Raw genomic sequence first — 71789 nt, 5'->3', positions numbered from 1 at the left:
GTTTATTATGGCGCGATTTTTAGAGTTAGGGTCGCACGCTGCCTGCTTGCCGTACTGTTAGCGCCCGCCATCACGAACGCACCGTTGCACACCGTGGAAGAAAATATCACAGTCACCAACCACTATATCGGCTCAACACCGTCACAGAGACACACTGCCGAATGGTACGTTTGATTCTCACGCTCAAGAACTTAATACTAAATTAAAAAAGGGAAATTTGAACGTTGTTCTAAGTAACTTAAGGAAAGCCGAACGGAAACAGTCCCGAAGAGAGAATTCGAACTTTTTACGAAAACGATCGATCGCGATCTTATGGATGGATTGATAGCCGATTCGAATCGCGGACGGCGTTCTATGTTTTACTTCTATTTCATTTTGTTTTCGTGTCGTGACCGGTTTTAATGGAAAATCGCCTAGTTCGGACTGTTCGCGCCATGCTGCACTTTGTTATGGGACCCTCCCACCCGGCGGCGCCGTTGGGTGGACATGATGCCGTGCAATTAAACGTAACCATAAAATGAGCTTCAACGTTCTTGAAGTTTAATTTTAATTACACCAATGATTTCTCATAAAATCGACTCCGGCCCCATCAACCCCTGCAAGTTTGATCATGCCAGTCGTTATGAGGCGTCTGGCGAGTCCCCAATTAATCTGCACGAGAAGCAAGGTTGTCACGCCTGGTTTTGTGCCTCTTGGACAACTGGTATCGCATTAAACTTGTTCAGCTAAAGATTCCCCTTGAGGAACCTGCCCTCTTACAACAATAAAACGAAAAATACACCGGCAGAAGAACCCCTACAGATGCCTACGGGTGGAACAGGATGGGTACGTTTGAGAGCACTTACGCAGGCATAGCTATGTTAGAGACATTAGCAACAGTTAGAGCCATACTCTGGTTAGTAGAAAACAAGCGTAAATAGCGTTAGTTGAACAAGGCAAAGATGAGAGGAATGAAAAGTCACATGAAAATCTGCTGGAAAAGCCGCGGTGCTACCGGGATCGCTAACAAGCGAACCAAGAGCTTTACGGTGCTCGGTGCGTTAAAGAGCACCCTGAAGCGACGAGACGAACGAGCGTAAGACCGACTCGGTCCGGGTAGTTGGAAGATGCTTCGAAAGGTACAGTTATCTAACTGGTCTAACGAGCCAGTCATGCAGAAGTGTTCCAACACGCACTAGGGAACGATCGCTAGGGAAGATCGATGGTGCAGAATTGATGAAACGAGAGCATGGCGTACTGGCGTCGTTACAGGCCACCTCCACGATGGACAATTGCGTTAGAATGCATCATTTGCAAGAACACGAGAAATTATTTTTTTAAAAGTGAAGAAACTAAACGTAGAATAAAAGGTATTTTTAAGCACTCTGAACCAAGGATGTTATTAATTTTCGTGAGTTACACCTCAAGCTGATTGATATTCATCAAGCCTATTGAAATCGCTTCCTCATTGGTAATGGCTCAATCAAAAGCGTGCCAGAAGGCAACCCGAAAACAGAGTACCCATTTTAATTACAGCCCCTGTCGCTATCTTCCCAGATGATCAACCATTGAAAAACGGGAGGAGCAAACTTAGCAACCATTCACGAATGTGAGCAGATCCTTATCGCTTCCTTCGGTGGGTTCCGTTCCGCAAACAAAAGCAAATCTCGATCTCGAAAGCAAAAGTTCCAACCGAGCGGTCTTTGTTCGCAGCTTGCTTTTAGCATCAGCCAGCTCGTTAATCGCAATGGAGGCAGCGGCGTCCATTGTGGCGATGGCGTTGGCCGATAAACGGTTCTTCACCCATTCATCAAACGTTCTAATCACGCAAACCCCGTCGACATGCAGAACCGACGAGCCTTCCCGTCCTCCAACGCTATCGCTTTAATGAAACTGAAGCTGCCCCTTTTTGCGTGGTTCCGGGACGCTTCGATGAGACCTCCCGGTATGGGCGCCTCCATTCACCAAATACTTCCACCTGGACGGATTGCCTATTGCTGATTAACGGTTATTAAAGGAACGCGACTCTGCGGCGGACGTAAAGGGTGGTTACGCTGAATTTGCAAAGTCACGAAGCGCTGCCACGCGGGAAAATCTTAAAGCCCGCTGCTAAGGTGATAGACGACGAACCCCCCAAATGATAGACATGTTATTATGATCACGACAATCGAATCGAACAAAAACCTTCCACGAGCCACGAAAATTCCATCTAGGGGGAAAACACTTTTGTGCCAACAGACAGCATCCCATTCCCTGTGTATTAGCGGTACAAAGAATAGAACAAGAGAAGTATTATAAGCTCAGGCAGAAAAGAATTACACCAGCAAAGAATAGATACGTTACATTAAAGTAGTGTAGAAGCTTACATTCTAAACACATCCAATTACGAAACGAACGAACGATCAGAACACGCAAACACGATCTGGCTATGATCGCCTTTCGCCATGCCTGTTTGTATCGGTGCAGTTCTTTTCTTAGCTTTTAATTGACAGTGAAAATTAAAAGAAATCTACGAGAGATAGAGAGAAAAACAAAACCCCCCTCCAAGAAAAAAACGTAGAATATCAAGGCCCGAAAAAAGCGATCTATTACATGGTAAGGGATTGGGGAAGACTGCTTGATTTTGCTCATCACACACCGCTTTCTTTCGTAACTTAATCGCACCCGGTGGGGTACGCGAAAAGGGAAGGATGAAAACCAATTGGAGAACGAGGAAAAGCATGAAAACGCGCTTCGGGAAGGAACGGAGGGGCCTTCAGCAACAACCCAGCAAAAACAGATCAGGTCGTTTTGGTATTAAGCTTTGTAATGTAAATTTTTCGGGGCGTCCTCGTGTTCTTATGTTCCGTTCGTTTTTTCCGCTTTCCTTCCCATCTTTCCCGCTTCGCTTGTTTTTGGCCCACCGTTAAAATCATCTTTTTAACCACACATAGCATGCTAATATGGTGTTTCTTTTTTTTTGGTTTTTGTTTTGTGTTTAGTTTATCTTGAGAAATTAAACTGGTAAAGAAACAGACACAAAGCAGCACGGGGCATCGCGAAACTTACTGTATCGACTGGGGACGGCATTGTATGCTAAGCAGGGACGTCGCGAAAGTTAACACCTGTGAAGGGGGGAAGAAAGAACGAAAACATGATTAAAAAAGTTGCACTGCTTAAGTGTTTCTTTCTATAATAAAGCAATGTGTAAAAAAGGCTCAACATTCCATCGGTAATGTGCGTAACGCTATGGGACCAGTGTTTGAAGGAATTTCTTTCATGGTTCTGGTACGAGCCGGGCTCGTAAATTGTTGCGAAAGTAAAACATATTCAGCCGAAAGTACCCTACGGGAGATGAATAATTCATCCAAATTCGAGTACAATTGAATAGTCGATAGATAATAAAACGATCCAAGCAAGGTAAACCAGCCGCGAGACTGCGTTGAGTTGTCACCTAAAGAAACGAAAGACTTGTTGCGTACTTTTTTAAGCGACGAACCCGATAGAAGACATAGCTTTAAAAATCATACCATTACCAAATTCACCACGTACCGATAACGGAATCACGCAGACGATGTGTCAATTACGTCTCATATCCAATTCTACGTACGATCCACTGCGATCATTTAGTAGCGATGTTTGCTTCTGTAAGTCTAAGTCAAATTCACCGCCACGTTTCATACTGCAGCAGGCCAGACAACTAATTTCATTCCAAGTTAACCACATTTCGCAATATTTTACGACCCCAAGCAAACACCTTCCACCTGGTCGATCTTCTTCATAATTCCAACCCGGCCCATTAGGTGGCATTAACGGGAATGCGTAGAGAAGTAGAAATGCGGGAAAATCACTGCATCACGGCCATGGTCATGCCCCCCCATGAAGCGAAGGAACATGGGCTTTCGTTAAGCTACCGTCCGCTGGCGAACGGTGGTGATAAAATAAAAGAACAAATGCCAAACCATGCCAAATGGGGAAGAAGGGAAATAACCTTTTAAACACCATCGCAACTGGAACTCTGGAAGGCTTCGACGAACTTGATCTCAGCTGACTTTCGTTGGGGTCGAGTAGAACGGGTTTTTTTTTAAGAGCGAGCGTTACGAACACCACAAGTATGGAGCGTATCACTCTGTAAGCAGAGAGAATGAGTTTTTACGAGAAGTTAGAGTTTCGCGTGCTTTAAACAATATTCTTTTGTGCAGTAATTTTTACAACGTGCACAATAAAGTCATCAACCCCGCGAGATGCGCTCATTGAACACATATGCGAGATTGATTGGCCAGTTGAAATATTTTCCTCTTTTTTTTATTCTGCATGATTTATAGGCCTGCATTGCCAAAAACAGAACCACCACTCCTTTGTTTTCGTTAGGTGAAGAATTGAACCATAAAAGTGGACGCTTAACGAGGCAATAAATTTTGTACGAAAACAAATTTATTCGCACCACAACACGCTGTTGACAAGTGTTGAAATGAAGGGCAAGAACAAAAGACTGCAACGATGGTCCGAGTAAAAACAAGCGACGAACCTCTGCTCCCCATTTAAATTCCCCGTTTCGAAACGGTGACATGTTACCAGTACACTCTCGTATCTAGATTATGGTAACAGTATGAGCTACACCATTTTTCTTGTAGATCACATCATACGTTCATGTACAGTGCCCCCGGTTCCCGGGTTCACCACCGTAATACGATCCTCGGCATCTGGAGGTAGAAGCAAATAAAAGTCCAAAACCTGCCAGGAATGTGTCTCTCTCTTCATTCTGGGCTAGTGCGGAACGCTCTGCAACATACTCGGGAACATAACTCTTCGCACCGTAATTACTACACAAATTGCCTTCTCACTTATCGATCCATTAGGCCCGCTAATGTCCATTAAACCGTAAGGCAAACCTATTGCTGCCCTGTGCTGATGCTGCTGCTGCCCGATCTGATTACAATCAGCAGCAGCAGGCGCGCAGGGGAAAGACAAATATCAACGTGCCTAAAAGACTCCTCCCTTTTCCGGGAGCTCCCAGCTGCTATTTATGTGGAATCGACAGGCGAGCGTGTTCTTGACGCCAGGAAAGAGGCGGCAAAAAAAAGTAAAACACGGTGTCCACCTGTGTGTGTGTGCGCACAAAGGGAAGAGGAAACAAAACGAGCTGAAACCGGTGAAACTGTTCCTCGGTGTGGTTAATTTATCGCTAGCATCAAGAGGCCAAGGAACTGCGTTCGCTGTTGTAATTAAGCGTCACCCTGCTGATGCGTCTGGCTGTGGTTGCAACACGTCACACGGAGCGTTAAGTGACGATGCGAAAGGGTTGTGTATTCTTTGCGCTACAAAATACCACCCGTTGGGAGGGAGGGCAGGGAATAAAAGATTCACTTCCACCCCAACCCAAGCGAACCATTACAGGCGCTGATTTGCTGTTCATTTCTTTGTGCTGATTAAAACATTTCGCTGTCACGCAAACGCTTTCCCAAGCGGAATGATGGACCCCTGTCAAACCTGTCATCAGTTGCGGCTGGCCATCGTTTGTAACCGGTCAACATTGATTAGCTAAATTGCAAGCTGATTTCTGGCCTCTGCCGAGCGATTGGTTGAAGCCGTTCGTTCTGATCGTTCGCTTCGTTCGCTGGCTGCGTTTGACAGTGACAGCTTCGGGAAAACCTTTTGTGCTGGACCTCTGGCGCACACGCAACACACTGCTGTAGGCGAGTGCAAATCTGGTGTGTAGGCTGCATCTATTTATCCTGTCTAGTCGGTCGTAATTTGCCACACAAGCCGAGCACCGAAATGTCTTCATCCGTGTATTCCAGAGTGATGATGCACACGTTTCAGCTTCGTAGATATAGAAGCTTATTGGCAAATCTGTTCTCAGTGAACTTGGATGGGTTGTTTTCCTTGCCCATGTAATTTCCCCATCTAGTAAAGCGATAATCACAGTCTGCAGTTGGATGCGTAATTGTGGCGGGTGCCCATTCTTGTTCACATGAGTTTTTGAGCAACATTGTAACAAAATAGCGTGAATTTTGTAACAACTTTCTGTGCGGATTGGTTTTAAGAAAATTTAAATAAGCTGTTTTGTTATGTACGTTTATTTAAGCCTAACTTACACAGAATACTCAATTTTATGCATTAGTTGGAGTCCCTAATCGAAACTTAATGAAATTCAGGAAGTAGTTTTGGAAAATAAGTAAGTTATAATTCTTTCGTTACAAATTTAACTAGAACTGAGCTTAATGAATGTTTTGAGAAAAGTCTTTGATGTGAATCTTTAGTGAGGAATCATTCCAATCAGGAATTGACTCGCAAAAGATTTATGAATCCTCAGAGCAGTTGAGGATCCCTGAAGATTCTTGAGGTCTTAAGCGAAATGGCAGTTGAGGCCCACTGACCACTGATGATCGGAAGGGCATGGATAAGCTGCATTAATCTTGGAAGATTCATGAATCTTGTAGGATCTTTGAAATAGATATTCAGATTCATTCATTCTGTTCAAAAAATCAATGAAATTCATGAGTCTGAATTAGATTTTTCCGTAATTAAACGTACTGCGTATACACTGTCCTTATGGCTACATTCCATACAAGTTAAAGAGTCTTTCAAAAATAAAATATATTCTACATCCTCAAGGAAGCATACAAATAATTGTTAGAATTCAAACTATACAAAAACGAGTTTCAAGCATATAATCTGAGTTGATGCTCATTAATATAGTAGTTATTTCTTATCATCATATAAAGCACTGGTTTTCGTACCAGTCCTGCCGTGATCCAGGCATCTTGAAGTCGTACTTTACGGAATCGTATTGCATTGAGCACGTACATCAATGACAAAACTACAACAACAACCCATTCGCAACGTGCCGGGATTCCACTGCCCTTGATACCATTGCCAATTACGGAAGATATGCTGTCCACGACTGCAATGACTTCCGCAATCATCCCAGTTTTCCTGCCTCGGATGGGCGATACAAAATGAAAGGAGGAAGCAAATTACAATAAAATACTGAAAGAGACGAAAACAATAAAGAATAATAACGCCACGTATCATTGTACGAAATCGCTCCCGATCGATAAGTAGTGCGCAAAGAAACCAAAACCAGTTCCTTATCAGGTATTGCACACGATGGCTTGCACATCTCCGGTAGCCCCGAGTCGGCGAAAGATGCTAATGATAATTATCCATCGATAATGCATTTCAACACCACTGTTGAACAGCACGATATTGAACATGATTAATGAGATGTGATGTGGCGTCCGGTTGATGTTTAAAAATAAAACTAGACCTGATTAAGGCGAAACAAGGTTTTTTTTCTGGCGGATACTAATTTATTATGCTACCGAGCAGAATGGGCAGCTTTACATTTAATTAGGCATGATAATGGATTATTCATAATGCAAATTAAAAGCTCCTTTTATTGATATTTTGCAAGGGAAATGGGGAATATTGATAAATAACTCATTGTTCTTATTCCACAAAGACCACAAAAGAGAATCGCTTCTTAAGTACCAAAAGGTCGCTAAAATTTAATCAAAAGAACTATTTTTCTAGTTCAACAGTCAAGAAACTTCCATAATGTTGTTACTAGTATAAACATTTCCCTTCCACACAATATTGATATTTTTATAATGAAACAAAAGAAGGAAAAGAGAAAAACTCACACACAATTAAGTTTGCTAAACATTTCCCACACTAAATAACGTCAAAACGGAAAAATGGGAGGATCATTATCTGACTCTAATGGGAGTTTTATACGAAAATCCCCGAAAACTACAAATCAACAATTACCTTACTCGCTTAAAACCCTCCACATAAGTAAACCATTGGCGCTAGCTTTAGATGGGTGATCGGGGGTAACTTTCCCCCAAATCCAAGCCCACCCATCCTAATGAATTGGAACCTCTCACTCTTTTTCTCTCTCTTCTCTCTCTTCTCCAATCAATCTGCTCCCTGTCCACGGAACCGCAACGGATAACGATCGTTTAATTAATCGTATCTGGATCGCCGCCTGCCAATCTTCGCGCTGCAAAAGTAATGAGCAACGCAAGCAAAACCCCCCCTCGGCGAAGATACCGTTGTGCTGGAAAAGCCAAGAGGCTGACTTCGACACAAAAGCAGACCTAGACTAGGGAGAGACCAAGAGACGGACCGGTTTTTCTTTGCCCAAAAAAAAACCATGAAGAACAAAACTCCCCTCGATGACCGTGGCGTATGCTGCGATCGCTTGGAAAAATGTTGAATACCCTCGCCGAATTCTAGGTTGATAGGATTATCATAATCATAAAGGAAGCGTCTGCTTGCCAATAGTGTCCGCTTCTTTTGCCACCAACCCCTAGCCCAGTCCATTGACCTATTGCTTTCCAGGAACAGCTAGCCTGGAGGTCGTTCTGTTGTGCATAAAAGTTTTTACGCCAATGTCTTATTCCGCAAGGGGATCAACAAACCTTTGGCAGAACGTACCGCGCTGATGCGGATGGGAACTGTTTCTCCTCACGTTTATCGGTGCTTTGCTATTCGGGCTAGACTAGCAACTGGTCTGCGGTGCTGTTTGTATGCTTTTTTGTCTATTTCTTCGATCAAACGGCGCAGTTGGAATCTTCCGCAGTGTCTGTGCCGATCGATCATTTGCCATTTTGCTGATCTCTTTTTCCCTTTCGTAACATAGTTTTCGGTACGGTGAAATAATGTTTCGCTATCGATGTGGTGAGTAGGTATGGTAGTGGAGTTTTTTAAAAAAAATCCACCCAGACGATGGAACGGCGGCCAACGGGCTTCCCATAATTCCCGTAATTGGGATGTTGTGCGATGTTGGGGCGAATGTTGAGGGAATTTATGATTTGCGTACATGAAGAACGACGGCGAGTGGAGATAATTGTCCGCCGTTGACCTTACCCCTCCGGGTGGTCGTCACCACGCCCCACTGGGGTGATTCCGATTTTGCACTAGCAGCCAACACCAATTGGTCTGGCTAAAAGCTGCATATCATAGCCGTTCGGACAACAGCAGGAAAAGCCGGGCATCGGGTAGTGGAAAATTACTTTCCTGCTTCACATTATCATACCTTTTCCAGCCACACTACAGCAAAACATTATCATCATCATTCAGCTCATCATTACAGCAGCAAAACCTCAACCGTTAACAGTGTGATTGAAAACGCAGCAATCACAATCGCTGCACACATTCATTTGCAATTTTCGCTCTCTTTCGCTCTATTTATCGTTTTGCTAAATAAAAAAAAACTGGACAACGGCAGGAAGGAAACAGGAAAAATGCCACAGCAAAAACTGCCTCGTAACACCTTCACGGTCATCTCGAAGACGTTTTTTTTTTCTAGCGATTGGCGCTGGAGTGGTTGCGCGAAGGAGGATTTCATTCCGATCGGTACCTTTGGTGTGTAAAGATTGCTGTAACCATTTCGCTGTGTACACATTCCAGGGCACAAATCGGTTCGGTCGGTGGGTTAGGAGATCAACCAATTTGATGAAAAGATGGCATGACCGAAGACTGCGTACCAGTGTGACCTATTTACTGTGGACAGATGTGCTGCCTTTTGTAGGTTAATAAAGAGCTGTCTCTAAGGACAACAAAGTAGACTAAACGGAGGAACTAGAATATTTTAATACAGGCAGTCCCCGAGATACGCGGTTTTTGGAAATTTGACAGATGAGCTAGTTTATAGCACAAAATCTAAGCAAAAAGATGAAAATTGGTCGAAAATACCTTTTTTGTCACATAAAACATTTCTTTCTAACTTATTTTAATGTATTTTTTTCTTAAAATTGCCTGAATCGGTGAAAAAATTAAGTCCAGAGAAGGAGTCGACTCTGTGACTTTGAAATATAAACGAAATTGCACCAGAATTTGACTTATGCGAATTTTTCCCGGATTATAGCAGTCCGCTATAATAGCGTATCTCGGGGACTGTCTGTACATGAAACGGAGGAATTAGAATATCTTAATACAGGAAGTCTCCGAAATATGCGGTTTTTGGAAATTTGACAGATGAGCTAATTTAAAGCACAAAATCTAAGCAAAAAGATGAAAATTGGTCGAAAATACCTTTTTTGTCACATAAAACATTTCTTTCTAACTTATTTTAATGTATTTTTTTCTTAAAATTGCCTGAATCGGTGAAAAAATTAAGTCCAGAGGAGGACTCTGGTGAAAAAATTAAGTCCAGAGAAGGAGTCGACTCTGTGACTTTGAAATATAAGCGAAATTGCACCAGAATTTGACTTATGCGAATTTTTCCCGGATTATAGCAGTCCGCTATAATAGCGTATCTCGGGGACTGTCTGTACATGAAACGGAGGAATTAGAATATCTTAACACAGGAAGTCTCCGAGATATGCGGTTTTTGGAAATTTGACAGATGAGCTAATTTAAAGCACAAAATCTAAGCAAAAAATGAAAATTGGTCGAAAATACCTTTTTTGTCACATAAAATATTTCTTTCTACCATATTTTAACGTATTCTTTTTGAAAATCGTCTGATTCGGTAAAAAAAATAAGTCCAGCGAAGGAATTCGACTCTGTGACATTGAAGTATAAACGAAATTGCACCAGGATTCCACTTACGCGGATTTTTTCCGGATTATAGCGGACCGCTATAATGGCGTATCTCGGGGACTGCCTGTAGTTCTCTACCAAGAATAATAACTAATCTTTGTTTACTTTAACACTAAGCAAATAATCTTTATCCTTCAACAGAAATACATCCATTACCTACTGAATGTCACACGATCTTTAACTTATGACTTTGGATGAAACGTTAAAAAATTTGCCCTTCAATCACATTGAAAAGAATACAACAAGGCGAATACAAGGCGCTACCTTTATCTCTTTAATACCCTCCATTAGACAGAAATCTTACCGCATCAGACCGCATCAGAGAAAAGATCATCAAACTTCACACCGAAAAAAGATGAAACTCCGTACAGAACAGCCGTGCGTCTTCCCATCCTTTCACTTCCACGGTCAAAGTGTGATTGACCTCACGATTACGATAAGCGTTCAACGGTCGTAATAATGCATCCTAATGATCCAAAGCCGAGATTTCACATTTACCCTTTGGTAGTTCTGCACAACAGCCACCACCAACGGGAGAACCAGATCACCCACCATGTACGGGGCGACTAAGCCGTGCCCGGGCAATGCAAACAATTCCCTTTCCGTAGGTTTTTGTTTTGCTGCACCATACCGGGCGCACCGCAATTGTGCACCGATGCACAACGAAAGCAGTACCGCGGTGGGCGGAAAGAAAAAAAGATCGCTAATGACCAAACACGGGCGGTCCTGCCGCACATTGTCCTGCAGGCACTGTCAAGGTCAACGGAAGGTTCGTCGCTTAAGCGAATCTTTCATTGTCGCTGCCCGAACAACGAGGCGAACTCGCCGTTCCCTTTTGTGGTGGATTGGTTTCGAAGTATTCACTCAAAGAATGAAGAGTAGTGGCTTTTAATTATAACAAAAAAAAGGAAGCACATGAAGAGATGACATTAGCATATGTTCTTTAGCCGTGTCATCGTTTGACGGTGATCCAATTTATAGCGATCTTCAATTATCAGCCGCTCCGCATAGACGATAATTATAATGTGTCACCAATGTAGCGACGGTTTGCGCTTTAACGAGGAAGAAATGAAGCAGGTTCCTTTCGATCCTTTAATTTCCCTTCCAGCCCAATCAGTGGTCTGTCGGTTAACGAATGATTATGCAATTTATAGCGCACCTTTTGCGTATGCTTCGCTTAATAAGTACTTCTCGATCGTTCACGAAGGTGACCTGTAACTCGTAGCGCCTAGCGCTGGTACTGCTGCTGGTCTAGGTTCTTGATGGATGGGAGTTGGAAAAAGTATTGCATTTTAATGAGATTCCTCAAACATGGTGGTCTCTTTTCGTTTCAAACGATCGCCTCGCCCGTGTATCTCGCTTCCAGCGGACCTGCGGACTGGAAGAGTTTGGCGAAGAGTTGCTTCTTTCCGTTGACCACTGGTTTAGGGGTGAGTGAACAGCTGATTGATTTCAATTATCACCACACACACACACACATACATCCCTTCTCATATTTCATAGTTCAGAGTGCCGTGGCCCAGATGGCGCCCTAGCCTTCCCATTCGTTGGGGAAGCTTATTTTGTTTATTAGGACGGAAACAATCTTTCCCGACTAGCTTGAAGGAGAGCAAAATGCCTGTCAATGCAGCACTCCCCGGTCTGTTCGACATGAGAAGGGTTCCACGCAGTCGCTTTAGTTCGGATCCCTTTTCCTCCTTTATGCTGCGAGCGAACCCGGCCACCCATAATTAGCATTAATGTAATTACATTTTCTTGCTTCACACTTGCGCTGGACGACGAAGCTCTCTACACAAGAGATCCGGGATTGTCGTTGGGATGCAGGAAATGGCCCTACAGCGGAGCCAGATATGATTGCCATCGGATACATTTGTTGTATCCTCTCGGTCTCTGCCCATCCCTGCCCGGGCATAAGAATATGTTTTGCTAACCTTTACCAATTCGCCGGTGACTCAAGCCCGGGACCGATCGGGACCGGGATCGTTTGGCAACTAATTTACGTGCACAAAGCCGCCACCACATGGAACACACACCCCACCTTTAGGGCAGCGTTCGGCAAACAGGAATCGACACTGGAGGTTTTGTATGCAAATTGATTCTAATTTGGTTACCCTCAATTATTTTCCGCGGACGGAACGGACGGGGGACGACGAACAGCGGGCGAAAGAGAATGTGTTTCAGTTGGCATATCATGTATCGAATGCTGAGGTGTCTCCAGCATGAACCATCGATGAGCGTAGATAGCGTTCCAGCTAGAAGCATCGGAAAGACGAAGAAAAAAAAGCTGTTTGCGTTCCTCCCCCCTGGCAGAAGAAAGTGTGTCGAAGCACTTGTTGCTGAAAATATTTGCATTTGCGTTCGATTGGTGTGTTCTGGCGTGGCGTGTAACACTTTGCCCGGTCGCTACCAAAATACACACAGGCGCACTTAAAAGTGTTTGCACTTGCTACATTTGTTTTGTGTTCACTTTTACGTTTAAACGAATGAAAACGGAAAGGTGAAACAGTGTAAAACATTAACACCGCATTCGAAAAAAAAATCCTCAAACATTCAAACGCCACTAGAGCTAAGCTAGAAAGCGGAATCGTGGTGAAGAATATTTTCCCACAAAACTAATCCCTACCCTAGCTACCTCCAATGAGGGCGCCTAATAACCTTCTCGAGTTGATTAATCTATCCGCAAATTGCATACTCTAAAGTAAGTCAGTAGAATCATACCGGTGCCGGTGTGAGAACGATCCGGGTGTGAATATTCCGCGGTGTTCTTCGTTCATCCAGGTACTTTGTTACCAATTTAATTTCATTAACTCATAAAACACACACCGAAAGTGCGCAACGCAAAACAACAGGTGGTCAGCTTTTCGATTGATTTTTGTGCGCTATTCATTCTAAGCGTGTTGTGTGGGAACGATCATTTGTCGGGGGTCAATTTTCTATAAAATCGTTAGCTCGATGAATAAAACCAAAATCTTCCTAAATTGTGGTAATGATATTTTAATCTAAACCTCCATTTTAATTCAGTAACTTGGGCGATGGTGTATGGCGATCCAAAGTAGTTAATAAGGTTAGTCAAAATACCTCGAGAGAATGATGATCATTAAAATCAATCTGATTCGTGTAAAATATTACGCACGATAAATAAAACCAATGAGAAGTAAAATCTTCCTAAACTGTAGTAATGATATTTTAATCTAAACTTCAATTTTTATTCAGTAATTTAGGCGATCGTTCGGTGATCGTTTAACTTAGGCGAATGAGCTTGGTCAAAATACCTCAAGAGAATAATGATCATTAAAATGCATCTGATTCCATATAAACTTTCATGATGCGACATTTACAACATTTTGTAGTGCCTGCAAGATTCGATTGGTTTCGTTTTGTTTAAAATTAAAACAGTTTCTGATATTTGCTATAAGTATAATAATTCATAATATATACTTAAGACCAATTCATTGGAAATTGGCAAGGAGTTTCTAAAATACCCCAGATATTCGAGAAGAATTTCAAAACTAGAATTGGATCATTAAAATTATTAAGACAAACGACTTAAATATTGATAAATGCTTGATTAAGATAAATCTTTTCAATATTCGTCAACTGCACATTTCACTGCATCTCTCAATGTCACCAAACAAAGATAAAACATTTTTTGTCACAATCGTCGATCATGAACTTGAACTTGAACCTCATTTTCCTTATCTCATCGCACCACACATTACGCGGCAGTGAGCCTCGGAGCCAGCACGATAGCATTGAGCCATAATTACGAAACCACAACCACGATCACGATATGTAACTGTAAACGTGGAGACTTTCTTCTCCCATACCGTAGGCGCCCGTCTTCCGCCACAACGAATCGATCGATCGCAACGTAATCGATCGTTGGCACAAGCAGAAAAAGGAGGACACCTTACGGCATCCCGTGCGCAGAATATCAAAACACCTTGTGGGGAGGAAATTTGACCTGCTCTCGGCCGGATTGACGCACGAGCACAACGGGCCAAATTCTTCTGCTAGCTTTCCTTAAGAATTACGAATTTCGCTAAAGCTCCGGAAGTTCATCTCTTGACCGGAGGAAACCATTTCGGTCTGTACGAGTCTGTAAAGTGTAGTAAAGTGATTCTTACCGCTAAAAGTAGCTTCATGATGAATGCGTTTGGTTGTGCGTCCGCCGGCTTAGAAAACTGATTCGTATCGTTTGTTTGCTTCCCGTACGTTGGTTTTGTTTTCCGATCTGACCCCAAAGTTGAGGGGGGAGGAAGTTTTATTTATTTGCCCCTAATTTATACTGCCCACAAAACACACTCTGCACCCGCTGCCGGCTAATTGTACCCGCGAAACACTTTACGTTCTGCTTCTCCGCTTGCGAGCGGCAGGAATATTCTTCGGCTTAAACAATTGCCACAAAATTGCAGCATGCAGGAAGTTCGGGGTGAAATGTTTTCGAAATCTTCGATTTCCTTTCTAAGTTGGTTCGTTTTTTTCTGTTTTGCACACACGCACACAGCCCACACCACACCAGCACACACACTCACGGTGGAAGAGCACACGGTACGCACGGGTTGGGAAACACTGACGCACTGTTCGCACGGTTTACGCGGCACTTGTTTCCACTGGGGGTTTCCAAAATGTGGGGGGAAAGGGACCCAAGCTTTGGAAGACGTCGCAGACGAGAATAACCCGGGGTGCTTCTTCGGCGACTGCTGCAATCGAACTGTGCGCTCGGCCGGGAACGCGAGCTGGTTTTATGTTTTCTTGCGCGGCGACCGACAAACTGTAGCAAAAGCTCGATCCCCGGGGAGAACGTGCGCGCGCGCGCGCGATGCAACAACAGAAGCGGGAACTAACACGATCGAAAATGTGGGGAGACGATGGAATGAAAGCACACTCAAGTCTGTCTGGCTTGCCGTATCAAGAGCAGCACGAAGATGAGCGTTCGTGTGCTTACCGGGGCGTGTTGGCAAGACGAAACAGGGTAAAACGATGCTCCAAGCGAGCTGTTTTTCCCCGATGTAGAACGTTTCGTTTCCGTGTAGTGGTGTGTGCGTTCGATCGATCGTTCGTTGTTCACCTTTGCAGCTTTGTGAAGGAGTCTCCCGTGGGATGTGTAGCCCGATCGGCCCGGAGACCGGTCGCAATCGCACTGCGCAAGATATGGGGAGAAATTTTTTGAGAACCAGTCGAACCGTATGGGATCCAGACGAAGAAAACCACCGCCTGGCCGACAGTGTGCTGCAGAAAGCGCCTTGTTAGATAACAATGTCTTCCACCCGGTGCGAATCCAGTTTTAGAAATGATGCATTTTTATTACAAACACAAAACAACTTCAAGGATGATAGTAATTAATTGCATCTTTCTCGCTTCTCGTTAATGTGACCGCACCTAGCCCCCTTGTCCCATTGCTTTAATTAGACAAACGGGAAAAAAGCAAGAGACAAAAGTGCAATAAAAACATTACTTTAACTGCCACTGTTTCGCATCCCAGTTTTATTCTCGTTCGCTGCCTAAAGCCTGGAAAAATCTCATCCAATTTTTTCCGGCTTTTATATGAAGCAATAAAACAATAAACCGCTTGCCAATTCATTGCCCAACGCACCCGCAACACCTTTCCGGTGTGCCTCTGATCTGTCCGTTGCCCGTTTGCCTCACGCTTTGTGTGAAGAAATATTCTTCATCCATTATTCATTCCTTTCCTCCCTTCCTTCGCCAGAACGTCACATTTATTGTTCTATTTGGCTTCAATATTTATCTCTCACGCGTTTTCGCCCCGTTTGACTCCATGCTTTTTTTGTTCCTCTTTCAATCTATTTGGCAAGCTATTTTCCTGCAATAAGATTTGCTTCCTTTAGTCACACCATAACCGGCATTGACAAGGCTAGATTTATAAGATTCGCAATCAAAAGACTTCACCGCCTGCAGAAAGAAAGCGACGAACCCGACCGAACCGCTTTTGCGCTAACTGCAGCGCAACAGCCGCCCAACGAGCAAAGTTTGCGACAAAACGCGAAAGTTGCACGATTTTCCCCCGTTTCAAGCCTTCCTCCAACCCTGAGGAAGACACTGTCTCCACGAACTCGGTTGTCACGGGCGATGTCTTTGGTTGCAAGCTATCGACATCGCATTCTGGCATATGCCTGCTTTTCTTTGGTCTCGCTCACCTCGAACTTCGTCACTTTTGAACGTGCGACGGTGTGCAAACCCTCGACCGATCACACAACACATTCACACACCTCCGGCCTACCCCACACCTGAACGGTCCCATGAAAAAAATTGTTGCTCCAGAAATTGAATCCAGACGCGGAGAGTTGCACTATGGGTGGAAGCTTTGTCATAATTTGCTGTGATAATGCTAGTCAATCGTGGACAATGTCTCTAATTGAGTACTTAAATTTTATTTCATAAATTAGTTTTTTTGATAAAAAAGATTTGTTTAGCTATATTAATCATCTTGATCATTAATATCCTGCAGTTATTTTTTCCCGCACATATTATCGGAAGGTGTCGAAATTAATGACACCTTTCTTCGAAGTACCCCATAGTGCCACTCTCTTCACATTCGTGTATGCTATCGGTTTCCTCAATTTAGTTCTTCGCAAAATAGTGAAAAGTGAACAAGCAGAAAGGTAAGATGTAATAATCGTTACAGAGAATTGGTTTGTTAATTTATTTTGATTTGTTTTAGCTAAACATGGATTCCTCATTGCAATCATCCAAGAGATCCGCTCAATATTACCGGCGAATTCAGAAACGCACTCTGAATGAAGCGGTGGAAGAGGAAGGAGAAAGCAGCCGGATGCCGATGGATATAGGTAAGTTAACACTTCTTAAATTTAATATTCGTCTAAAAAAGTGTTTTATGTTATCAGTGGACTAGTGGATGTGTGAAGTAAAAGCATTCTTTTCTTTTTTCTTCCTCTCTATAGATAACGCACAGCGCCAACACCGACGCCGAAATTGCAAGGAATCCCATGGTAGGAGAGAAGAAGGACGTAAGCGCCGCGTGAGGAAGAGAGCGGCAAAGCGCGCGCGGCTAATCGTGTGTGGATCGCGCAGAGGAAGCGGCAACGGCTGGTAGAAAGGAGGCGTGGAAGCGGGGACCAGCTGACTGCGGCAGCAGGATACCACGAATTAGTGTGAGGCAACGGGTGAGTACGAATAAAGGAAGAGGGTGTGCAATCTAACGTGTGTACGTGTGTGCGGTTTCATTTCGATGCATCCGAAAGGCCTTGGGTATGAAGTATGGGAGAGGGAGGAGAGGATATAAGACGATACAACCCCACGCGACGTGTCACGGCGACATGCTCAATTCTGCTGCTATCGAGACTGTTTTTGAGCATGTTTTTGAGCATGTTGCGTTCATACAAAACTTCGCGTTTTGTCGCAAACTTTGCTGGTTGGGCGTAATGGGGTCAGGTGTGACATCGTTGTGTATGTTGCAGCCACAGGGTGTATGTTGCGTGACATAATCGAGATTGTGGTGTATCGAGGGTGGGGCATTTTTGATGGAGAAGAAAGTTTTGCAATACTAAGAATCGGAACGTTTTTTTTGTTTTGTCTGTTTGTCTTCCTGAAGAATCGCAAGATGGGGATTCGATTTTACGGCTTGATTATCGTCCACACAGGGTGCACCTGTTGCCGAGGCGAATAAATACATTACACCTAGCCTTTCTTCTCATCCGTGTCTATAACACGATTCCACTATCGATATGCCGTAAAATAGTCCATTTCGTTCTGGTTTCCCGCTGACCAAATGAGGCGGAATGGAAAGAATTCCGACCCGGCTTGCGAACTTGATCAGACGGATATGGATCGCTACTATCGCATTGAATTTGTTTATTTGCTTTTTTTTTATTTGCTCGTTTCGGGCGGATTTGTGGAATGACCATCACCTTTTATCGACACTAATCCCCGAGCTTAGTCACGTACCGGAGCTTAAAAGCGAAATGGATCCCGTATGTAAATTAAGTCTCCAAATAGTCCACCCCAATGCGCTGGTTGGGGATGCGCACTACTTTTATGGCTTTAACACACACAGCTGTGGTCCTTAGCAAAGGCCGAGAATTGTTTGAAGGCCTGTTTGTAATGGAAAGGTTATTAGTAGAACACTAATTAAAGAGGGGTGGTTCCGTTATACTGAGCTGGTCTGGAAAGTAGTGCCCATCTAGTGGGTGGTTTTAATTGATGATCTTCAATCGATCATTTGAGAGGAAAGAGTACGAAGCCTGCATAAAACTTTTCCACACTTTATCATTGTCTTTTTTCCCATGGCACCCCAAAGGGAAAAGCTTGATGCGTGTAATTTAAGTTATCAAGATTTTTCGGAACCTCTCGAAGCTACATAAACTTCAACGACTGTTTCTTTATCTAGCACGAACATCATTTTTCCATGCCAAAAGAAAATCTTTCCTCATGCAACTGTTCACTCACCGGCGGTGGAACATGCAAATCAGCGCACAGGACGCGCATGGCACGCAGCGCATTTTCACTACGCGCTACACGCATTTTACCAACTAACGCCCGCATAACTAACCATTACATGCAATGCCTAAGAAAAAACGCGCGCGCGCGCTCACACACAACATGCGCGAGCCCCGGGAATCGGGAGTCGCCATCGCAACAATGAAGTGCGCGCACGTTCATAATCCAACGGGTCTTAATGAACGTTTGTCTGGACGCGGTAAGATGCATTTCCGCCGCAGGTCCGCCGTGTGGCGTGCGGGGTGTGTGGAAATTCTAGCCGGCTTTTTCCTGCCCATTCCCCCCAGACGTGTTCACACATTAAACAAAACGGTTCTATCCGCAGACGCAGATTCCCAAAACTGTTTCCCAAAACCGCCCAGCGAAAGGCATTTAGTTCGTGCGCATTAGCGCAACGAAAGGTACTGTGCGAGGGTTCGTCGCTTGGTCCGCATAATGCGTCTATGCTGCTGGTCGGTACAATTTTTAAACCGCTAACCGCCCGAAAAGGGCCCCGTTTTTCCCGTAATTAAATAAATGGTACGCATTTGGACGAGAATGATCGCGGTGGATGTCGATGAGTAGACACAAATTATCCCATTCTTCTACGGAGAAGAATGTCAGAGACCACATCACCGAAGTGCCATTGCTGAGCGGCCGAAAAATGTCCCAAAAAGCGTGGTATGTGTCGCAACTCGTGCCATAAAGCGTATCGGCCCCGTGCTACTGTTATCGATTCTAATCGGTATCGAATTTCTCTTTCGCTGCCAGTGGACGCTCAACCCGGCCACGGGAATGCTTTAATCTGCACATCCATTTTTCCCCCGGACATTCTTCCACCTAATGACCCTTTTCTGCGAGAGTCCGCAATAAAACGTCTTTTTAAGGTTTCTTATCACCTTTTTGGGGCTAGTTGCCGCTCTAGAAAGAAATGTATGCTAAATTATTCCAACCTGTTGGCCGAACGGCAAAGAAAAAAAAACAACAAATGGCCCAACCACACGTAAATCATTCAATCCCATTTCACTCAACATTAATTCTTCGGCTTCAAACAAATCTATTCCAACCAATAAAAAAAACAGCTCACAAGAGCCGGATGCCCCCAACAAAGAACGTCTTCACCACATCCACATCCGAGATGGATCGATCGTGAATTTCTTTGATGGTGATTTAATTTAGCGCATCGTTTCGATGCGTAAAAAATGACACACAAAACTTTTACTACGCTTCGGGCAAGATCGCTTTATAACCGCTATATCTCCCACATCGTGGTCTACGCATAAAGCAGGTAGACAGGCGGACAGTGAAAAGAAAACCGAGCAACAGAATAGATCACACACAAACAGCACAGGAACGCCTTTCGGATGGGTTGATTGTGATCGCCAACAAAATTGAAATGCTAATCGCTTCAGGACGCACTGGCCGGAGAAAGTCGAAGGCAAAAGTGTGCAATCAATTATCGCACGGTTCTTTCCACAGGCCAACAAATGACTGGTGTGTCATCGGGAAACTGCTGACAAATTAAATTGTTATCCACTCGTCAAACGTGTGCTGCGAATGGTTGGTTTTGTGGTTTATGGGAAAATGATGTTGTCGCTACATCGCATTCGTTCTTCTAACAGCATTGAGCGCAGTGTTCATCCCTGTATCAAATCAACTATAAAGGAAATAGTGAAATAAGAGAAAATTCGTGTAATAAAATGCAGATAGATCAAATGGTCAATAAGGCACCATCATAGAATTGGATTGGGTTGGATTTTACCACATGTTTATACTATACTGTATTAGTATTAAAAATCAAAAGTTTCTAGAACATAGAAAAATTATTAAAGAAAAGTTAAAAAATAATATAAGAATTTCCGACAAATTCTTTATTTTAAATGAAATAGAAACCCCAAATTTTAAGTACATAAGTAGCGGAAGGATATGACGGCTGGACCTCTAATAATGTTTACTATGTTTCTTAATTAAATTTAACCTAAAAGGAGATGGTATTCGGATGGATTCAAACACAGGCTAAGAGTGTTGCAATGATATTTGTACTTAATCATCATTTCTTGGATTTGACCAGATATTTTGACTCTATTTTCAATTTACAATCATGTTTTTTTAACAAATTATTCCAAAATTTGTTTTTCAAAATTTTTCATTAAGGTGGAAAACAGTTTTTCACAAGAATAATTAAAATTGAGCTCCTCAGAGCTTATCTTCAATACTTGTAATAATCGTAATTTCGTTCACAAACTCAAGTACTTATTAGGCAAATAGATTTGTAATGGTTTTCAGATATTTGGTGTTTCTTCCCATGAAATTATTGGTGTTTCATGCCAAAACTGCATGTAAATTGTATTTCTGTTTCTATTTTTAATAACACAATTTGGGGTATTTGTATATATGCTTTACAAAAGGCCTTTCAATATTTGTAAATACAACAGTGGTCAAACATCCAAATGGAACATCTATAAGGTGTTTAGAAATATAATAAGCATAGAAAAAGATTACCTATTTTACGCCACTTGGAAATAGACATATTTTTTTTAGGACTTTAAGAACCTCAACTTTTCCTCTATTAAACTTTCTCAACAACTCACCCAAGTGACTATCATAAAGCTATATTGCAGGAACTATTCAACCACAGTTCTTCTTGATGTTGCCATTCGATTTGTTATACTAACTAGATTAATTTAATTCAAATATCGGATTCCCTTACCGAATGTCACATGAAATTAACAAATCACACAAAGCACTACCGAAGCATTACTGCCTTTTATCTCAGCTTATCACACACATAACAATATCTAACAGTATCTAGGCAGACGGCCACAAAAAAAACGCTCTTCTCTTTATCTTGCCGACCGCCCACCAGGGTCACAGGGTGCTGCGATGAAAGCCTCTCCTCGCAGCACGATGGGAAATTGGAGCGATTACAACTTCTTACATGCCGCTAATTTTCCCATTCACCGCGCTAAACTAAAAACCTCGATACCGCTCACTTTTCGCTCAAACGTTTGCGGGCAAACAACAATACAACAAGGAAAAAGAAATAAATAACGATTCAGTGCGAAGAAACACTGAACACCACCCTTTGAAGAAGAGGAAAAAAAACAGCGCAAGAAAAAACCGGCACCCATCACCACCCATCGTAACCTATTGTTCTAGTTGGGGCGGTTCGGTAAAAATTTACCGATTAATTATAGCAATAAATCGCTTTGCTTTATCGTGTAGTATCGTGCGGTGATCCGCGGGCGTGAGGTGAACGAAACGAGACAAAAACAAACACGGATCTGTTCCTTTGAAAAAAAAACATTTCCACGCGCGTTTTCTCGTTTATTGAAGCAATCGGAAAACGCCTCACGCATGCGGGGTGCGCACGCAACTGTGTCAAACAAAAAAGGCACACACAATTGCAAAACGGGAAAACCGATACCTATCGCAAACCGATCGACCTCATGCCCAGGGCTGGAACGATCGTGGTTCGCCAGGGAATGGTGTATCAGGGTGGCTTCCGGCGCTATATCATAAACAAACATAACAGAACTTTAACTACACGTCAACACGGCGACGACGGCGACGACGATGCCGATGACAGGGTGTGACCGCAGTGTGCAGGGGTCGATGATGACGCCTTTTTTCTTGCTCTTCCAAACGGATACCGTTGCGATGGGAATGGGTGGCGACTTTTCCACCAGCAGCACGACTCATCAGCCCATCGTTATCGGGTGGCACTGCCCGCTTCGGTTCTTGGCCGTGGAACGGTGGAAACACAAGCACAGCAGCATCATTGAACGGTTGTCGTGCTTGATTGGATTGGCAGCCGGGTGGACGATGTCCGTTGAACGCGAATGAAATGAAGCCTTTTAATGTGTTTGATTCACTTTAAAGGTATGGTTCGCAAAGCGGAAATGAGCGTTTTATCTTTTATGTATTTTTTATTTGTTAAAGTACTATCTTATTAAAGAGTAATTCACATCCCGTGGTTGGTTCATGTTTCATGTTCCTTTTTACTATTTACAATCTGCTTTGTTTTTCGATAACTACATCCAATTATTTCGGTACGTTTGAATAGCGCCCAGTGCAGATTAATTTATTAGGAAAATGAAGCAGATTGGTTTATTGTGAAATTGTTACCTAAATCATATTTGCTTAGAAGGTTATCTACAAGAATTTATTAGAAAAGTCTAATTTGTTCATAACACCAGCAGAGTACGATTTCATGTTCCACAAACCAAGGAAATCCTAATACAAGCATTAGTTAAAAGTTTTGTACATTTTCAATATGAAAATTTAAAAAATCTAAACAAATAAGCATAGTATGCCAAGAGTAAAACAAATATTACAGAAATTATAAAATGCGCAACAACAGTGGCGTGGAATTATTCAAAACATTGTACTCGTTCAACTGGTCATGCGATCCTCGTGGCATATGACTACTTCAATTTATTAATGGTCTATTTTAAATGTTTTTGCTATTTGCTAGCTATTTGAGTAGTGTTTTCTAAGCATTTAATTAATTTAAAATAAGGCTGCTAGGGTCAATCTAGTGGCATGCCATTATTCTTTTCGTTGTAGGGTTTAGTTTAGGGCCACTTTAGATTTAAGTTTTTTTTATACCATTGTACAGCCGGCGAGGCAAACAATTTGATTAAATAAATAATAATAATAATAATAATAATAATAATAATAATAATTACCATGGCGTCGGTCTTACCCCGAACGGACCGGACCAAAATCCCATCCGGATCAATCCCCCGTAGAACTGACTATCGGGCTAAAATAAATCTAGTAGCCACAAATGGCAGGTATGAAGTAGTAGGCCGTTATGCTTGGGAAAAAAAAGATAAAGCTGCACATCTAATCTGATTCGTATTGAAAAGTTTCATCCAACCTATAGGGCTTAAGCGCATTATTCCAATATTTGATCATTACACTGTATTTTAATATTCAAGTTTCCTGTGACATTAACATCACACTTTCAAGTTATGATAAACACGCTAAGGAATTAGACACTTTATATTATGCATTGAATCACTAGCACCACTAATACAAATCGATAGAGCAATAGCCACTTCTACATATTATAACAAAAAAAAAATAAAAATCTATTTAACACATCTTTAAGCGCCAGCTTGTTACTAAAAAAAGAGCGCTGGAGTGAAAATCGAATTAAAAGCACAGTTTAGAAGATAGATCATATTTATAATTTCCCAGAATAATGGACATAAAAAATGGAAATTCGTCATGCAATGTAAGGACAGACAGTTATTTAACATTGAATTTAGCCACACTGCCATTTATTGTGCACTGAATAGTGCAGAAACATTCACCAGGAGTCATGAATAACTGCCACAAAACTTTTTGATAGAAAACTGGACACCATTTTTCCAGATTCTCCTGATAGCGGTGCTGCTAGTACGCAAAGCTTTTTGCAATTGTGATCTGAGATTGTGCAATCTTAAGTTTCTTTTAAAATTGAAAATCAAATAGAATTTGTTGCCTTATATTCCACTGCTTATTTTGCGGATTGTTTTGCTTCATTTTTTAAAATGAAAAAAAATTTATTCTTGTATTGTTGCGTCATTATACTTTCTTCATCGGTTTGCTTCTTTCAACAAAAATTGGTCCTGTTAATTTTTTTTTTCAAAATAACTTTCTAAATTCCTCCTTGACCAGTTGGTTAGCTATCACAGTCTATTGCAGTTAATCCTACAGCTGAAAGCACTATAATTTAGCAAGACAGTGGTTCCAACCTACAGCACAATTAACACGTAAGCCATTCTGGAACCTCAAACGCCCACCACCAACCCAATTTCTTGACCATTGCCCATTCCTTTGAACGGCGGCGTTGCTGTTGTTTTAGTTTCTAAAGCGTTCATTCACTAAAATTGCACCCCGATCTGGAATGTGCTAAATCTGCGCGCATCACCAACCACCCCAATGCGTGCCATTCAGAACATTCGCTGAAACGTGGCTTTAATTGCGATTTTCGATCGAAAAATCTTCCTCCATCTCGCAAACGTAACAAACACGCCATACCATCACTATACCATCACTATTTTTTCCATTTTGGGAGGTAATTGTTATATTTTTACGAGGGGGCATGGTACGATAATGGATCGCCAAATGGGTTTTAACTTCTGGCGCAAAAAGACCGCAATAGGCCGTTTGCCGTATGCAAAAGCAAACTCGACTCGACTTAAAACTAGGCTAAGGCTACGCTGCGTGCGTGCGGGAGTGTAATAGAAATGAATGAAGGAAAAAACAACCTCCAAAAACAGTTAGCACCCGGATTGGAGTACGGGGTGGACGAGAAGTCGTCGAGAATTGAACCTCTGCCGCAGAGTGGCAGAAAAAGGTCAGCCCCAATAGAACGGCTTTCTCCGTCCCCTCTTCTAGTCCGTAGATGGAAGCGGTCCGAATTTACGCTGAAGCTTTCCCAATTCCTTGATACCACTAACGCGCAGCCCGGGCCTAACTAACCAACAGATCCGCACCGGATCCCAGCATACCGGCCCCGAGCGATGGTATCGTAAAAGAATAAAAAAAATGTAAATAAAAAATAAAACGATCAGCTGTTTAGCTTTCATTGTGATGAAAATCGTGCAAATAAGCGGAAGGAAAGAAAAAAAAAACAAACTACTCCTCTGCAAATTTTCTTCCCTCTTAGTCATCGTTTCTCGGCACTCGTGCAGCCACGAAACTGGTTGGCTCATCAGCATCCACATCATGCCCTGCGGGGGGAAACCTGCTGACGCATCTTCAAACGGCTGGTTCGGTAAAAACCAGGTGCCATCGCATTTAATGGGTCAATGCTTCATTCCTGCCAAACATGGCGAGAATGTGGCGAGCGAAAAGACAAAAACCCCGAAATGTCAAGAGTGAGCATTCTTAGCCTTTTCACACTCGTTGGGAGGTCAATGCAGTGCGAGAGGATCTCGCTCTGGATGAGATGAAAGCAGATTGAAAATGGAAACATATCTCTACGCCTAGACTTGCCTTCCTTCTGTCACGGTTCAACGGACGGCGAATCAATTATCAACTGCCATCGCACACTGCCGATCGTCATCGGTGTTTTAGGAATTTCTTGAACAAAACTATCCAAACAGTGCTTAAGCTACCACATATGGGATCGTTTTCGGTGAAATTAAGTGAATTGTGTCGCGAAAAAAAATAAATAGCCTGAAAGTTGGGAATAAAATAATATTTTCAAATAAAAATCCCCTTTAAACAAACCCAAGACTTCGATGCCACCACAAGCGACGAACCGGGGGTGATAGATGTTGGTGGCTTGTTTAAACAAATCGTCACAAGATGTTATTTTAGTTTTACACTGGGGTAAAATAATACCACTTAGTGTTTGTGATAAGAAGCGATCCAAACCCGTGAAAATAGATGGTTTCGAAACGAAACATAAGCCACACACTCCCGAAACCACAGCATGTCGGCCGGGAGAACTTTTTGCTATTAATTTATTCAGTACCACTACGAAACCGTTTGATAGAAAGCTTTAGATTACCAACCGTTGCTTAGCAACATTCAGCATGTTACGTTGATTGTACCGGTGCTAGGCCGGCGAAAGGCAAACAGCACCACCAAGCATTTAATTTACGAACAGATCGTTTTTTTTAATAAGGGAAAAAAGGCGAAATCGCTGGCGAACGATAGGGAATAACACTCAATGGTGCATTAAGAGCGATACAATCATCTCGTTCTAAGGTGAAGGTTTTAGCAAACAACAACAAAAAACAGTGGAGAGAAGATTGAGAATTTCGCAATCTTGCCATTGGAAAGCAACTCATCCGAATCCCTCGCCTGCATGCCGATCAAGAACATGTTCTACAAACGCTTCATAACGAATATGAAAACACCTGCGCATCGCTTCGACGGAACGTTATGCGCTGTGTACGATCGCAACAGGTTTTTGCATGGTGTGTGACCACACAAGACAAACAACTTGGATGCTCCAAGGAACGAAACCAGCCTGAAGCCTTCGATTGCACAGTTCATGTTGTTAATAATGTGCGAAGAAGCGGTTAACAATTGATCTTTGATAGCGTGATCGCGCACACTGTGAAGGTGTTATTTTTTTGTCTAAACGATTTCATCGCATTCTTTCCGCACTAGCAGCTAGACGTTCGGAATCGAATCAATTCTTTCGTTGCATTATACATGAGCCATAAAGCGATCGGGACTGCAACCGAAATCAGGTCGATTATGGTTGTTCTGCTCAAACATTTTACGGCACCAATAAAGGTGTTTTAATCATAAATTCGAAAGCAAGTTATGACAGTCGTTCACATGCCTATTTTGACACTACTCTTCTAAATACTACAAACTATGTCTACTAAAACCGTGCCCCATTAGGAATGCAGTCCTAAGAGCTAATGCATTAGCAATGAACTGGAACGAGCTTTTCTCCCATAACCGCAAGCGACGAACCCCAACCGGTCGGCCATAAATTGTTAGCTGGGAACACCGGTACGGGTGTCCAGAATCCTATCGATTCAGAACAATTCCACCCACTGAGATTTTTTAAGGGTCGTTAATTTACACCCAAGTGCGATGAGTAGACGAGCGGACAGTCGTTCCACAAGCTACCGTTAGTGATCCACTCGGAAGCTTAGATCTGTTACGAAGCCCACCCAAATGTTCAAATCATGCCCTCCCATTATCGATCACACACACACACGCACACATACGATGATGGTACTCAAACTGTCGTCCACATTTGTCAACATAAACCTTCAAGCACCTCGCACGACCATTAAGCGGATTACGACGCGCTGATACGTACGGATAGCCAATGACCTACTATCTGCTCTCGACGCACCAGCGGAAATACGCTTCTTCCTTCCCATACACCGGCATCAGCGGGGGGGGGATGTCCATTGTTGAGATTTCCCAGTACGAAGCGAGAAAGCGTCTGGCCGTCCGGGCTTCCGCTTATGGTTTGAAACGACCGAAAACGAGTTGACCTCAAATTGTGACGGTTTACAATTTCCGCTCGGATAAGAGACATGGGAGGCTGCACACACTGTTTGACCATCGAGATGATCGCTTTTGGTGGGGAAACTCAAACATTCGATTGGGATAAAATTTCATGCACTTAATAATGCTCTTCTAGTCAAACATACAGCAGAAAGCTTTATGTTTTTAAAAACGAACATAATAAAAGCATTAATTAAAAACAAAAATTTTAATGATTATGATTTTTTGTGTTTTTTTGTCTGTTTTGTCATGTTATTTACTTTCTCTAAAAGTAAAAATAATTAACTCATTTATTTATGTTTATGATTCCATTTTGACGGCTTTTGTCGTATTATCAAATTAATTAACTCAACTGCATATGAATCTACTTTTGTACCATTTATTCTCTCTTTAATTTATTTTATTATCTTATGTACTTATGTATTTATGTAGTTTTTTCTTTGTTTTGAATATTTTTTTTTACTTTTTTTGTACGTAATATTGTTTATTTACTTATTTTTATCTTTTAAGCTTTAGTGTTAAGAAGTTGTACTTATTTTGAAGCTTTTTTTCATTCTACAGTTTGAAATTGTGTAAGAAGAACCTATAATCTCTCAAAATTGTTCTATTAGACACATTGTCCCCTATAAGTGCTTCTAATTCAAACTCCCCGGGACAATCATTACCACTTACAGACACCTAATGTTAAGAAGATACGCCAGCACGTAAGATACGTTCGTCAAACACCTCCAATTGTCGATCAACAATAGATCAGCCGTACGTAATCAACGCTCCGTTACGATGCTTTGTGTTACCTTGGCTTCAGAAATGTCCATCAAACCACCGGCAATCTACTTAACGGAAGCAAAAACAACAAAAATAAAACCACACACTCACACGCGTCGAGATCACCCTTGCACTTGACCCTTCCGGACGCGGCCGGCTTGCTGGAACTCAAACTGGAACGGCAAAATTGCAAACAAAACTACAGTTACGCAATCGCGGAAAAGGTCAGGGATTTTTCGCCACCGATTTGTTGCCGTCTTGTTTTTTTCTTGCACGATTAGGCGTTAGTGCTACTGGCTGTGGTTGTCTATTGTTGCGGACAGCGTGCAGTAGTTATCCTCCCTCACCTGGTCGGATCTATCGGATGAAGCTGTGCCACGGTCAATTTCCTTTACCGTTTTACTATCTGTTTGCAAACTTTTTTTTCCACCGTCCGATTTCGTTTACGATCTTTTAGATGCACCTAATCGATGGTGCTTTTTTTTGGCGTTTTCCCAAACAATTTTCTTCTCTCGTTTCGCCAAACAGATTACGTTCCATTCGCATTGTGCGTTGAGGTAACAACGGCTGAAGAGTACAAAAACCGAGCATTAAGTAGCTCCAGCCCAGCTGGGCAGCAGACTGCCTGTGACCAATGTGGAAAATTCGTTCATCAGCAACGGATAAAATTGGGAAAATGAAACACGCACGAAGAAAGAGGTGGTTGTTTAATCGTAAATCTGCACCCAACATGATTCGCTTCTGTCAACACCGGATTTTACACAGACGATGAAAGCAGATGGAACAAAACAGCAACAAAACTACCCTCCAAAAATTTATCCCGTGACGACCCGGATGTGGCCACTCAAAAGCGACTAAATTAATCAACCCTCACCTTCAGCTCAGCTCAGCTCACTTGCAATGAACGATTTTGACAGGCGGGACGCGAGCTGAACCAGATTCGCAGCATGCTGCGATGCGGTTGCCATGGGAGATGTGGCAAAAGGGATCTTGATGCCGTCCGTCATGACAGCCAATCGTCGGCGTATGTAAATCGTGTGTTTCCTTCAAGAACGTTTTGTTTTCGTGTATCGCTGGATGCGAAAGCTGTCTCCGTTTACCGGCCCGAGGGGGAAGTGATCGCGATCACCCGGTGAGTAGGTCAAATTTTGTAGGTTAAAACTTGCTAATTAATCATCGATTTGCTACACGGCAATTTGGGTGAGCGTGTGCCAAAGTGGGGAAAAGTATTGTAAGCATTTTGCTTTCGATTGTTATACGCTGGACAGTTGGGGTACAAATCCGTGGAAATAGTTTCACACATAGAAGAGTGCTTAAAGTGTTTAGTTATAATTTGTAGGATTAAACTTTATCTAGCCAGAGCTTGATTAACATTATCTATTAGTTTGTGTCTCCACTGCCATTTTTTTATTTTTCTCATTTTTATTATTATTTAGGCTAATAGGTATACTTTTCTACAGACCTCTTTATGCTTCTAGTTCCACTCTTACAAATTCTCTCAATTATTTCCAGTTAATGATACTAAATAGCTATAAATTATAGAATTAATATAGCAATACTCATTATAACAAAAATAAAATGGCCAAGCTTAACTTGAATAAAAAGTTCATTTAATCAAATTACTAGACTTAATTATACTAGATCAAGAGTAAGATTCAATTTGAGTTAAATGTATATTTTTTAGACCGCTCGATTGTGTATTTGGTAGCCACGCCGGTTTCATAAGACAGGACTGATCCAAAATCACATCCGAAGCCATCCTCCATACTACTACTACTACTAAGGGTTTAGCTATGGGTACGTAAAAAAAAATTGATATGGCAGACTAAGACCTCTCGATGTAGTTGTGCCGTTAATGAAGAGGAAGAAGCATATTTTTGAAAATCCACAAATAGATAGCGAATATCATATTTACGATTCAATTTTTGTTGTTCGATTTCTCTTTGGAGCACGGCCTAACATTCAGCACTCAGAACATTGTGTTTGTCGGGTCATTTCCATATTTCGTAATAACACCCTCTGGCTCTTCTGATCAGTTACTCTTTAGTCTGACCCTGGCTTGAGGGTGTTTAAATAAATTAAATTTAAATATAAATTAAATGAGCTAAACAATAAACAAAAGTCTATAATTACATAATAATTGAGTCAATTGTACAAAACATTCAAATTGAATAAGCAAAATTAATCTTCAATGAGGTGTGATGACTTCAAACACTTATGTTTTTCTATTTTAGAATTTTCTTTTACTCGTTTTCTATTTTTTCTTTTTGTTATTTGCTTATATTTTTATTCATTTAAAAATAAACTTGAGGCTTTATAAAAAAAACAAATGAACCAATGATTTGTATATTTTTCTAGAAAAAATGGATGATAAGTTTAAGAAAGTCTGCAACACCAAGCTGAAATTAAAAACTGATCCCAAAACCACAATGGAAGCGGAGAAAAAGATAAAACCCGAAGTTGATTACCCAAAATCAAGCGAAGAAGTCGAAAACCTTCTGACCAAATCTGAGAAATCACTATGGATGGCAAAACAGAACAGATTATCGCAAGACTCACGAGCGCGTTTGCAAACCACTCACAAACAGCGAATCGAAGCCTTCAATCGTCGGCTAGATCAACTCACGGAACATTACGATGTGCCGTGGTGTGCGTGGTGTCTTGGACAAAGTAATCTTTCTATTGTCACGGTTTATGCTCGGATTAATGTACCCTTTTTAATTCACTTATAAATACTTAATTAACTATTTAATTTTCTACGCCCCTCTTGGGGGATTCGGTCTAAACTATCCAAACAAATCCAAAAAAAAACTAAAAACCGCAAAGGAAATTTCCCCCAGCAGAATGAACGCGATAAGGAAATACCCGGGACGGGAAGGCTGCTCGGATCTGTCTTTCCAGTTCGGCTGTCAAGCTCCGAAACGCGATACCATGACAGCTCTAAATTAAACGCCAAAGGAAGTAACCAAAAATTTGCAACATATGATTTAACGACAGCGGGAGCCCGAAAAACGATCTTATCCCGCTATCTTCGCTATCTAGTATGTTGTGATCTGTGTCTGCTAATGTAGTCCACGTCCGTGCGCCGTTTTATCTTATCGCACCGCCGATACGTGTCCGGGCCAGCTGCCCAACGATCGGTCTGGTCTGCCGCAAACGCGATCCCACACTCACGCGACCTGGGAAGCGGCCGTTCGTCACTTCCGTGCCTGATCAAGCGAGCGGTCAATTTACGAGGTCACCAGCATGATCAACCGGCATAGATGTAGCATTTCCCATTTCCATACACATCATCCATTATTGACCTTCACCGATACGAAATTGGACAGCACCGATCGGCACTGATTGTGCTGATTTTGCATCCGCCCGTATTTACCCTTTTTTTTCCCGGAATAATTATGCTGGCGCGAAGGGAAACTTCCGAGTTGTCCGATTGATTCGCACCAGTAGCTCGGACAGCTCACCTCACGGCTGGGTCCTGTAGCATCATAATTATGCTTTCACTCTTTATGCTATGAAAAGGGACGTGTTGAATTCATCCCATTACTAGCACCCCCCGAAACAATTGATTGGCTCACGCCATTATTTGTACAACGGAAACAAGACAAGGGATCACATTACCTTGGCACCTTCACCGCGTGGCTCCATCCCCCCAAACGTTCCCCTTTTTAGTACGGCCACACTACTCGTTCAACTGCTTGACCTCTTTCCTGGAAGGCAGCGCAAAGAAACATGATTTCCCTTCCAAGCGTCATCTTCCCATTGAGCGCCCCGATCGCACCGTGAATTATCCTCGCCCGATCTGGAGATGAGCTTTCTGTATACGATCATTATTATCTTGTTTTTATTTTACCCTGGTTTTTATTACACCGAAACCGCTGGGCAAGTGTGCGGATGGTTCAATCTACATGCGACCAAAATAGATCGACCACCACTTGCTGGCGCGATCGGTATTCCCAAAACAACATTTGGGATTTATTGATCATTTGCTGGTGGAAACGCACAGCAAAAGAAACGATTTTTCGGACTGAAAGTGCGTTGGACTTCGATGTCCAAAACTGTTGCTGTTTGGTCGCCGATCAGTTTCAAACGTTGGCGTACAGAGATCATCAAACTCATGGGATGGGAAGATGTGGACGATGTCCTAAATTATAAACTTCCCAATACCCACACGCCTACACGACCATGTTCCATGCCGTACACGCAGAATGCTTTTGATCCGATCCGATTAAAACGAAATATTATTTGTGGGAAGCTTCGTCGCGGAGAACATTTGGAAGTTGTTGGTGGCTGTATAATACCTTCCTGGAATGATTCGGTCCCTTGGTGCGGAGAAGAAGAAAAACACACAGACACAACCAACCAAGAACACTGCAACATGGTTGCTTACAATTTAAATACACCACTCATCTTCTCCAATCAGCATCAGAACACGAGTCCGCTCCCGGCCGCAATTCTTCCTTCCACCTCGCAATCGAAACGCTTAATGAAACACTTCCTTATACGTACTGGCGCAAACTGGTTGCATAAAGCAGCGTAAATGAAGCGCAACACTAATTGCGCGCGCGCACACCGAAAGGATACTTTCTACCGAGCATGGGATGGCGTGATGTAATTTTTCACCCAATTTCTCCATCATTTCTCATCTGCATTCTGTGCCTTCCCTCCCTGTGCGCACAATCGCAATCTCGCAAGAGCATTAACCTTGCGCGATGTGTGCGATGTTCCGTGGCTCGTTTCAGGGTCGTGTGTTGCACAATTTGCCATTTTGGTCCGTTCCAATCGATGGGCTATGAGCATGATCTGTTGCTATGGGTACGAGCTGTGTTGGTGCTTTCGACTTGTTTTCCCAATTGTATCGAGTCACCGATCACTTGGATTAAACTCGGTAATGATTGTAATTAAAGGCAGCTATTCGTATTGTAATCACGGTAGCTAATCTATGCTTGTAGGATGAAATTGGTAAATTAATTCATTTTTCGGTCAGCTGATTAGACTGTAGATTAGACAAGCACGTTTATTTGTTTGTTTTTGGAAGCGTAGCGTGTACTATCGGCTATTATGCTTCATTTGTTCGGTAGTTATGCAATTGATTTTGCGTTATTACTTGTTCACACCTAACACCTAACTGTAGCTCAGCAAGTGACCTATAAAAAATACTAAAAGGACTTTTGCTTAATATTTGTGTTGTGTATCATACTAAAAAAAAGCTAAAGCTATATCTCACCCAACTCAAGTAAAACAAATATTATAAATAACAATTGATCTTTGTTCATTACCACTGTTACGTTTACCACTTTGTGTTTTTTTCTTTTTATGTTTTGATGTTGTTTTCATTCAGTTATATAATCATATTTTTATTTCTTTAGATTATTTTTTATTTCATTGGTGTCTTCATTTTGTCACTAATCATAATGCATGAAATATATATTAAAAAATATATATATTTTTAAAAATTTTTTTTTATCAATCCTTTTTTTCGTATTGCTTTCGTATTGCTAATTTTTTACTGGTTGTTTTTTTTTTGTTTTTGTGCAATAGTTCTTAACCCTTATTTAATGTTTAAATTTACAGTTTGTCTTATGTCATGTTTTAGTTTTCTTTTCTGTTTCATTTGTGTTTCATTCATGTGCATTAATTTAGAACTTTCATAATCGTTTATGCTACAAAGTAACGATCATAATAATTTCTGATGCCTTAAAAATAACCGTACCTAACGCATTTCCTCTCGCGCAAGCCATAACTGTTAGCTCATGCATATCTGTTTTGCTGGGATCAGTTAGATTAGGCGAATTTCCCAACACAGCACAATACATTTCCCTATCCTACCCAAAGTGCATCAAACGTCGCTCACTTAATCCAACTCATCCCGCTATCAGTTTGTTTCCAGTACACTCACCAAGCCCAAAATGAAGAAAAAAAAAGCTGCTCTAGAAGCAACAACTAGAACCGAGCGGAATAAAAACTACTCGCCAGGCAAATAAGCAACTAACACACCGCACTGCTCTACGCACAATTTAGCCGTTTGATTGTAGATCAGGCGCCCAACCGCCCAACCGCCCAACCGGCGGCCCAGCACTGTACGCTTCCTCGGAAAGGATGATTACCGCCGGAAGAGAAGCCTGAGTCTAGGGTCCGCACTGGGTAAATTATAGCGCTCCAGATGTAAATTACAACCCCGTACGGTAGCAGACCGAAGCTCGGTGGCGTGTGGCGATCGTTTCCTCGCATACTGATTCAGCTACCGAGCTCCACACCATTGCAAGTGGCTTCAGAACACCCAGCTTGGTCGGCTCGACTCTAGTGCTCTCCAGTACTATCACCCTTGAAGCATCAGCTTCCATCGCCCACTGTACAAATTGGAATGCAAGAAATGTTGCGAAAAAAAATAACTAGAACTACAAATAAAACGGCCATTGACGTACGATATTCAATCGCCGGACCTGTGGATGCTGCTCATGCTTTAACGGCTCCTAATAATGTATGTACACATTCAGCATATGTGTTCCCTTCTCCTTTCCATACATTATGCAACGTTTGCCGTTTTAGTGCACGGTTCATCTATCCCTTTTCGCATCTACCTTAGCGTGCCTCATTATCACACTGTAACTGTAACCATCTTTCGTGCAGATATCACCGTTTTTCGCCTTTCCAGCCAATACCTTCCGGGTTGGATCGCTTTCCTATCAATGGGATGAGAGATACGAGGACGTGAAAATGGTTTGCATCGTAAGTTTCGCTTTTCGTTTCGTTTGTAATTTAATTTTCTTTTTCCCTTGCGGCGTTCTGATGTAACGCTTTACGAGCTTGTTATGAGCTGATTCTGATGTAGTGTCTATTGTATCGTTTATTTCCTACGCAGCAACTTTGTTCTATTTCTACTCATGCGAAATGAAAAGTTTAGCGAAGCAAAACGGGCTCATTGTTTTGTAATCATCTGTTGCTATCACACTCTTCGCAATTAGGTCTTTTTTTATGTTTACTTGCATGATTATTTTATCCAGTTATATTTATAGTTATTTAAGTTTGATATGTACATGTTTTAGCATCATATTGCATGTTTTAGCTTTTGTATTCGTTTATTGTAGTTTTCATCGCAGTTATTACATATTTTATTCATTTTTAGACAATTTATCACATTTTCATTTACTCATAAATGGTTTTTATATTTTTCATTTATTTATGATTGTTCTAAATGTTATACTTATTATTTTTTATGCCGCTGCATCGTTTGTTAACACATGCATTTATTTATTTCACTATTGTTTTACTATAGTTCAGTTTGCAAATATTATTTTTATGTTTATTGTTTTAAATAGTTAATAATCTTTTATTCTTTTTCACAATCAGATATATGTATTTACTTCATATATTAGTTTTTAATGATTTGAAATTTTAAAAAGTGGATCATGGATTTTTTGTTGGAGATTTATTAATTGTTAACAATGTTTGTTTAATGACAAACCAATTTTTATTTTATTTACGTATTTATTGTATTTATTGTTTTTCATGAGCGAGTATTGCTTCGTTTTCCAAACTCTTCCTTTTATCAGGTAGAAGTGTTGTTTTTGTATAATCTAGTTTATTTATTATTGTTTTTTTTCATTCACCCTATTTCATTTAGTTTATTGTTGGTTTATTCTTACATTTATTTTCAATATTCTATTTTCTTTATGTACTACTTTGTACTCTATTTCTTTACTTTATGTACTACAATTGCATACATTTTATACGTTTTATATTTCATTTATAAAATAATTACGATTCGTTATTTTAGTAATTAAACAATTATAATGTAAAAATAGTAACCACTCGGTTCATTTTTTTATCACTTACTTGACTCACTAAAAAGTAACAGAAACTATACGTGACACTGAAACTCAATTCCGCATACATGCACGGAAAGAAAGCCCCAAGTCATGCCAAACACCCGAAAAAGCGGCCAACCTTTGTCATGTTATCAGAATATCAATATGCTATTCAGGATGTGAAATAGGGTTACACGGACCGAAATAGTGTGTCCGTGTGTACGGTATAATCCCCAACGGCCGAACCATTCATCAATCGGACACGGTTTTCTTGTCAGCAGCTTTCGGCTCAACTCAGTCCGTGGCCCCAGTTTATTAGCCCGCTTCCAAGCCGGTCCCGAACGACCCACATGCACTGACAAACTTATGCATCAGAAGAAGATTCAAGTTATGCTACAGTAGTGCGATTCGGGCCTAAAAAACTTTATTCGGCACGGCTTCATTATGTAAGGGTTCGCCCCTGGTTGATAATCAGAAGCTAATTGCGGATGACACACGTCACATGCGGGCGTGCCTTTTGAACACGCTTAATACTTTCAGCATGGAAGTGTGTCTGTACTTTGATTTGTCAGACCACGTGCAGCCGGCGTTTGCAATCTCACCTCCCAACACCGGCCATTGTGTATGTTTGTCCCGGCTGGTGCCCATTTGGTCATTAACGAAATGTTAATAATTCAACGTACGACAACAAGTGCGCCATTGTGCCACCGCTTCGGGTCGCGCCCAATGGCAAGTTTAGTTGAAGGGAAATTGATTCATTTTCTACTTGAAGCGATTGGGAACTACAGACAGACAGACACGCAAAAGCATAGCAAAACGCTAATCGCAAATACGCGATCGACAACGATCGTTTGACGTAATATGTTTTGTTTTTGGGACGCCTTAAAAAAAAGGGACATTATTCATTGTGTGATGCTCGCCCCCTGCACAAAAAGATGCAACCAATAAATGGCCTCAAAAATTACGGGACACGGAAATCAGTATCCGCAAATGCCATCACACACCCTTGAATGATGCACAAGCAGCAGCAGCAGCAACCTTATGCAATCGCATAATAAATTCCTCTCATAATTCCCGCGACTGCCCAATCGCAAAATGCCCGAATTACCATTTACAGTTCGGTGTAATTAGCGCGTAAATTAAATCAGCGGGCAAAAAGTTTTGATTTTGTTTTGATTGATTTCCATTCGTGCGGCTGCTCGCCTAATCTATCGGAGCATCTAACGGTGATCAAGGTGATCGTAATTGGATAATAAATAAATTCGGTTCTAGGCACACGCGAAAAACGGCAAAATTCTGAATTTCCTCGCGCCGTCCAGAACTCGGGAATGGATTCGGAATGCCATAGAACAGCAACGAAATGCCCATCCGTTGGTAACATGATTTTTTTTTTCTACAAACCACACTATCAATCAACCTAACGGCAGTGTACCGGAATCGAAGTGAAATGGACGTAAACACGAAGCGGCTGTATTTTGCATTGTTCGTGCTTCGTGCATAGTAGGCCGGTTTTTGGGCAGACGCAAGGCGACGCTAAGCGTGATATCATTCTAAACAGCCGCTAATGCAGTGTATGGGGGGTGGGGGTTGCAGATGAGAATTATTTCATTATTATTTCATTAAAACTGAGGCATGCTTTCCAATCGCTTAGCGGCCTGGGGTTGGCGTAAACGGTGCGCTGCGTTTAGGGGAGGGGATACTGCTTCTTTTCTTCGTTGGCGTTTTGGCGCTTTGCGAAATTGCGGAAAATTTGTGCCCGGGAAAATTGTTTTGTGCCAGGAAATGGAACTTTTTTACGATAATGTTGGTGTTGGAACATTAAAACGATTTTTTTTTGTTTCGGTGTACCCAGTGGATGATGGTGGATGGCTGGATGGATGGATAATCGCACATTTTGGTACCTTTTGTAATCAAATTGATCGATAAAATAATAGATCGAATCATAATAGTCTGTAATGTGGATAAATAAATGGTTTTGTATTTCTTTTTGCTTTAGTTTTTATAAAGGTATTATTCGTACCGTCTGAGTGTTCCTATTGACTGTTAAATTTAACGTGTCACTAATGATTTAAAAGCTTTAAATGATTTTATAGATTACATAGCATTTAATGACCTGGACCCTTCTCCATTCTTACAAAAGCTGGATGAATGACTGGAACCCACCAGAATCGTGGAAGTAGCCCCCTTGCCAGTCCTTATATTTGTCCTGCAAACTCTCCAGACCTTAAGCCCCCAGAAGATTGGGGTATTCCAGTAATAAAATAAAACAAAACCAAAGCAGTAAGTAAATGTATAAAATTAATACAAATTTTTGCCATGTAACCTGTAGCCTGTAGCAAGAAGCTGGGATCGATGCTAATAGTGGTTATTTTTAGTGCAATAATGTATTAGATATAGTGAAAAGTTTGTGCCTTTTATCAGTTGTGGTTAAAAACGCCTAAAAGTATGTAATCGCTAATTTAATTCATTCCGGAGAAACTATGAGGTATTACAAAAAGTTTTGCTGCTTTAGGATCGATTGCTCGAAGTCTGATCAGTATCTACAGTATTAAGTAATAGTAAAAACCGTAAAATGTCAATGTTACATATTTACAACAACAAAAAACAGCAGATTAACGAAAACGCCTAAAGTTAGGCAATGCGGCATGTAATTGTGATCTTTTATGGTACGGCATGATATTTACTTATTCCGCAATGGTTCCAATAGAACAAACACAATTGATCTTTATTGCAACAATTATTTCACATACTATTTTAACACAATCAATTGTAGTTAAGTTGTAGTCTAATAAGTATTCGCGTAATTTGTATCCCCGATTAAATTTGGGCTGATGATAATGTTTTTTTATTTGATTTTGCTATTTCGTTTATTTCGATTCATCAATTTCGATTTTGTTGTGCTGTAACAAGAGCTGATTTCTTATTGGAAAAACGGAAAGTTTCCTCCTTGCTGGTTGTTTCCAAAATTTGGCAATCCTCCAATTCCCGGTTGGACGCTAGGAAACAATGGGATGCCTCCATTCTGTCCACCGTTTCCGAAGCTCGGAAAACCACCCTGGCCCTGTCCATTGCCAAACGATGGCTGTCCAGATTGTTGCCCATTTCCGAAGCTTGGGAATCCGGACTGCCCCTGTCCATTGCCGAAGAACGGTAGTCCGGATTGTTGACCGTTTCCGAAGCTCGAAAAACCACCGCGACCCTGTCCATTTCCGGACGATGGCTGTCCGGATTGTTGACCGTTTCCAAACCCTGGAATGTTGGAATTATTCGCCGTATCGGCGGAATTGTTCTGCGATCCGTTGCCTCTTCCGCCGCCAGAGTGATGATGGGCCGGCAAAGCGTACACCATCGCCACCCCAATGATTGAAAGAGTCGCCAAGATTAACTTCATGTTCCTTATTGGAGCTTACAGTTCACTGATAGTGATGCTGCTTACTGGCGGTGCTGGCACTTTTATACCGCCCAATGTAAACTTCGAGAAGTCACACAAAAATGCACGGTGCATTTCATTTGAAGTAATGTTTGTTTGGTTTCGTAATGAACTTGCTGCAACAGCTTCCATTACAGATGATAATCGAATGCAAAAATCGATAAGTGAATAACTAACCTTGCGACACAGTTTTTTTAATTTTTGCAACAAGGAAGAAACACTACGTCACTAGTCAAACAGTGGCTCGATAAAATAAATAAAGAACGTCAGAAGGGGAGAAAATGAGTTTAATTTCAAGGGTTCAACATGCACACAGTAGTAGGCTTCTCAATAGATCGATAATGTGTGCGCATTGCCTACATTCTGGAGTATTTTTCATTTCATTTGAAACGACAGTTGAGCGTTGTATTTTCTAGGTTCCTGTATCATCAACTCACTCATTTAAAAAAGTGATCACATTTATTCGTTTTGCTTGATACTTTAGTTTTTTTTTTTTATTTATTTTATTTCTGCTACAGTTCTAACACCTTTTTGCCGTATTATCAGCCATATAAAATTCTGCAGGTATTTCCACCTTGTCTTTTGCCTTATCCTGGAAATGCTCGGTTATGATTGTGTGTTGTGTTGTTGTTGAAATTGTTGATGCTATTGCTGGTAGTAGATGTAGTTGTTGTAGATGTTCTATTGCTTGTTCTATTATGAGAGCTTATTTCCTTGATTGCCTTGGTTGTCCTATTTTATTTCAGGTCTCGGCCAGCCAAAACATCTCGTACCGATGTTTCCCTTCATTAATTCCATTACCCTCCTTATTTTCTTGTTTAGTAACTTATTTAATAATCAATTATTTATAATTGTCGATTTGCTTGATTTAAATTTCTCTTCGGTTGAATTTATTTACTTTTAAGTACGTATATGGAAACATTTGTGGTGGGTTCATAATGAATCTCATTCTTTGAAAATCATACTAAAACGAAGTAAAGGTTAAAGGCTCTTCATTAAACTATTACTTAATAAAAAATCTCTTATATCTTCTTCTATTCTAATCTGACGATTTTTAACATTAAGTCATCCAACGGAAGTAAAATATATTTCCAAAACAAACTTGTTTGATTGCTTCTGTATTGGTTTTATTCGTTTTGCTTCTCGACGTTCCCAGCTACGAACAACTCGCTCACATTAACCAAACAAACCACCATTCTGTCCGTTGCCGAAGAATGGGAAACCGCCACCAATCCCCGGGAAGATGGACGAAATGGTATTGGTAAAGTTGTTCCACGCTGCAGCAGGGTCAAACTGCGGCAATCCAAATCCATTCGAAGGCAGCGTCAGGTTCGGTAGAAATTGGCCAAAATCGGGCAGGGACGATGTGCTGTTGCTTTCGCCGGAGAAATCGAAGCTCTGTCCCGTTCCGTTGACGTTGTAACCACCTCCGCCACTGTAGTGGAAGTTGGCCGGAATAGCCACAACGAGCGTCACGCTCAGGAGCGATAGGAGCGATAGAATACACTTCATGTTTATCGTCTTTCGTTGACCGTAAGCAAGAAAGAGGTCTCAATCGTCATTCACGACCGGCCGGTGGTCGTCACTTTATATAGCTAGAAAGGTGACTTAATATAATCATACATTTGGATAAAGATATTCCGCACTGCACGTCAGCGTAGGTTGTTTGTTGAACCTGGTCCAGTTGTGTCAATGTTTTGAGGTTTGGTTCTGGGGAAGGTGAATTTAGTTGACCATTAATCAACTTGGAATTAATAGAAGCCACTTAAGCTTAGCATCACGACGATTTTCATTGAAAAACAGTGTGTCTCGATGTATAATCCTGTCGATGTATAATTATCGTACATCAAACAGTTGATGGATAATCAAAATTTAAATAAACACCAGAAACGTTTTCTAACGATAATTTTCGACACGGGCTTGTTGATATCATAATCAAAATGCAGTTAAATATTTGTCCAAATGTATCCGTACTTAAGTACTTCCGCATATATTTCGCTGCGGAACATTTAATTTTTGGTTTATAAGACGTATCTTGCACGGTAACACTCATCAGTTCCTTTCTTGGAGTTTTCTGACCCGAATCAGTAACAGCATGAAGGTTTCCATCCTATTCCTTGCCGCCGCAATCATTGCGGCAGCTTCGGCTGCTTCACACTTTGGCATAGGCGTTCGATCTGCACCGCCACCGAAACCCGAGGACAGTGACTCGTCTAGCAGCAGCTCGTCGGAAAGTGATCAAACCGGCGAACAACAATCTGGCGATGCTTCCGGATCGGCTGAAGATAACGCAGGAATTCAACCGATCGGTATCTTCCGACCCGGACCCAATAGACCGTGGTGGCCCATCCCAAGGATTCCTCCATTCCGTCCACCATTCCTTCCGCGTCCTCCGTTCGGCGGACATGGACGTCCGTGGTGGTTGAGACCACCGTTCCACCGACCCACCACCAGTACCGTCGCCCCGGAGGGAACTTCCGTTGCCAGTCCGACCACTTCGGTAGCTTCGACTACTGCGGAAGCTGCAACGACGACTGAGGAGGCAACGACCACGGAGGAGGCAACCACTACGGAGGAGGCAACCACCACTGAGGAGGCAACTACTACCGAGGAGGCAACTACTACTGAGGAGGCAACGACCACCGAAGAGGCAACGACCACCGAGGAGTCAAGCACCACAGAGTAGGCAACGACCACCGAATCTTCGTAAGGAGATGATATGACCAAATCTGATTTCTTAAACATGTCAATACAATAAAATCAAACTATCTTGAGCAATGAAATAGTGCATCATATTAATCAAAGAAACGTTCTATACTACGACCAGATAGTACTTCGTTATAATGGCCAACAATCAAATTACAGTTTGTTGATGTTGAACAATAGTTCTTTGCCTATAATTTCGAATTTCGATGAGATTCGAACGGCTGTAACAGCATCCTCACATGGAGGGAAATAAAATTGGCCCAGACAGATCGTCAGGCCTGATCACTCAGCGTTCCTTCTACAACCTCAAAGCTTCCGATCACGATTTGTGACAATGAGTGCCAGAATAGACATTACAGGACATGATCTTGATCATGGCGATCATGAAGGTCTCGTCCAAGATCACGCCCGAATTTTCCTCGATTGACGCTCTCACTAGCTTAACTCTTGGTCGACTGTTACAAACGGCGTTATAAAATCAATAACACTCTTTTGCGGTAGAAATTTATTAATGCAACGTAAATTTCCAATAAACCCTTCAAGGGTAAAATTGCTCAATTTGCATCATCATTATTACCACAGTATATGTTCCTAACTAACGAACAGTCAAAAGCCCTTCGCGCGCGCGCCATCTAGCGGTGGGGATTGCAACTTGTTCAACTTGTCAAGCGCACACTGGTTAGCCATGCTTGAAAATGTCCATTGTGAACATCACTTTATGGGAGTTTTACGCAAAAACTTAATTGCAATGTTAAAGAATAAATAATTTCAATGCATTTAATGTATTCTAAATAAATTACTAAGCAATTAATTACATTAATAATTCAACGAAACAAAATAATGTATAAATACAAACAACTAAGTATCGCTTGCTTTATGTTGCTGTTGTTATATTTATTGAAATTGTCCTTTTTGCTTTCATTTATTTATAGTAATTTGTCTATTACATTACACTGCTGTAGTTAGTTGCGCATTAGGTTTGGAGTTTTCGTCATTCATTGCTGTGTGTTGTATGTTTTGCCCGGTTCGGCGGTGACCCACGACGTTCCGCGCACAACCAACGCCGGCTGGGAGTATTGAAATATCATTTAGATATAGTTTGTGTCACGGTTTCACACTAAGTGTTTTTTGTTTTTTGCTTTAGTTATCAACTGCTCAACGAACGAACGAGTTTAGGAAAGATTTGAAAAATTATCTATTTCATGATTTACCGCACAACTGTGTGGTGGTGGTGAGAGTGTTTAGAAGCCATTCAGAGCGATAGATAGAGCGAGTGTGGAAGTGGAATATAACTGACTTTAGTCGTTTTTGCTTGGTTTGCCGTCACAAATAACCGTATGGGGCGGTATGGACTATCCATTTGGGAAAAAGAATACGGGTTCGGTGTTGTATAAGGACGCTCACTGTGCTTCCGGTTCCTTCATTTGGTACGGTATTTTGTGTGATTTTTTCAAGAGTAATATTGAAAACGAAACTAAACATTTCTCTAAATATCACTTCACTGGTAACAAACAAACACACACACGCACACACACACAAAATGTTGTAAACTTCATTAAACACCACCTATTCCGTCTGATAAACGCACGACGTCTTTCACTCGTTCCCGTCTCATGTCCTTTCAAAATCATCATATTCTAGCTAAACTAAACTCCACGTCCCCTCGTTCCCACGTTGTTGCGTTTCCCTTCCCTTCCCTGCGCGTGTTTCCTTCTAACATTCCTTGTGGTGGTGGCTAATATTTGTCTACGTCCTCTTACCAGAGCATTACAGACGGTGTAGTAGTTTCAACGATGGCTCCTTTGATTCATTGTATTCAGTATAATTATTCATACAGGTTTGCGCCCACCCGAAAGCCCCTTTGTTAGCGTTCAATGTAGGGTTGCCCTCTTCGGCAGTAGATTTTATCGTTTAGTACTGTCGTTGAAGGCGATAATCTATGTGTTACAGTATATTTAAGTTTAACATCCATGATCACAGGAGAAATAACTTGTTGTATGCTCTGCTGGCGAAAAGAGTTCTGTTATTTTATTTTTTGCGCATTCGCTCATATACGCTTGTTTTGTTGCTGTTTCATTCAATGTATGTGGCATTAATATGCTATTATTACGTTTCATTCTAGTCTTCTCTTTCTCTTCACTAAAGCAATCGCTTGATCCGCGAAGGATTCGATACATTGGCCGCTCGATTATGTGTGTGTGTGGGTTAAGTAATGTAAAAGCGATAATAAGTATATGAAAATGAAAGCATACAAAAATTACTAATCAAAGCAATATAAATTGTCTATATAAAAGCAAACGAACTATATAAAACAATATTATGTTGGGTACCTTTTGTGCTATACGAATAAAGTAATGAGGTATTCATAAAGTCGTAAAAGAAATGTGTAAATGATGGATGATACCATTTCTCAACGTGCAGAAAACGAAACACATTCGTTACAAACGCAAACACACACACATTGTAATACACTTTCCTTTTTTCGATAGTATTATTTGTTCTATTGTAATATTTCATTTTCATGTTTTCGATTTTCATGTTGTCGCGGTGTTTTTTTTTTCTTTGCTTTCTTCTTCTTTTCCTTCTTCATTTCATTTCACGGACATATACTGTATTTCTTGCTTTTCTTTAATAAATAATTTAAAATTGTAAAAGTCTTTCATTACTAGCTGTGTACGTGTGTTTTCCTCTGCCTTTCACTGCTTCGAACTCTGCAGTATATTTTTTTTCTATTAGTTTCTATCTCTCTCTTCCTCTCGTTCTCGGTTTTTTTTTGCGCAGAATTCATTCCATTCATTTAAAGCGTGCTTATTCCGTGGAAACAGACATCTTTCTTAAGGTATCAGAAACTTCTTGCGCTCACACTCACGAGCTCTCAATGCATAACACACAAATGCTACTTGGTGTAGATAAAGACAGAAAATAGTAAGAACAGAGAGCCACATTCATTGATTGTTTTTGTAAGTCCTAACTAGCGCTACTAGGTACGGCGAAGAACATGTCTTCTAATCGCGGGCTCTGCTGCGAACGACAAAAATAAGGAACGAACGGGTGTGTTGTGTCTTGTTGTCTTCGGGCTTCGGAAGTGCGCACACTCATATGGTGCGCACCGGGGAACATCACCATTTCCTGCTTTATCATCCATTAGCATTAACGTGCGCTTAAGTCGAGCGAGCGAGCGCGTTTCGTGAGTTGGGTGTCGGAAGAATGGTTAAATAATTGGATAAATGGAATTGGAAAATAATTTGAAAATTGGCTACTATATTAAAATAAGAGAAATAATTTAATCCACTGCAAATTCTAGTGCCTCTAGCTTACGCCATTCTCTCCGCGCTATTATCAGAACGCAACCAAACCTGCCACACGTCACTATTCTATCGTCTTTCCCACACAACCCGAACCTCCAAACGTTGGTTTACTGAAGTTAGCAAGCGTATTGAAACTTTTAGGATAGATTCTGCACACCTCAGGAAGCGCGAAAACAAGGGGGCTATCCTTTTTCTTTGTAGTTGTGTAAAGCTGGATGCTGTAGGGAAGAATGTGCATCACACCACCTTGCTTGCTCTATTGCTCTTGAACGATCCACATCGGGGTTTGGTGTTTGTTTTCATCTTTTACAATTTGTTTGTTGGCTTCGCGGCAACGACATCGCGCTGACGATGGCGACGGGAAATGCAAACCGATACAACAACAATCCAAAAGACTAACAGGCGTGTGTGTGAGAAACTCCCCCAGGGGGATGGGGGTGTACCAATCCCCGCCGATGGGAGGAATATCAGGTCTATATTGTGTTGTGATGCGTGTACTGCAAGCAGATGGAGGCAAAGGGCGAATATGACGTCCCGAAGCTGTCCCCGAGGACGGGGGTTCGGAATGACGGCAGCTGAGGATGCTGTTGCGATGCCTCGTAAGTGGAGCAACCAGCAATCGGATGTTCGTGCACTGCTGGAACAGATCACGTCATGTTAACGCCGAGGGCACGGCTCGTATACTCGTACACAACGTAGCTGATCGAGACGGCCGGTAATACTTTGATGAAGTTTGGTGTGATTCCACGGTACAGACCAACCGGACCCTCCGTTTGTATTATTCGCTTAAATACATTCGTCATGTTCGGTTCCACCGCTACGCTACCGTCGGGATTTGGACCGATTGTAACCGCTGCAAAAAAGGGAGAGCAAGGATGGAAAGAATTTCGGTGTGATTATTGTTTGTATTTTAAGGTGCGCACGAGCAAATGTCTTACCTTGCGCTTGTAATCGAGTTCGCACCAACGCCAACGGATACGAACACACCTGCCCGAGCGTACTGGATGCACTGCCACAAGCGAGCAACAGCCAGAAGCTTGGCTGTTCCGTCTCATGGTGGCTAAGGTACTTCTTCTTTAGCGTTTCGTACACCGCCAGATCGATACCGGCGTACGGGATGATGCCGAGCATGTTTGGAATGTAGCCGCGGTAGAACGAGCGTAGTCCCTCCCGTCGGTAGATCTTCGATGCCGCATCCAGGATGCTGGTGTACTCGCCCGTCTTTCTTAACGCTAGTCGTGTTTTTAATACTTCCATCGGATAGATTGCCGTCTGGCTGACGCCACCCGCACACGCACCCGCCACGAACCGCTCGTAGATCGTCATCTGGCGCTTGTCGTTACCACGGATCAACCGTTTCACCTGCTCGTATGCCGCAAACTTGATCGCGCTTTCGGGGGCAATCTTTAGCACGTTGATAAAGTTGCCACGCCAGAGGCTCCGCACACCACCCTCCTTCAGCATGTACTGAAGACAATCTGAGATTCTCTGTTTGGATGCTTGAACCTGCAAATGGAAATCGCACCCAATTAGAACAATGCACTCTTGCTCCCCCTCCGATCGGTTGCAAAGTGATGTGCACACATACCTGCAGGAACACTTTCAACCTATCCAGCGGGGCCGTGCACGTTCGCGACACTGCACCAGCAATTCCACCGGCCGCCAGATGGCGCCACCACATACCGGTTTGCATTTCGCTCTGTGTGAAGTCATCAGGTACATTTAGATCCTCACCGATATCCAAGTACTGCAAAAGTTGGAGAGAAAAAGGGGAAGAAACAAATGTCGTTAGTAAAGCGTAACATTGAACGGGTTGTGCCACATGAACTAGCAGTAATTAGCATTTACTGGTGCTGCGCTCAAGAATATACCCAAAACAACGGTTATGCGATATACGTTCGTGTAATAATGAGGAGGCTCGATTAGATGATTTATGTAGCTTGCCTAACCCTAGTGCATCGTCGATGGCCAACAACAATGAGGCTGTGCGTGCGCGTGTAAGATGAATTGCAGTATGACGACGCTTTATCGCTTCCAATAAACAGGAAGTCTAGTGTTTGAAGTCGTTAAATATACGCTACCAAAGAGAGGCCAGTGCGCGCGCCAATGATTCATTATTACTTCGTGCCGAAGATACAATACTGCGTTCTATTAGCGGAGATGTTTTTCGAGCTACTTCTTCAAATTAACACGTATTAGACCATACACTAATGAACTCAGAATGTGATGGTTTTCTAGGAGAATGATTAGCTCTTCATCTTCAGGAGAACCTGGATAAATCTCGCTAAAGCCAGTCAAATACCGTCCCGAGTAGAGTGAACCAGCATTAATTAGTGTCTATTAACACAGATCACGCCCGTATTCAGCAGCCCAAATCCAAACAAAATGCATCGAACCGAGAAGCGAGAGAAAGAGAATCGTAAGAGGAGCAGCCAGCCAGTCAGCAGCTGCAATACTGTTCCCTATCATCATGACCTAAACATGCTACCAGTGAGTGACATTATCAGTTGTTTGATCACCCAGTGCTTCGTGTGCTGCCATGTGGGAATCCGGGTTACACTATTTCGTCATTGCTTGCAGTAAAAGCAAAGGCGAGATTTATGTCTCGGTAAACATGTGAGACCTGCCCGGCGGTCATCAAGCTCAAGCAGAGATCGTCCTGAGTTCGAGTTGAGCATCACAAACAAAATAGGAAAATAATGAGTATCAGCCGTAAAAATGCCCCTTTTATTGGGGAGAGGAGCACGCCGGACCAAGATGACTAACTGCAACGAGTAGCGACAATGGTGGTTAACAGGAGTTCAATGTCAGATAAATTGAACTTATCTAGCTCAGGGTCACTAACGATACCTTGGTGTGTTTGCTTAAGGCGAACAAGTAACCAAGCGATGTTTCCAAAACACACACATTTATCTTCAAATGCATCCAAATATTCTAAACAATTGTACAAACAATATTACTTTGCATTCTAGACGTCACAAAGAGGGGCAAATCCAGATTGGGCCAGATCAACCTTTCTTGATGAAAGCGTCATGCTAGCGGACCGTGCCTCAGGTCAACCATAGCAAATAGCAAATAGCAGCAGCTAGCCTTCGAAATTGACAACAATCGTGCGTCATTGATAACACAGCTTCACGTGGTTTGTAAGAGCAACAAATGTGATGAACGATTTCGGACCGAAAGTGACAGTAGTGTAGTGCGGACCAGGAATTCAACGAGGAACTTGAAGGTCATATTTTTGCTGGCTTTGTTGGACCAAGGCGTGGACCAAAGCGTGTTGTTATTCATGGCTATAATTCTGCCTTATAATAAATAGGAAGATGATAGGAAATTTGGGCGAATTGTTTGCCTGGAATGCTCTAACAAACTGCACTGCCCACTAAAGGCCGCGATCCTTCCTTAAAGACTTCGCAAGACTGTGTCCATCGCAGCGTGAAAAGGATACTGCTGCCACCAGCCATAGATAACACACGATACGATAGCTCGGTAATTACTTTTATTGACAGTATTTGCGTCTCATTTTTCGTTCCCTCATTGTGTCCTTTCCTTGCAGAGCTTTGCGCCACACGGAGGTGGTTGAATGGCTGACGGGGTAAAACGACAAGTAATTAAATTTGCTGTCGTGCTTAATCGAGCGTTTAAAACGTTTAAATGTTTTGACAACATACGATCTGCTGCACGCTTCCAGCTGATGTCACGGGGGACTTTCCTTTGGAAACAGCGTTAACCAACGCCCCGCTAAAGTAAAAAAAAAAAACAAACGGGATGAATAATCTACTTTTGAGTTACTTCCAGAATTTCTCCCCCCAAAAAAAACGACCTTATCAATAAACGTCGGGAGCACAAAGTTTTATTGAACCGAGCCCACCACCCGATCGTCGCTTATCGTTGCATCTTTTTTTTATTTTTTCTTGGTGGGTCAATATTGTTTCCTGCCTAGTAACAGCAAGTGTTTAAAAAGTAAGCTTTACTTTAACAGCTGAACCTGTCACGGAGCGGAACTGACGAATATCTGCGAAAGCCTTATCTGCGAATTCCTTCTCACCGGGGGCAAGTCTTGGGAGCATTGCACAGCAACAATAGCATTTTAAGGATTTGGGATCGTATCTCCCAGCAAGCACGCTACCCCACACATTCTAGTAAAGATTCCAATGTCCTCTCTAGCTCGCGGAGTCCCAGTTGTACAGGGGAAGTCGACATTAACATGCAGTACTGTACGAATTAACAACAATTACACACACGTGAAGTTTGCAAACCTACTGGTGCCGGCCAGTTCGATACAATCTTTATCGCCACTTACGTAAGAGACCACCACCACCACCACCAACCCCCAACACGGTCGCACAGCCGCGTCATTTGTCTCGAGGAATTGTTTGTCGACAAAAATAGTATTCTGGCACCGGGGGGAGGAAGCAAAAAAAAAGCAGAGAACAGAGTGCCTTAAACAGTGCGCAAACCGTATCCAAAAGCGACACACGGATCGGGCGCGCTCGAGTTCTACAGTGCGTGGATATGATGTAGTAGTACATGATGGGGGGAGGTTCTTGCTCCTATCCGCCTAGAATTACACTGTAGACATCTTTCAGTACCTTGGTTACTAGCTCGACATAGAAATCACTGTCCAGTGTATCCATTCGTGAGGGGGGCGGCGACGAGAGCAGTTAGGCGAGCGTTGCCGCCGTTGCAGCTGATTTGCACCGTCCAACCCGGGGAAAGAGAGAGAACGAGAGCGGGATCGATAAAACCACGCGCACACAAACAGTTCGTCCTTCGGTAACCACGCCGCAATAGTGTCGGCGGCGTAATCCTGCTGAGACTCTTCTTTTCGTTTACGGAAATGAATTCTACCCCCGTGGCCACGTTGTCAGTGCCAGGGGCGGCGGCGTGCAGGTGAAATTTCGTTCACCCAAACACGCGAAACATTGCCAACGAACTCATGGTGGTTGCTTAACGTTTGGAGCCTTCCGTTTTCACAGATCACCACCATGGAACTCGGAACCAGCCCGTGTGTGGTCTCTGTATTGCTAGGCCTGTGACTGACACACGCACACGAACACACACTCACGACACACGACGTTCCGTCGGTGGGGTAACCAACTTTTCCGAACGTTCACCATCAACTGGCAACGGCCGATGGATATCGCCCAGAGGTGAACGAGCAACATTTGGGAAGGTTCGGGTTTTTGTGCAGGTGATGCCCGCCCGTCCGTCGGGTTCGCACACAACTGCTCGTGAGCAGGAAAATTGCTTCTCGCAAATAAAAAGGTGTTCGATGCTCACGGTCGGCTTTTCGCCGTTTCGTACGCTCGGAAAAGCTCTTCGGGCAATTTTCCACCGGTGCCGCTTCTTCCCTTATGAAGCTACATTTTGTCTCCTTCTTCTATGGCCAATCTCTCTCTCTTTCTCTCGCCTTTTCTCTCTCATTTAAACTCATCCTTGTGTGTGGCTCGGTATTTACGGGTTTTTTGCAAAGCATGGGCCCAATGGAAAGGCCATCAGACGTGGAAATCTTCGTTTCATTTCAACTGCTTTCCAAATAGCAAAAAACGCGAACACACCTCACGAAGCTGTACGTAACCGGTTTGCAATGAATGCCATCTCCCATGGACGGACCACATTGCATTCGGCGGATGGAAGACATTTCGCACGAAACCATCACGTTTTGGCACCACGCTCAACGTACAGCTGTTTGGTACAAATTGCCCAAGGGTAAGTAAACCGACGCCAAACGCAGTACGGAGAAGGAGAAGGACTTATCCACTAAAAAGAAAAAAAGGAAATGTTACACAAATGTTAAATTAGCAAACAATTTCGGCTTCAACATATTCGATATAAAAATTTGCCAAACCATTAACCAAAAAAAAACGCCATACATTGCGCATGTCCGAAGGAGTGTGCATCGTGGCGTAGAACTGTGGGTCCTACAACAGAACCGGGCCCCGGGTTGTGGGGTGGTTTGTTTTATTATAAATAGACATTTGCCACACCAAGCTCTGTGTGTCACAACAGCCGGTCTCTGTTGACAAAGCGATCAAAAAGCGGCAAACTGCCCATCAGGACACACAGGGGTTGGGCACCAAGTCCTTCACACTTCCTTGCTGGAAATAGTAGTAAACAATGGGGATAAAAAGGGTCACAGGATTTAATCGCGACCACTTACACACTTTAAAGGTTTCTCCATATGCAAAGGGCGGAAAAACTTGCTCTTGAATTCGAGAGGGCGTTAAAAGTCCTCCACGGCAAGTTTAGACGACAGAGAATGTCGGCGCCTAAATGTTATGCATGACACCATACGCGGGTGTCTAGAAACGGAACCGTACAAAGGGAAGAGGGCGTGCACTACTACTTAGCTAATTGACGCTTAATTACTAACGCTTGAGACGATATCAGAAGCTAATGTGATCTGACATCGCTTTCAAACGGGTGTCATTAAAATCTGCACGAAACGCGAAAAGAAGAGAACTGTATATATTTTTTGTATATAAACACATTATGTAAGAAATTTCCACTGGCAGGGTGCTAAGATGTGGCGTAGCCGATGAGGTGAATTATCCGTGGTGGGTATGTCCTTTTTTGCGGGCTTACCATTTTCAACTGTTTATTCGATCGTTCATTCAATTCATTTTACATGTAGTTCATTCGTTTAAATTCTATAGTGCTCCTAATCTGTCATGATGCGTCCGTTTATACTGCTAGCTCGTAGTGTTGTCAAAGTGTAACAAACACAACACATCAATTCATGCAATCTTTCCTAATCGTAACGTATAATTTCAAATATATTAAATAACATCGAAGTTCTTCCTTCTCAAAAACCGAATTATACTCAACTAAAACTATTCCACGGCTCTACTTTCAAAACGGCGCAGAGCTCTGATGACCTTCCATCCACACGATCGCTTGGTCGATCGCAACCCGGCCCCTAGCAACAGCCGCGCGATCGTGAAACCCAAGCCAAGCGCTCATTAAAAACCAGTTTGGCGAGCAGTTTGAACGCGTCGCTTTGGGAATTCCTTTACCAAAGCGTTCCACCACGGTCCAGATTACGGAGGTACTTCCCTCCAAAAACGACATGTGAGTCAAAGCGGAAAGTGAAGTGTTATTTCTCTTCATGATTCATCCAGCCCTGGCCATAATTCGCTTGCCCATATAAACAGTATTTGTTAGTAATCCATTCCGGTACCATCGACGGGAACCGGAAGTCTGAATTCCGGGAATTCATTACACAGAAAATAAAAGTACTACCACTCCACTTCAAACTCTTAATTGCTGGACCACGCATTTTGCTGATAAGATAAGAGCATGACTCGGATGAAGATATTTACCCGTGACAGTAGTTCCTTCAAGACAAGAATGAAATCTTCCACTCCATCGCCGCTGACTTGCAGTTTGTTCTGTTCGAATGCCATTTTTCCTGGGTCACAGTTCTCCACTACTGCACCGACTAGTTGCATACGCTCTGCGTACGATGAAGTCCGGAAGGGTGGTTTCTGGACACACCTTCACCTCGTTTGGTTGGGGGGTTAAGAAATATCACACGAACGATTTCACTATGTTCAACACGCGTCGAAAGGTTTGTACCTTTTGGACGTAAATTGGACGCTTACAAAGGATTTGTAGTAGCGTACACTAAAAGTGGAGCTAATATCACAATGTTTGCCTTGTGTTTCTAGAATCTTCTACCACCGATCGGTACCACCGCCTAAGTTAATTGTGCACTACTTTCACGCTCTCCTTGCCACACACAAAGCGGCGTTTTCACTCTCAGCAAAGGGTTGCCACCCTCGGGTATATTATAGGGGTATATCGTACTACAGCGCTGTCGGAATTTCGGTACAAACTCAACCACGTGGAGCTAAGGCATCGTTCTCACTGCCTGTACCGCACGCACAAATAGTTTCGGTGAGAGCTACCAATCAAACGCGCGCTCTCTCTCTCTATACACGCACGTTTTTATGATCCCGCGCTTTCCTCTCTATAAAACGGTATAAAACAGCTGTTCGCGGATGGGGAATCGGATTCGCTTAGCAACAGCGACTTAAAATTCGTTCGCATCCGTTCCGTCAGTGCGTTGATGGGGGGAGCTATTATGGCTATCTCTGTTCGTTTCCCACACGTTCGCTACTTTGCGCTCTCGTTCGTTCACGTTCACCGCAACAACCTCCGATTCGCAATGGAAGATAATGACCCACACTGCACACGGCGTGGGGCTCCTGATTCGAAGCGCGATTTTTTTGTTCTTCAACTCGTTTAAAAGTCCTATCAGAACTTAATCGTTTTGGCGGTGTGTTTAGAGTTGGGAAACGAACGATTTTTGCACGACCTTCTTTTGTCCACATTCACTCGCGTTTGTTGCATTCATGCGTAAGTTCCGACAAATATATCACACACGTCACGATCAAGAGAGCAGAACAAAGGAAATGGAGGGACACACTTAAGCACTTTTATCAATTTGTTTATCACTGCCTTCGCTAACTTCTAATCGTATCACCATCAGGACATCATGTCAACTTGTGTTCGAGATTGGATGTAAATAAATCCAGTTGTCGGAGAAGTATAAAATTTCGATGCCTACTGCGACTGGGCGTACGACGATGTTCGAGACAGACAGCACACAAAACACTCACTCCCGGGGAGGTTCGGTGTTGCTTGGTGGTTTAGATAAATTCGTTATATTTCGCGGATGCTAGCGAAATACACGTCCAGTCTCAACGGTGGTATGATTCTCACTGAACAGGCGCGGAATGACTCGCGTCTACTCATCGACTCTGTTGTGTGCGCGGTTTATGGTGCACAGTCGTACCGGCTCCGACAAATGCGTTAGATATGGTCAGAGAGAGAGAGAGCGAGAGCTTGTTTGATCAGTGATGTGAGAACGAGAGAGATTGAGTCAGGGACCGAAGCAATGGTACATGATAACGAGATGACGCGCCAAGGAGGACGGGGTAACTCGTACATCATTACGTAAAAGCACGTGAAATGGCCAATCGTCGGTAGCGAAACTGCAATGTGTGTTTCCCCCCGGATCGATGGTAGAGAAACTGACCCCGGGCTATAGAGACAGTAGTGGACGATTCTTCACGAGTTAGTTTAAATCACTGGATAATGGCAATTGCCTATTATAAATCATCTGCCACTGGTCCGATAAGAAGCAAATCTTACTCTAGAACAATCAAGTTTCGGTGGAACATTCAAGAAATAACTCCCACATTCCATGACCCTTTTTTCATCGCAGGCAGGCAGGGCCCATAAAGAGTTCATTCAATTCGCGACAATTTGCCAGACCTGATCGTTGCAAATTGACAATCGCGTGTCGGCCAATGTCCATCATCAGATGATGGCGTACAGGCGGCGTTGGGCCTCTCGTTTGCCCTGACAAAGGACGAGATTGAGACGAGTAGCTTTCAGCCGAAACTGTACAACACGAAAGCCACACAACACAATTCGCCAATTTTAGAGACGTTGTGCTAAGTAAATCCACCAACCAAAACCGAACCGAATCGGTGCGAAGCGGTTACAAACACTTCCCCGCCGCAGCATCAGCTACACCGAGAAACTCACATGTTTACGTCACTCTGCCCCGAACGAAACGTCATCATACACGCCCAAACACAGCCCAAACACAGTTGAATGTCACACCGGCGGACCTGCCCGGCGTTATCTCACTTGACGTCATCATGGTGGTCATCGAAAAAGGCCCGGTTTTGTGTTTGTAAACAGGATCTAGATGCGTTGCGTGTATAGCCGTGTGGCGCGGACACAGACATACGCATCTACGCGGCAAAACGGCAATCTTGTGCGCAGTTCGTGAGCGTACACCCCGTGGCGGACTTTAGAACCTCAAGTTCAACGAGTTTAATGTCGCGATCGTCGCGTCGCACACTCTTGCCCCGCGCACGGAATGTGAAATGACATTCTCTCTAGCGATAATGAAAGAAAGCAGTACAGAAAGGAAGAAAACCCCCGCTAAGTACGTCGGTACGGTACGTGTCTCACAGTTTGGCACACATTTCTGGCCACATGCTGGCCACAACGTGATAAGCGCAACTACAACCACAACACAACCGGATGAAGCGGGATGACGCGTCGCCAGAATGTCGAAACTAAAGCAATATTTAATTGGATCACGATGGTTGGAAAAGAACCTCAGAAAGGGAACACACCACACTACGACTTCGCGCGGTCATCAACGACGAGCCAGTCAATTCCGGATTCTTGTCGCGTAATATCCACGCTCCGATCCATGTGATCGGGTAGACGCTAGCGTAACACAAACAATTATACATTATACCCAACCAGCTAACGCCAGGCTTATCTCCCGGTTTGGAACACGTTGAATTGCGATCTGCTCAAGCCATCTTTATGATCATTTCGTATTTGCTTTCGAAAAAAGAAGGCTAATAAATTACTTCTTCTACGTCAGTCCAGTACAAATAACAAGAAAAGCTGGAGGACAAAAAAGATGTTCTGATAACGGAAGAAATTTCGCATTTTCATTGAGGCCCTCGGCAACAAGTTCGCACCGTACCGGTGTAATTTAATTATTTTTTGGCAACAAACGCACACGCGGACTGTGCTGCGCGCGTTGGGTGGGAAAAACGAAAGAAACACACGGTAAAAACACGTTGATTTAATTACAAGCGATCGTCTCTGCACCAGGAAGACTCCGCCGGCCACAGCTGGTGTACTCTCTGTTGGTGAATTATCGATATACTGCCAACATTTTTGAATGCCTCGTCGACACGGAGGAACCTCAATGTAGGCTGTTTAATTACTGTTGCCTATAACATTGAGGATGTTTTAAGGAATTTTGTGATTTTGTGCTGGAATTCATATAGTGATCATAACATCAAACTTCTGAGGCAGTTTCCACACATGATCCTCAGACATATTCTCAGAATTGGGGATGAGGTTTACCCCACAAATATCGATGTAATAGAAGAAGAGTTTCTCTCTTTCTCTTCTAGGCGTAACGACCTACTAGATAACGCCTGAAATGTCTTAGACTTATTTTACCACGTAGTTGGATATAGCCAGTCCTTGCTACGGGGGATTGGTCCGGATGGGATCTTGGTCCGATCTGTTCGTGTGAAGATCGGCCTCGCAATCATCATGCCATTGGGATTCCCCAAAGAAGAAGAGCATATGTTCTACACCATGGAACACTCCGCCCTTGTAGTAATCCCTCATACATGTAATCTTCTGCACGGATTCGGACTTCATACTTGAGAAGTATAAACGTATGGTATGGTTCTTGGAAATTTAGACCTCTATAATAGTGCATCTTGGAGACTTCTTGTATGATCTTTACAGATTATTTTAAATAAGAAATCACACATAAAATCCCCATAGTCTACTACTTGTGGGTGTTCTCATCCCCCAAAAATGATCCTAAAGTATGTCACATTGCGTTCCGAAAATTACATTGCCACGAGCATGATAAAGAAAATGTGCGAATAAAGTTGAAGGTTTCGCCCGAAAAAGGTGTGAGATCTCCGGTGCCATAATTCTCACCAATGCCTGTTAATTCCACATACGATACAGCTGTAAAAGTCGTGTGCCTTGTGCTAATGGTGGTCACGAGGTCCCCCATTGGCACAGCCTTATCGAAACCTTAATGTGTTCCAATAAGTGAAGGTGATAGTCATTACGTTTCGCGACAATCACGCGCCACCTGACGGCCTCTTATTAGCGAGACGGATGGGGGGGGCACTTCCTACCGCTGTACGAGCTGAAAGTCACTTGGTCAGGTGGCACTAGATCTTTGGAATGGCTCAAGTACTCCCTTTGAATTTGGAGATCGCATGAGATCAGTCAATTTACATATGTTGGAGGCATCTCACAAACCGCTCTTAACCGGTTGATTCAAACCTAAACCACACCTCTCGAAGAAGATGAAGGCGGATGCACTTAATGCCAATTGATACAAACAACTTGCATTCGTCTTGCGGCGTTGTGGGGTGGTATTTTTCCACAATCCCACAAGCCGGACATTGGACGGTCTATTTACAAAACATGTGGTCCAGAGCAGCATGTGTGCGGCTTCTTACACGGGCACATTAATGTTATCTTCAGCTCGCTGGTAGCAGCAACAGGATGATCGAATGATCAACAATCAGCAGGACTTTGGAGCAAAACACATACACTCGTCGGTAGGACATTAAGCAGAACGTCCTCAGAAGCGAGTTCTAACCAGATTTGGTCACCGTACACAAACCAAACATTGTAGGGAAGTAAATATAGGGAACTACTGGTGTGTGTACTACTACGTTCAACAGTAAGAACACCGGGGAGACAGCAAACCAGCTGCTGTGTGACGTTCTATTCACAAATTCTTTCCCTGATTATTCAACATCAATCTCGCACAACCAAATTCGCGACCAAAAGACCGTAACTATGCTATACCACACCACGAGAATGGCGTTGCGTTTCCTGACATCCATTACCCCCGTCATGACCCGTCGCGATCGACACCCAAGAACGATCTTCGTTTCTTTTGGGTTAAATTTAGACACACAAAAATCTTTCACTTGCACGCGGCGGCGGGGCGGCCAGGCAAATTTATTACTCGGGCTTTGCACAAAGTCGCCGTCGTTTGCCAAAAAAAAAGGAAACAAGACACCGATATTAAACAGCTTGGTAAATGAATGAAATTCATCTTTTTATCTTGTGGTGGGTGGATGAATGGAAAAGTATCGGTACAGGAAGGGAGCGGATGAATATTTAAGAGAAACCATGCGCCTCCATTAGAGAAAAAGAAAGATAAAAATAAGATAAAATTAAGCTTCATATTTGCAAAAAATTGAAAGATTTGTTCTTAAATATTAAAACATTAAATAGAATTGGAATAAAATCATGCTAAAAAATTTAAAAAAGCATATTTTTGAAGCAATCGTTAAACATACAATAAGAAGTGTGAAAATCACACAAAAAATAACCTTTTTTTAAGAATACATCGTGAGTATTTCTAAATGCATTTCTTTATATCACCTAGCATTCAGTAATCTTAAAATAGCTCGCACAGAAACCCTGATAGCACTCATCTCAAAATGGTCACCGAATCTTCGGATGTCTTACCCGGTGATATAAGATGGCTTCCCTGTAAGGACATTATTTTTGTACATTACCAAAACGAATATAATCAACTTAGTGTGAGTGTCGTCTTCGCAGCACTCATTACACTACGACGAAAGCATTTAACGAATAAGCTTCACGATAGACAAGTATTAATGATAAAATAGCACGCGAAGCACTGATTGGGATGGGGCTGGGGTATTCAGATACCCAAAAGCGGAACAATTGCCACTTAGGATGATGGCCTTTTTGTGCTTGTCCACGAGTGAGTGGCACGTGGGGCACTTCTTTTTTGAGAATACATATTTTGTGCATGGATGTGGCTATTTTGGGAAATGTATTTTAAATTCTGCTGATCGTTATAACGAGCCTTAACGCCATTTTGCTTTTTTGTAAAACAAAAATATTGAGACGCACATTGCGGTGCTCCCGTGAATGGCTTAACAAACAGTTTTAAAAATAGATAAGTCATATACAGAAAAAAAAATATCTCCCCACGAATAATCTCCCTTGAGGCTTAATTTCGCTTTCTTTAATTCAACACGAAGCTTAACATGTTTCCGTACAGAAGCAGATTTTTTGCTGCGAATTCCGACGAACCATTGGACAAACGATAAAACAAAACAGAACGCACGCGTAAATATGCCGATTCTGCGAATCACATGACAAATATAGCGGTTGTAAACATTAAGCCAGAGAGGAGAGATCGGAAAAATACTAAATTAACATTCCTTTAACCGTTGCCTTATAACTGCGACATAAGTCGAAAGTTGATGAATAAAAAAATGCGTATCACGTTTAGCGGAAGGTGATTCACAACGGAAAAAACGGTGGATAGATACTTCCTTCCTTCGGTCATGCAAAGCGCCACCAAAACATAGCGGATGTTTTGAGAATGGATAACGCTGGGTGCAAAAAGCAACCCAATCTTACTATATGACGAATACGAATATGGCATGAGCGAACTTGTATTCGTCGTACAAGGAAACAATACACGAGACAAACGGCGCACGCTACCTTGAATGGGAGTGCAATAGCCGAAGCCAAGGTTCTCTAAAACCGAACAACATCTTCCGGTTGGAGCAAAGAGGTTCGTTCGCATGCTGTAGTGATTCTTGAAAGTAGAGAATGAGATGCAAAATTGCAAATGTTAACCATCTTTTACACCTCCCGCCTGTTATTTATTCGTTTAGGGCCGCCTTGGCCCTTCACAAACAACAACCGTGACGTCACAACCCGCTTTTTATCAATTAGAAAGATCGCACCGCTCAGCTGTGTTACACATTGCCAGCACCTAATGCTGTTGCGCCCGGCTAATCGGACCTTGGAAACAGACACTATTATGCCTGCACTTGAAATCATTTCTTCCGCCGAGTTACCACAATAATTAGCGTCGCCCGAACAATGACAACAACAACCTGCCTCCACCCAACCGTTGGTACAAAACACGCGTCATAATTGTTTTTTTTTTGTCTCTCGGTTCCCGTTTTTGCCACATTCTCTCACAGCAAGAAGCATGATGATAAAGGGCAGAAGACAAACAACAAGTAGCTACTATGGCGTTGGTGAAGCGTGCGCGCAAAGTTGTCGTCGTTAGTCACACAAAGTAATGGGGAGGCTCGACTAGAGCGCCTCGAATTGCGGCGGTCTGATTGGTTTAACCGTTGGCGTTACACGTTGGGATTGGGGTAAACATACGAAAACAAGATTAACAGCGAGCGCTCGTGCGCTGTAGCGTGTGTATGGGACATGACCGTTGAAGGTACTATGCACGACAAGGTTGCAGAAGGTAATGTAGTCTGTGGAAGGTACAGTGAGTGATCGTCACATGCTTTTTGGATATCAGTTTTTCCATAATTCACTATAAGTTAGACCACTATCAGAACATGTTTTCCAAGTAAGTCTATTTAATTCTAATTCTAATTAGCGATATGTATATTAAAATTGTTAGATTCAGATCGGACGTGATCTTCACACACTAGAACCGATACTAAATCTCATTCGGGTAATTAATTAGGAACTGACGAATCAGCGTAGGGTAAATAATGTTTAGCAAAATCAGAATTAGTTGACCAAAGACTGGAGGTTTTAATATAAAAAACGAAGATCCATAAAGATTCGTTCGTAAAGAATAATTTCGAATAACTAAATACTAATCGTTGATAATCTAAATACTAATCGTTGATAATCTGGGGCGGCCCGGTGGCATGATGGTAGCGGAGCCGGTCCTTCACACGAACGGCCCGGACCAAAATCCCATTCGGACCAATCCCCCCCCGTACGCAGGACTGACTTATTAGGCTACGTGTTAAAATAAAGTCGTTACGGCCAGGCCGTTCTAACGACACAAAAAAAAATCGTTGATAATCTCCAATGAGTTTAAACAAGTTTTTAATTTACTAGTAGGAAAATGTAATCTAACTCTGCATTAATAACGAAAATTTGAGAATAAAAATACAGCCATTATATTTTACGAATCTTTATACTAACTTTACTCAAAATTACTCTTCTGTCTTCCACTGTAAAACTACTCAACGTAACAATCCTACTCAAAGGAGGCCATTGAACGGACGATCGTGATGTTTGAAGATCGCAACAGCCCCGGACGACAACTCGTGTGCTCGCGCGTTAGCCGCTGTGCTGTGCCCCAGATAAGAACAAAGAAACACATTTGAACTCCGCAGGCGTCAAAAGGTCCGCCCTGTGTGGATGGGTGCCCTCAATATCAGAGCTAGGCACTCTCGCGCCGCAAACGTGTTCATGCCATCGGAAGCAACAACCAACTGGTAGCATCATCTACGGGTGAGATTTAAGGTTACAGTGAATGATGATCGGTGATCGTTCACAATAGAAAAACCGAACCGAACCGGATTGAAAGCATTTTGGCATGCTGCCCATTCTTCCTTTCTGGTTCTATCAGCATGCAAACGACTAACGTCAGAAGCGTGATCTTTGGACGACGGACGATCGAACAAAGATTGTGGTTCAGCTTGGGCGTTAACTTGTGCAGCTTTACGTCAGAACATTTCGTAATTCACTCGAAATGGTTTTATTACATTTTAACCGTATTAATTTCGGTTTCACGTCAATGATTGCAGATGATGTGATTTATAAGTTACTAAAGTGAATTCCATCTAATTCTAATTCTAATCTAATTCCTTTCTATTTAATCCGTCTATCTATCCATCTACCCACAATTATAATAGATGTATTCTAACATATTCTAATTACTATATTTTCGTTGGATTAGATTGATAAATTAAATTACTTCTACACTAAACGACTGTTCTTCCGGGCTGTTCTAATGAGCTGTCTCTAAACAGATGCATTATAATTATGATCATGCAATGAGCCGTTCTGTTTCCTAACGATAACACTACAACTAAACTGCTTCACAAATGACAACCTGTGGTAATCTTGTTTGTCAATGTGCCAAAGCCGTCATGTTGGAATTATAAATGAATTATTCGTCAATGACAGGTGCAATGAAGAACGATGATGAATGAAAGATTTCACGATGCAGTGGGATGGGTATATTAACGGTCAACAAAACATTGCCCAACTGTAACGTGCTGTGGAATAATTGTGTACAATGCTCCTTCCGGAACATTTTCAACCAAAATGTGCAAACGAACCAACAATCAATGCGTGTGCGAACAAATGTTGTGGTACGATCATATGAAACGAGCATCACAGCCAAAGATCATGCTAACATTTTTCCAACATTTTAAACCATTCGATGCAGCATGATGACGCAGGGGGGCAGCGGGCAAAGGCGATCCAATGGTACACATGCTCCGAGCAAGGCGGATTTGTTTTATCGTATGATCATACATTTTATCGAATAACGCATTGTGCTAGCCGAACAAAGCGCGGTGGGAATAGAATAAAACAACTCCAAAAACCACCAAATAACGAATAAAGGGTTTGTACAAGCATGGCCTAAATCAGTATTCAACGCGTCGGTGAAACAGCTGCCAAGAAAAACTGCCAAATCGAAAGCATTCAACTTTTTTTTTTCACACCGACGGGTCGCATAGATTTTGCCATTACAGCATCGTACAACATTATTGGGCAGTTATGCTAACGAGCAATTACTAAAAGTAGCTGAAATTTTGAACTGAAATTTAAAAACAAAACTAGCGAGCGATTATTTTTTTGTACGGCGATAATAGGAAACAGGGTGGAAACCGGGGAAAGAGTAGAGAAAAGAAAGCTATCTGTACACTGTACCTTACCATCCACCAGCAGGTGCGAGGACACGCCGCCATTGATGGTGGAGGAGTTGTAGGAGAGATTCGTCGGTGGGTTCAAAAGCAGGTCCGTTACGTGCTCGAGCGCCTGTTCGACATCGATCAGGCTGAGCACCGGATGTAAGCTGCTGTCCGGTGTCGGTTCGTCCGACGTTGGAACATCATTCGTAACGGCATTGTACCGACCAATAGCCATCAGGTACGCTTCATTGTACCTGAGATTCTTCGCCGTTTTTTCGATCATTTCATAGACCGGACCGTTTCAGTTTTGTTTTGACGATTCCCACAGTACGAGAGATAGAACAATAATCTAACATTAGCCACACGCGCGAACTCGAAATGGGAATCGAGATTCTGTTGTTCGTTTGTTCCCTCCCAGTATTCGCATTGCTTCCCAGTTATGGTTAGCACAAAAAGAAGATTTTCAGCAGCTTTTCAGATGGTACTCACAGTCGAATGCCTCCAGTATTTAACCAGTTCGTGTATATCCGAAGATGGTGCCAGCAGAAGAAAGTCTCTCCACTCGTCGTAACTAATGTTCAGGCTGCCATCCTTATCCATGCTAAAAAGATGCACAAAATAAATCAATCACTACACTGAATGAAAGTCTGCGTTCGCGCTTGTACACTTACCGCTTAAGTAACTTTGCCGCCTCGTGTCGATCCATCTCGATGCCGAGCTCCTTGAAGGCCGTTATCAGCTCCTCCAGGTCGACCTTACCGTCCTGGTTCTTGTCCAGGTGTGTAAACTGTAAGCGTAGATTTTTTTCGTGCTCACGCACGTAATGTATAAACTCCGCCAGCCCGACATCGCCGCTCTGGTTTTGATCCGATTGTTTAAGGAAGCGCTGAAAGAACAACGAATGTCCGTATTCCTGGGTATAGCATCGTTCCAAACGTTGTTTTATGATGATGATATTTGCCGCACATGTTAGCATAGTGAGGTTTGTGGGGTTTTTGCATGTGAGTGGCGAGCATGGTTTAATGAGCGTTTTGTTCGTGAAAAAAGCATGAAAAAGAAAGAAAGAAACATAAAAACGAAACGATGTTAATAAATGATTAAAAATGAAGATGTAATGAAGAAATGAAAATGATGTTAACTGCATAATGTGGAACAGTTAGAAGCTACAGTTGAAATCAATTTAACCTCCCATTCGAAGCTCTTGTACGCAGTTTTGCGCTTTCGTCAAAGCATGCATGCAAGCTGCTACACAAGACCATTTGCACGAATGTCGACTTGTATGCAGGGTTCTGGTAGTGGATACGGATCAGTTTTTTACGAATTTGTTGATGCTTTTTGAAATAGTTTTTAAATAATAATTTTTTCCATCATTTAACGCACTCCAAAGAGCATATTAAAAAAAACCTCAGCTGTCGGAAGTGTATATCTTTTTAGATCATTCGGAGTGTGTATCCCGGTTGTATGATTTGAGACGTATCTCATAGACCTAGGTCGGAGACGATTAAGAATGGATTCGTCCTTCAAGATTCGTGAGGAGCGCTATCTAATTTTGGACACATATTTTCAATTCTGTGATTTCTTTATCGAAATCGTCCACGATTTTTTTCCCTGAATTAAATTTCAAGTGAATATGCGGCCATTTTGTTCCTTCTCTTTCTAGAAAGTTACTTTTGGATTAGGACATGAAATCCAATGAATTAAACAATATGTATATGCTCAAAATAAATCCTTTGAGAAATTTATTATACAATTGGTACACGTAACATTTCTATATCTTATAACTTGCACTTGTTGTGTAACAGATTGCTAAAAATAACTTTAAACACCATCAAATAATGCAATACCATTTGTTGGTCAAAAACGTACCAACGCAATTGAATGATAAAACCACCCGCAAAAACCCTTGGCAGAACTTTATGCTGATAATTGTCAGCGTCAATACGAAGCTAAAGGTGCGTGTGTGATGGATACCACACATTGACCAACAAACAAAAAATGCGTAGTTCGGTCCGAGACGCATTGGAACACGGACCACTTAGTCACAACGCGTTAACCTTCACCCTGCGGTGAGAAAAACAAACCGTTTGTTATCGATCGTGTCTGAGGTACTCTCTAAAGGAATATCTTATCCTGTGCAAACATTGGGTTCTCACGGCGACCTAGTGAGTACAGCAGTGAAACGAGTTTTATTCAACGTTCCTCAGTCCGTATGATCTGTTTGTGTGTGTGTCAAGATCAATGCCAGCTGCGGATTCATTGCATGTTAATTGGCCAAAATGAAAGGGAAATTTAGCACCCACGCGATATGCCAACATTTCCCATGGCGCCTTCCTTGCGGGATGAAGCATAACCGCATCTACATTAGCGTGTGCCAACCAGATGGAAAACAGTCCGGTTTGCCGATTGCCTCGGTCAATGTCACAACCGTTGGCGTCTCCCCGTTCGGGGCGCGGGTGGTGTAGTTAAAAATAAAATTCCGTACAACCAACCGGTTAAATTGCCGGCGCAATTCAAATTGCATCGTGTTGGTGTAGGGGGTTCTCAAGATTTCTTATATGCTTCCCCCCAAACCAGCTTCAAAACGATCATCCAACGTCGTGTCGTCTCGTAACGGTAGTGCCGGTAAATGCATCGAAGCGTGGCATCATCATTCGCGTGCCCAATTGCATATCAGATTAGTACACAGACACATACCCGTACACCTTTAAGAGGTGTAATGGCTCAGTGAATCCATATGCTTCAACGTATATCCAACAGCTGATGTACGACAGGAAGCGTTCCCGTGTTGACGTTCGTACGATTACTGCTAATCGGCCCAAAGAATGCCTTAAAATAGTCCGGAAGCGATAAGCGTAAACGTGGCGTAGGCCGGCAGATAAATACCGTTTCTTTGCCTTTGCTTGAACGGATAAATGGATGGATCATCTTACGGCGGTTTTTGTAAGATGTCGATAACAAGGAAGCGACTTATTTGTCTGTCTGTTTGGTTAGAATTTAACAGTTAAAAGAAGAAGAGATGCGTTAAGTGATTAGGAGTACTAAAAATGGTAATTGCGCATCGTGTGCACGAGTTCACCTTTCTGTACTATCGTCTATTTTTAAAAATAAATTTAAGATTTTTTTTCTAAACTAGCCAATTTCAAATTGAAGCGAATAAAGTGTAATTTAATACAAATACTAACTGTTTCCTTTGGACAATATTGCGCGAAATCGCGACAAATCGCGAATGTTCCTATATAGACCTTATCAATAATAAACATTAAAATATTTGAAATAAATATAAAAAAATAAACTCTATAGCACATTGCGTTCATGAGCTGTCACCGTAAGAATGGGAACTCTATTACTCATTTTTACCAACAAATCATTATTCACTCAGCAAATCTCCATCATTCAAACGTGCCTTTGCCAATCGTTTTCTTTTCGCAAACGTTCGCACACTTCTTCATTTATGACCTAATTGCCTCCTTTCTCTTTGCTTTCATTGCTTTGGGACGACTAATTTTTTTTTTCGAACGCGGGTGAGCAAATCTAATTAACACCTAAATTGAAGTGGTATTAAACCACAAAAAAATGCTTCAGAAGCCGCTTCTCTAATCCAATATTGCAAGACATCACAAACGTCCGCTGATGACTGAGCCACATACATAAATCAGTCATGCTTACAAAACCAAAACAAAAATCGATCTATCCTTCGCTCATCGTGACACCTAAAGCGCCGGGATGGTCCGGGATGGTTCGGGCAGACAGTCAGACGACGACCGTTGTTCCGCCCTCTTCGCACCCACTAAAGACGCGCCGGAATGACCTCAGAAAGGGCGTGCGATGAGAAATAGAAGGCTCGCCTTCTGTTTTCGTGCAAGAATGATAGCAGGAGGTGCGTGGGACGGAAGCAGAAAACCCGCATACCCGTGAGTGTGCGCATACGAGTGTCGTTGCTGGTTCGCCATCACAAGCATTCTTCCTTTCTCTCGTCAGCGGTCACCTTGCCTTCCTATCAGACTGAGGAATTTTTCGTTTTTTAATTTCACCCCAACATGTTTTCTGCGAGCTAAAATAAACAAAGCAACCATAGCAGCACAGCTATAAACATTTGCCACCATTGCAAACGCACCAGCAGCAGCATCGGTCTCGGAGAACAAAGCAAAAGAACCGGTTCGAAAGGGTGGTTCTGTGGTCCTCCTCCTCATCGTGACATCATGAAGTCACGGTGGCGGCAACAAGACCGCGCATTAAGGGCATGAAATCATATGAGTCAGCTGAAATAAAAAGACGGGCAACTAAGTTAAGGATGGTTAAATGTGGGGTGAGTTGGCGAGATGATGGATGTTTGTGTGAGTGTGAGTGCGTGTTTCACATGTTGTGCCACATGTGCTTGGAGAGAAGGTATCCGGCCGCGCTCGATGCTGCGTCCTCTCACCTCGGCGTACTGGTGCGATAGGCCAAACTCCTTCAATGCCGCCGACAGATCATGAATATCGATTCGATCGTTCCCGTCACGATCGAGCTTTTTGAAGATTTTCTCTAGCCGTTCCTCGTCCGCTTGGGGCAGTTCGTGCAAATACTGCGGATAGGTTGGTGTGCCCGAATTTTCACCGCTATGCTGCTGCTTATCGTTTCCGTTGCCAGCCGGTCCTCGGTTAATGTTGACCATTGTATTAGGCGACACCTTCGGACAACAATGCCAGCAACACGCGTCGTTTCGTTCCTTTCCTGTAGTGCAGTGAGTTGGGAATTGGAAAACTTCACCGTCGCAAGGGCACAAATTTTTCACTTGGCAAGGCCGCTCCCACTACAATACCTGGAAGTCTAGGGCCTTGTTTTAGCACACAAACTCACACACACACAGAAACGCGCGCGCGTGCTTACACTCAAGTATTTCGATGGCGAAACAGCGCTACCCAACGACGGATTGGGTAGGATTAATCATGAAGCATGCAGAGAAATAAAAGACCTACACTCTAATGCCACGCTATCGACGCACTTTCACCAATCGAACACCTCTTACACCGCCTTCTTGGACACACAATTCACACAACAGGGCACAGAAACTCACTCTCTGTACTGAATCAGAAGCATGTGGGTTGCAGCACTTTTTTTCCTACTACATGGCCAACTGGGGAACATCATCACATACCAACGGTGCTAGGCAACATCATTTCGGATAAAAGCAACGGAGCACAATTGCAGAAAAATTCCACAAATTTTCTTAACCCCAGGGCGAACCTCACGAGGGGAACAGACACACGAAAAAACGCTACGCTTCCCGTTGGTCTCGGTTTCTCGCCACGAGTTCTCGCGGACACGCGAGTATAGAGCCCGTGGTGCGGTCACAGAGCGCGAGCTGCGAGTGGAAAAACGAAGAAAATCGCACTAAAACCGCGACGGGAAAATCCAGCAGCACACACCGTTGCGGCTGGCAACTACACACAGACAATGCGAGTCGTTCGGTAGCTGCGCAAACGCAGTTGAATGACTCGGGTTTTCGGTTCGCGGAAATCGAGAATTTAGGTTGCGCGTGGTGCAAATCGGAATAGACACACAGAGCGAATAAAACGAGCTCGCGGCAGGGAATTTATCAAAACATGCCTGTACGGTGGTGCTTGCTATTCAACTGTCAGTTTTATCTCGAACATTGGGTTCTCGAATAAATTGATTATCCAGAAATTGCACATGGGGCGTCGCTGTGGACATGCGTCTAAAATGTATTAAATAAAGTGAGCATAATATAGTATTTGTTTTATCGTAACATACGACTTGAATTGAATGAAATGGGCCTGGAATACGTTAAATGGTATATTTGGGCTCTTTTATATTAGTCTGAGTCACTCTCAGGTTAAAAACCGATACCAGTTGCTTGTTTACCCACATTTTTATTATTTTCAATTGGGCAGCTAAAAACATAATGAAATACAAAAGAGAATGAGTCGTATAGTTTGAATAATATTCTCAAAAGTATATATCAAAAGAATCAAATTAATATCATTTTTTAATTAATTTTAAATCCCCGTTTTAACCCACCGTGCAAGGATCAACCTGCTAAGGTCATTAGATATTTGCCATCTTGCTTCTACTAGCCTTGTGCGAGCTGTCAAATCCAAATACCCGGTTTGTTTACATTTTTTTACACCACTGGAATTCACAATATTCCACGCGTAAAGTTAAGTTTAGTGTTAAGAATGATGCAGTAATTAAGCCTTTCTCAAACAAATCTACACTCTCCAAAGATCGTATCAATGATGTTGATGTAATCGGAAGGTGTTTAGCTTTATCGTGCACCAATTATAAAGAAAACCCCCAGGATGGCCGGTGTAAAGAGTGAGGTGATTTATCTCGGCGACAAGGACCTTAACCGCAACCGGAACAACCGCGATCAGTCACCGGAGAGGCAGATCAAGGTGCTGTTTTTCGACTTGACGCACTACAATCGAACCACCCAGTTTCTGCTATGCTGTGCAGGCGTCTTTGTCCTATATCTGGTGTATGGCTACATGCAGGAGCTAATATTCACGCTGGAAGGATTTCGCCCGTACGGATGGTATTTAACGTTGGTCCAGTTTGCTTACTACACCGCGTTTGGGTACATTGAACGATCGCTGGAGAAGACGACCGTCCCGCGTTGCATTCCGATGAGGACGTATGCGCTACTAGCCTTTCTCACACTCGGTACGATGGGACTATCCAACTCGAGCGTGGGTTACCTGAACTATCCAACGCAGGTTATCTTCAAGTGCTGCAAACTGATACCCGTCCTGGTGGGAAGTGTGCTGATTCAGGGCAAGAAACACGGTCCGATGGATTTCTTCGCCGCTTTTGCTATGTGCCTTGGGTTGATCCTGTTCACGCTGGCTGACTCGAAGGTACAGCCCGACTTTAACAGCTTTGGAGTGTTCTTAATTTCAATGGCATTGCTGTGCGATGCAGCGATCGGCAATGTGCAAGAGAAAGCGATGCGCGAGCATCGGGCACCGAACAATGAGGTCGTCATCTACTCGTACGGCATTGGATTTGTGTATCTGGCTGTGATAATGCTACTGTCCGGGCATCTCGTAAAGGGCATCGTGTTCTGTGCCGAGCATCCGATGAAAACGTACGGTTATGCGTTCCTGTTCAGCTTAACCGGCTATCTGGGTATACAGATTGTACTGACGCTGGTTCGGACGTGCGGTGCGCCATTGGCGGCCACGGTCACAACAGCGCGTAAAGCTGTGACAATTGCTTTGTCATTCGTGTTCTTCAGCAAACCATTTACCATACAGTACGTAATTCATTTGCTTTGTTTTCTTAAACGATCATATTTTAAAGGCCATTCCTTCCATTTTAGATATCTCTGGTCCGGACTGATCGTCGTGTTCGGGATCTATCTGAACGTTTACAGCAAGCGCAGCAAACTAACTTTTGCCGATTTGGGCCGGATGCTCAACACGGTCTGCCGAAGGATAACACGACAGCCGACAAAGGACGGTCCCAAAACGTCTCTGCTGGAAGTGTGATTTTGCTCCGATGCGGGGCTTCGTTAGTTTTAGCTATAGCAAACAATATTCCAAACTACGACAAGCTTAAATATAGGGAAGGTTTAACGTAAATGCGCACCTAGAAAATTGAGGCAAAACTCCATATTCGATTGAAGTTTGCAAAATTAATGCAACGAAAACTACGAAAAAGACCCCAGTGATAATTGCGATAATTTCTGTGGTAAACATCACAAAACTGCGAAAACTACCTAATAAAACTACAATCGAACTTCAAATAAATTGCTCAAAGCCCAAAAAAAGTTTTGAAAAGATGAGAAAAATTTTCTGGAAAATTTACCACAAACAAGGAATCTTTATGGTAAACTTCAAGAAATATACATCTGGGAGAAAACCACTTAGAACAATTCCGGAATACCTGTGGAAAATTTAGGGGAAAATTATGGAATTTTTTTGAAAAGACAAAAGTGGCATACGAACTGAAATTTCTGCAATAAACGAATAATTCTCCTAAAATTGGATCGTTCTTGAACAATCTGGGGTACTGGTGTTACTCGGTAGATATTAGACGTAATTTTAGGATTCTGAAGAGATCACAGAACTCCGGAGCACTCCAGTATCAACGGAGACTACTACACCCGATCAAGATGCGATGCCTAGAGAATTGGGTAAAAGAATGCGATGAAGACATCAGCTTGTCTAATTGAGAATTCTATTCTTGTCTCTGAATTGAGTTCAGACATTCTTCTACCTTAGCACGATCGTTACTTTGGATAACAACCTAAGCATCGAAACCTGGAGGTGCGTGATGAATCGTGCCTACTATAGACTGCAGGACTGAAGTGTAACCAAGCCAAGAGTGGATAGATCTGTATAATTAGAAGCGATCAAATAAAATATATCGCATTCTGATACGAAATCCCACATGGGCGTCACTCTTGGCCAACAGACATCCTGACGGTTGCCAAAGACAGAAGGATACGTTTGCCAGGGTACGTGGAGCCGAACCTGGATTCTAGACCTGGAGGTTGGATGCAGCTGGTGTTGGAGAAAAGTAG

General features: G+C 42.6%; 6 protein-coding genes and 1 long non-coding RNA gene across 9 annotated transcripts in view; 3 read left to right on the top strand and 4 right to left on the bottom strand.

Moving 5' to 3' along the window:
* Positions 1–6887, bottom strand: part of LOC128302853 (uncharacterized) — a 12833-nt gene extending 5946 nt beyond the window's left edge. The window contains exons 1-2 of the mRNA XM_053039700.1: positions 6702–6887; positions 3028–3083 (exon numbers count right to left, since the gene is read on the bottom strand). Of these exons, the coding sequence (XP_052895660.1) occupies positions 3028–3083; positions 6702–6887 (242 nt within the window). The remainder of the gene's footprint in view (positions 1–3027; positions 3084–6701) is intronic.
* A 10192-nt stretch (positions 6888–17079) lies between these two features.
* Positions 17080–17674, top strand: LOC128304784 (uncharacterized). The gene is made up of 3 exons (XR_008287424.1): positions 17080–17138; positions 17198–17324; positions 17439–17674. It is a non-coding gene; the product is annotated as an uncharacterized LOC128304784 (long non-coding RNA).
* Positions 17675–39228: 21554 nt separating this feature from the next.
* LOC128303439 (pro-resilin-like) lies at positions 39229–39965 on the bottom strand. Its single transcript, XM_053040387.1, has one exon. The coding sequence runs from the start codon at positions 39919–39921 to the stop codon at positions 39451–39453; it is 471 nt and encodes a 156-aa protein (XP_052896347.1). The 5' UTR covers positions 39922–39965; the 3' UTR covers positions 39229–39450.
* Positions 39966–41046: 1081 nt separating this feature from the next.
* On the bottom strand, positions 41047–41519 carry LOC128304204 (uncharacterized). The gene has a single exon (XM_053041366.1). The coding sequence runs from the start codon at positions 41470–41472 to the stop codon at positions 41137–41139; it is 336 nt and encodes a 111-aa protein (XP_052897326.1). The 5' UTR covers positions 41473–41519; the 3' UTR covers positions 41047–41136.
* A 487-nt stretch (positions 41520–42006) lies between these two features.
* Positions 42007–42743, top strand: LOC128303373 (SH3-containing GRB2-like protein 3-interacting protein 1). The gene has a single exon (XM_053040307.1). It carries the CDS (start codon positions 42056–42058, stop codon positions 42644–42646), a length of 591 nt encoding a protein of 196 aa, XP_052896267.1. The 5' UTR covers positions 42007–42055; the 3' UTR covers positions 42647–42743.
* A 2447-nt stretch (positions 42744–45190) lies between these two features.
* On the bottom strand, positions 45191–68756 carry LOC128300937 (calcium-binding mitochondrial carrier protein SCaMC-2). Of its 3 annotated transcripts, none has more exons than XM_053037194.1 (6): positions 67680–68756; positions 63931–64172; positions 63749–63860; positions 47563–47721; positions 46913–47480; positions 45191–46827 (listed from the first exon to the last, which is right to left on the bottom strand). In XM_053037194.1, exons 1-6 carry the CDS (start codon positions 67911–67913, stop codon positions 46622–46624), a joined length of 1521 nt encoding a protein of 506 aa, XP_052893154.1. In that variant the 5' UTR covers positions 67914–68756; the 3' UTR covers positions 45191–46621. The 3 variants fall into 3 exon arrangements, with proteins under 3 accessions (XP_052893154.1, XP_052893153.1, XP_052893155.1); XM_053037193.1 differs by having other exon boundaries at positions 45191–46791; positions 46826–47480; positions 63931–64145; XM_053037195.1 differs by lacking the exons at positions 63749–63860; positions 63931–64172; positions 67680–68756 and adding an exon at positions 53297–54685 and having other exon boundaries at positions 45191–46791; positions 46826–47480.
* A 643-nt stretch (positions 68757–69399) lies between these two features.
* LOC128303731 (adenosine 3'-phospho 5'-phosphosulfate transporter 2) lies at positions 69400–71086 on the top strand. The gene is made up of 2 exons (XM_053040787.1): positions 69400–70517; positions 70584–71086. Exons 1-2 carry the CDS (start codon positions 69562–69564, stop codon positions 70750–70752), a joined length of 1125 nt encoding a protein of 374 aa, XP_052896747.1. The 5' UTR covers positions 69400–69561; the 3' UTR covers positions 70753–71086.
* The last annotated feature ends 703 nt before the right edge of the window (positions 71087–71789 follow it).

The sequence above is a fragment of the Anopheles moucheti genome, chromosome 3 (assembly GCF_943734755.1).
Source record: "Anopheles moucheti chromosome 3, idAnoMoucSN_F20_07, whole genome shotgun sequence".
Taxonomy (NCBI): domain Eukaryota; kingdom Metazoa; phylum Arthropoda; class Insecta; order Diptera; family Culicidae; genus Anopheles; species Anopheles moucheti.
Note: the sequence above shows the minus strand (reverse complement) of the source record. Positions and strands in the feature narration are given on the sequence as shown.

Bases quoted from the DNA above. Each gene is read 5' to 3' on its own strand.
- LOC128300937 (XM_053037193.1), bottom strand. From the start codon at position 67,913: ATGGTCAACATTAACCGAGGACCGGCTGGCAACGGAAACGATAAGCAG. The intron at 63,861-63,930 runs GTAAGTGTACAA...GCATCTTTTTAG, and splicing joins GCGGCAAAGTTACTTAAGCG to CATGGATAAGGATGGCAGCC. The intron at 47,722-63,748 runs GTGAGTACCATC...CAACTTTTGCAG, and splicing joins AATACTGGAGGCATTCGACT to TACTTGGATATCGGTGAGGA.
- LOC128303373 (XM_053040307.1), top strand. From the start codon at position 42,056: ATGAAGGTTTCCATCCTATTCCTTGCCGCCGCAATCATTGCGGCAGCT.
- LOC128303439 (XM_053040387.1), bottom strand. From the start codon at position 39,921: ATGAAGTTAATCTTGGCGACTCTTTCAATCATTGGGGTGGCGATGGTG.
- LOC128303731 (XM_053040787.1), top strand. From the start codon at position 69,562: ATGGCCGGTGTAAAGAGTGAGGTGATTTATCTCGGCGACAAGGACCTT. The intron at 70,518-70,583 runs GTACGTAATTCA...CTTCCATTTTAG, and splicing joins AGCAAACCATTTACCATACA to ATATCTCTGGTCCGGACTGA.
- LOC128304204 (XM_053041366.1), bottom strand. From the start codon at position 41,472: ATGAAGTGTATTCTATCGCTCCTATCGCTCCTGAGCGTGACGCTCGTT.